Here is a 54,185-nt window from a genome sequence, read left to right as displayed (position 1 = left end):
TTGAAAATATCTTTTTAAGAATAATTTATGTTTTTTTAGTAAACATAATATTTTTTTAATTACTTTAATATTTTTACCAGGGTTTAATAATTTTTTTAGGACTGATAGAATATTATAATTTTTTAAAATTAATTTTTTTAATAAAATAGGGTAAATTTTGTATTGGTATATGTTTTTATAAATAAAATAAAATTTGAAAATATTTTTTTAAAAATAATTTATGTTTTTTTAGTAAACATAATTATTTTCTAATTAGTTTAATATTTTTATCACGTTTTAATAATTTTTTCAGGACTAATAGAATATTATAATTTTTTAAAATTAATTTTTTTTAATAAAATAGGGCAAATTTTGTATTAGTTAAAATTCAAAAAGTAAAAATATTAATTTTTTATGGAAAAAAATGTTAATTTTTAACGGTAAAAAAACAGAACCTAACAGAAAAGACATAATTACATAACTGCTATATATTAAGGAGAATTTTTAACAAGTCCTATATTTTAAGAAGCAAGTGTTAGGTTATAATTAACCTATATTTCGGGTCTTTAAAGTTAGCATTATCTCGTTTATTGGTGTTTTTTGGAGCAGTTTTACGCTTGATTTTCATTATTTCAGGTTCCCGGGTTGTTAAAGTTCGAATTCAGTCAAATGGCGAAAAACTGGGACAAACTTGGAAAAAATTGGAAAATTCGGTTCCTGAAGCATCAGTAGTCGCGACCTCCAGAGAGCCAGGTCGCGACCCTTTTTCCTAGTCGCGACCCTGGTCGCGACTTCGTAAGTTAGGCAGAAACTCGGTTTTTCGAGTTTTGCCTGTAGTCGCGACCAGCTTAAATGCTAGTCGCGACTATGTACGGAAATCGCAGATTTGACCTAATTTTGATTTTTCACTCAATTGGAGGCTCACCACTTATCCCTATATAAGGAATACGACATTGAAGGTCAAAGGCAAGCAAAAACAGACCTAATAGTGGAGGCAAAGTGGAGAGGAAGCTATCTTGAAGACCCGGAGCGATACCACCTTCTAGTTTCTTTCTTTTACCCTTTTTATTCTTCTTTATGTTTGTTTTTTATTTCTGAATTAATCATGGATGTTTTTAGAGTTATTATGAACTAAATTTCCCAATAAGGGAGGATGATGAATGTTGTTTAAGTTTATGCCTAGTTAATAAATAATTGTCATTCCTTCATCTTATGTGTGAATACTATCTTTATTTGTGTTTAATTTCATGTGCAAGCTTGATCACCTTTTACATGCTCTATGATCCTAATTCGAAATCTGAAAAGTGAGAATTAGGAATGCTAAAATTTGGATAGTCTAGGTTTTGATGTAAAACGAAAGTATTTACATAGCCTAGTGACTAATAGATTATTGCTTAATGCTGATTTTGTGTTGATCTAATTAAGAAGTTAATTAGAGAACATATTATTTAGAACCTAAAAGATCTGAAAAGAGTTAGGTTAATTTATAATCTGTCTTTCACATTGAGATAAGGATAGCAATTAGGCATTAACATAGGTAACTTATCAACAGGATTCACCTCCCTAATCTCTCATCTTGATTAATCTTCGTTTATTTTCTCTTTAATTTCTGAGTTATTTACTTTTAAAATTGCAACTTATTATTTTACCAAATAGAATCATAATTATAATTTAGTAGTACTTAATCCAATTCCCTGTGGTTCGACCTCACTTGCGTGAGATACTACTTGATACGTACACTTGCGTAATAAACAGAATTTTCGTAACAAGTTTTTGGCGCCGTTGCCGGGGAGTTGTTTAAAGATTGATATTACACAAAATTATACTAACTTCTACTTTGGTATATTTTCTCTTGCTGATTTTTCTAACCTTTTTCTTGCAATATTTTCTTGATCTATTTCAGGAATCATAAGTGTATCTTATTTGTCGAAGGACAAGCGGTGATATTACCAGTTGATCCCGAAATCGAGAAAACTTGTAGGAGAAACCGAAAGAACAAGAGGCAAGAGGGAGTTTCAGCAACTGCTGAAACTTCAGACATCATGGCTGCCAATGCTGCAAACAATGGAGGCAACAACGGTAACAATGGTGGCGCAGTAGAAGATCAAGCTAATGGCCGCAGCTTGAGAGATTACATTCTCCCTACTCTGACGGGAGTGCAGTCATGTATCAGGCCACCGGCAGTGGATGCAAACAACTTTGAGATCAAACCTGCCATACTTCAGATGGTGCAGTCTTCGATTCGGTTTGGTGGCCTCCCTTCGAAGATCCTAATCTGCATCTTTCTAACTTCATGGAACTCTGTGAAACCTTTAAAGTTAATGGAGTTAGTGATGATGCTATTCGACTGAGACTGTTCCCATTCTCTCTTAGAGAGCGAGCCAAGAGTTGGCTAAACTCCTTGCCACCCAACTCTATTGCCACCTGGAATGATCTGGCAACGAAATTCTTGTCAAAGTTCTTTCCTCCAGCCAAGTCTGCAAAGCTGAGAGGAGAAATTAATAACTTCTGCCAACAAGATAATGAATCTCTCCATGAGGCTTGGGAGAGGTTAAAGATCTGATCAGAAAGTGCCTTCACCATGGTATAGAGAAGTGGATGCTGGTCCACAACTTCTACAATGGATTGGTAGGAAATACAAGAACTTTAATAGATGCTGCAGCTGGAGGAGCCTTTATGAGGAAGAGTGCTAATGAGGCTTATGATCTATTAGAGGAGATGGCTCTAAACAATCAACAGTGGCCAACTGAGAGGAGTCAATCAAAGAAGGTAGCTGGTGTGTTAGAGGTCGATGCAATCACCAAGTTGATAGCACAGGTTGAGGCATTGACAAAGATAATTGCAGGGCAAGCTAAACAAGCCCAAGTTGTGTGTGAGTTATGTGGGGGAAGCCATCATTTTTCAGAATGCCAAGCTGATGTGGATGATTTGCCAATGGATGAAGCTAAAGCCATTGGAAACTATTCACAGAACAACAACAACAATTATGGGTTCAACCAGGGTAACAACCGAAGAAACAGTGGGTTCTATCAGCAACGAAATCAGAACCGAATCGAATCAACGGTTTAATCGGCAACAAACCTGCGGTGGAAATTCTAGTTTGCGGAGACGGATTCTTGCTTCAATTCATGACCGAAACTAGATCTTCAATCAAAGACACAGAGACACGGATGGGCCGACTAGCAACTCAAGTAGCAACTCCGTCCTCGAGGGAATTTGCCTAGCACAGGCGAAGTAAACCCCAAGGAAAACTGCAAGGCAATTACCCTGAGAAGCGGTAAAAATTATGATGGTCCTGAATTGCCACAACTAGTGAATGGAGAAAAGGAGAATAAAGAGCAACCGATGTCGACCCCAACACCCACTCCAACGAAGGCTACTGATAGTCAACCACAGCCACAGCAGTCTCCACCAATTAATATAGATCACCATGTGAAAATACCCTATCCTCAGAGGCTCAGAAAGTCAAGTCTAGACAAGCAGTTCACCAAATTCTTGGAAGTGTTCAAAAGACTTCACATTAACATTCCCTTTGCTGAAGCTTTAGAGCAGATGCCAAGTTATGTGAAGTTTATGAAGGAAATCCTGTCAAAGAAGAGAAAGATGGAGGACTATGAGACAGTGGCTCTAACTGAAGAGTGCAGTGCCATCCTACAGAAGAAACTCCCTCCTAAACTCAGAGATCCAGGGAGTTTCACTATTCCTTGTACTATAGGAAAAATTGAGGGAATAAATGCACTTTGTGACTTGGGAGCTAGCATTAACTTGATGCCTCTATCGGTGTTTAAAAGACTGCAGTTGGGTGAAGCAAAGCCAACAACAGTAACTCTCCAATTGGCGGACCGATCACTAGCCCATCCTAGAGGAGTCATTGAGGATGTGTTAGTTAAGGTTGATAAGTTCATCTTTCCAGCTGATTTCATCGTCTTGGATATGGAAGAAGATAGCAATGTCCCAATTATTCTTGGGAGACCATTCTTGGCAACTGGCCAAGCCTTAATCGATGTTCAGAAAGGTGAATTAAAGCTGAGAGTCCAAGGAGAAGAAGTGGTCTTTAATGTGCTAAAGGCTATGACGTACCCAAAGGCAAGTGATAACTGCTTCTTTATTGATTTGATTGATGAAATGGTGAGTGAGAAAAAGCTGCTAGATGATCCTCTTGAACTAAGTCTAGCGAAGATGAATTGACGGAGCAAGAAGGACAAGAGGTCATGGGGTATGTGAAGTGGCTCGACTCCTATGGGCCTTTGAACAGAAGATACTTTGAGGAATTGGGAGCGGTTCCAAAAGAGCTGAAGCCATCTACTGAAAAGCCCCCAGAACTTGAATTGAAGGTGCTTGCTAGTCACTTGAGGTATGAGTTTTTGGGTCAAGATAAAAAGCTGCCAGTTATTGTTTCAGCTTCTCTCTCTGATGTGGAAACTGATAGACTTTTGAGGGTACTTCGGGCTCACAACAAGGCAATCGCTTGGACACTAGGAGATGTTAAAGGAATCAGTCCTTCAACAGTGATGCATCGAATTCTCATGGAAGACAACGCCAAACCAACTATTGATGCTCAAAGAAGACTCAATCCACCCATGAAAGAAGTAGTCAGAAAAGAAGTAGTTAAGTGGTTGGATGCTGGAGTTGCTTATCCTATTTCAGATAGTAAGTGGGTTAGCCCGGTGCAAGTGGTACCGAAGAAAGGTGGAATGACGGTGATCAAGAATGAAAAGAATGAGTTGATTCCTACAAGAACGATCACCGGTTGGAGGATCTGCATCGATTACAGGAAACTCAACAAAGCAACAAGAAAAGATCACTTCCCTTTGCCCTTCATCGATCAAATGCTAGACAGATTAGCGGGGCAAGAGTATTACTATTTTCTTGATGGATATTCTGGGTACCACCAGATAGCTATAGCACCTGAAGATCAGGAGAAGACTACTTTCACATGTCCTTATGGTACCTTTGCTTTCAGAAGAATGCCCTTCGGCTTGTGCAACGCCCCTGCCACTTTTCAAAGGTGTATGATGGCTATCTTTTCAGATTTGATTGAATCTTGTATTGAAATTTTTATGGATGATTTCTCAGTGTTTGGTTCTTCCTTTGATCATTGTTTGGAAAATCTGGAAAAAGTACTAACAAGGTGCGAGAAGTCTAACTTGGTGTTAAACTGGGAGAAGTGTCACTTTATGGTAACAGAAGGAATTGTTCTTGGGCACAAAATTTCAAAAGCAGGAATTGAGGTGGATAAGGCAAAGGTCTCAACAATAGAAAATTTGCCACCTCCAGTTTCTGTAAAAGGAGTGAGGAGTTTCCTGGGACATGCTGGCTTCTACCGCAGATTTATCAAGGACTTCTCTAAAATCTCAAAACCTTTATCGAGCTTACTTGTAAATGGAGTTCCATTTGAGTTCGGAGAAGATTGTTTAAAAGCTTTCAAGATTTTAAAGGAGAAATTGATTACAGCACCGATAGTAACTTCACCAAATTGGGAACTGCCGTTTGAGTTGATGTGTGATGCTAGTGACTATGCCATTGGAGCGGTTCTGGGTCAAAGAGTTGACAGAGTATTCCACACAATCTACTATGCTAGTAGAACTCTGAATGACGCTCAATTAAACTACGCCACTACAGAGAAAGAAATGCTGGCAATAGTGTTTGCTTGTGACAAATTTCGACCCTACCTAATTGGAAATAAGGTAATTGTTTACACAGATCATTCAGCAATCAAATACCTTATGACCAAGAAGGATGCAAAACCAAGACTGATTCGGTGGGTACTTTTACTTCAAGAGTTCGACTTAGAGATAAAAGATAAAAAGGGCACCGAGAACCTGGTAGCAGACCATTTGTCAAGATTAGAGCTGCAAGAGAGTCAGAATACAAATGAGGTACAAATAAATGAGCAATTTCCTGATGAACAACTCTTTAGTGTGAGGGAAAACCTAATGGTACCTTGGTACGCTGACTATGTTAATTTCTTGGCTGCAAAAATAACTCCACCCGAGCTTTCGCGTCAACAATTGAAGAAATTCTTTTCTGAGGTGAAATATTACTATTGGGAAGAACCAATCCTCTACAAGCACTGCTCCGATCAGATCATAAGGAGATGTGTTCCTGAAGAGGAGATGTATTCTATCCTAAATCACTGTCATGCTTTACCATGTGGGGGACATTTTAGTGGAAATAGAACGGTACAACGCAAAGGTGTTGCAAAGTGGATTCTTTTGGCCAACGCTATTCAAGGATGCTACTACTTTTGTAAAGGCATGTGATCGTTGTCAACGAACAGGTAATATCTCAAGAAGAAACGAGATGCCTTTAACAGGAATTTTAGAAGTTGAATTGTTTGATGTATGGGGAATAGACTTTATGGGTCCTTTTCCTTCATCCTTTAGCAATCAGTACATTCTTTTGGCTGTTGATTATGTGTCTAAATGGGTCGAAGCTTCAGCTACACCGCAGAATGATGGAAAGACAGTTCTCCGCTTCTTACAAAAGAACATTTTTACTCGGTTTGGTACTCCTCGAGCAATAGTAAGCGATGAAGGGAGCCATTTCTGTAACAAGCAGTTTGAAGCACTCCTCTCAAGATATGGTGTTCGACATCGAACTGCTTTACCATACCATCCCCAAAGTAATGGCCAAGCTGAAATCTCTAACCGAGAGATTAAGATGATTCTGGAGAAAACAGTGCAAAGATCAAGGAAAGATTGGTCAAGGAAGTTGGATGACGCACTGTGGGCATACAGAACAGCTTTCAAAACACCGATTGGCATGTCCCCATATCGGTTGGTGTTTGGAAAGGCTTGTCATTTACCGGTGGAGTTAGAGCATAGAGCTTTTTGGGCCATGAAGACTCTTAACATGGAACTAAAAGCTGCAGGGGAGAAAAGATCACATAAATTTGAATGAGTTAGTTGAGTTTCGGAACGAAGCCTATGAAAACGCCAAGATATACAAAGAGAGAACTAAAAAGTGGCACGATCAAGGTCTAATACGGAAAGAGTTTCATCCAGGACAGCAAGTGCTACTCTTCAATTCAAGGCTGAAACTGTTTCCTGGAAAGCTGAAATCAAGATGGTCAGGGCCATTTACGGTGGTCAAGGTGTTTCCTTATGGAGCGGTGGAGTTAAAAGGTGAAAGTCCAACAACTTTCAAAGTCAATGGACAAAGGTTAAAGCTCTACTTGGGAGGTCAGTTTGACCAAGCCAAGTCCGCCATGATCCTGGCGCCACTTTGAAGTCCAAGGCTCAGCGTCTAGCTGCATGACGATAAACACAGCGCTTCTGGGAGGCAGCCCAAGTATTATTTTGTTTTGATTGTTTTGTTAGTATTTTCAATTTTTAGTTTAGTACCAGACATTATTTCTTTTTAATTGAATCGTGAAAAGCGTGAAAAAAAAAATTATTTTTTTCGACCTGAAGCCCAGAAGTCGCGACTAGCATTAAGCCTAGTCGCGACCTATTTCTCAAGTCGCGACCTCAGTCGCGACTTGCTGATTTTCCAGAAACACCTAAATTTTCCTCGTTAGCAAGTCGCGACTAGCCTTTGGCCAGGTCGCGACTTGCTGACCAAAAATTCTATAAATTCACACTTTCCCCCTCATTCAACCCTACACAAACCAAATTCAAATTTCAAATCCTCTCAGCTGACCCTACCCTATTTTCCTCTCAAAAATTAAATTTTTCATCTTCAAACTTCAATCTTTTCATCTTTTCTCAAATTTCTTAAACCCAATCCAATCAAAAACCCAATTTCACTCAATAATCTACACATAACATCAAAACCCACACCAAAGAATACCCAAAACCAAAAATCACCATTGTTGTCACCCTCAAACTCAAGCTTTCAAGAACATTCAACAATGGAGGTGGAGTAAAGCGTTTTCAGGTTGTAAGTATCACTTTCTTCATTCTTTCAAGAATTTGATTAATTATTTTAAATTTTGAGTGATATAATTGTGTGTGGTGTAAAAATTGATGATATTGGATTTATTATTATTGTATTGTGGTATTAAGTGGTTAGGAACATTGATTGAGTGAATTTTGTATTTTTGGGATAGAGGAAATTTAAGGGGAGGTGCTGCCCAATTTTTCTTAGAAAAAAAAAAGTTTCAGAAAAAAAAAAAATGGCACCAAAGAGGACAAGGAATGTTGAAGAAGGTTCGTCTTCGAACCCACCACCAACGGGTTTTGATAGAACCCGCTTTGGTAGTATCGAGGCTCACAATCGCTTCGTAAGGTTGAAGAATAGAGCCTATATTGAAGATAGGGGTATTGAATTCCCTGAAAATCCATTGAGGCGCCAACCTCGGTTTGAGACAATCAGAGCGCAAATTGAAAAAATGAAGTGGGGAAGTTTTGTGGATACTCGGGGTCGGGCTAATGTTACTATGGCCTGTGAATTCCTTGCAAATTGGCCCGACCGTCGAAATGGGGAAGTAAAGGTTCGTGGAAAGAAGGTTCCCGCCACTGCTGACGCATTCAATGTGATGTTCTCTGTCCCAGATTACACTAGGGAGGAGCAACGCCTCCGAATTATTGAGGAGGAAGAGCAATTTGATATGGTGGATGTCGCGGAGACAGTGGGATTTCCTGGGTTGAGGTTCCATGACAATGATGGTACCGAGGGGTCGCCCAATATTCTGTACCGGTGTGAGATTAACCCGGTGGCAAAAACATGGCTGTACTTTGTGAGTGCTCGGTTAGTGCCTAACAAGCATTTTTCCGATGTCCAAATGGATCGCCTTAAATATGTGTATGCCATAATGAAAGGGTACAACATTAACATTGGACAAGTCATACGGCAGAGCATTGACCAAATCGTGCAAGGAGCCACGGGAGGTGGTTTCGGTTTGGCAGGGGTTATCACAGAACTCTGCGGGGCATATGAAGTTCCCCAGTTAGAGTTTGACAACACGGTGTTGCCACTTCGTAAGATGGACATCGCCTTTGTCAACAGGCTGAAAGAGCCACACCCCTATGGGCAGCCACCACCTGATGCACCGCAAGGGCGTAGGCGGCAACGTGAGCCTAGTGTTGAAGTAGAAGAAGAGGAGCAAACACTTCAATTGCCTGGGCCCATCGATCCCACAACACAATACACTCATGCACAGCTGAGTTACATAATTCAGCAGAACAACCACATGCAACAATACATGGTGCAGAGGAGTATCTATGATGAGGGACAAGTTCAGCAACTCAACTCTCTCATCAACAGAATGAACATTGGGATTGATGACCCGAACTACTTGGCACAACCTCCTCGGTTCTATCCCTATGACCAGCCGCCACCACCCAACCCTTTCTGAAAGGGTCTCAGGTAAGTTTCTTCTCTCTGCATTTTACTGTATACATTGGGGACAATGTAATATTTAGTTTGGGGGGAGAGGCTGCACTTTAATTTCTGCATGTTAATTTTCTGTTTTAGTTTTTGTTTTAGTTAAGGAATGGCAATAAGCTTGATGATAGTTGTATACTGCTGATGAGTGTGATGTGATCTGAAACTGCAAAATAACTGTGTGCTTGATTTTGTTAACTCTTTGGATTAGTTTGGATGCTTAGAAACCTGTGTCTTTCTGCAAATACTCAAGTTGTGAAAATTGTTATAACTGTTTTACTATGGTTTGTGGTAAGATTGACAGGATAGCTTAGAACTTGCATGTTTATTCTTTTGAGGCGAAATCCTTGATAGTGTTCAATTGGAATATGACTTAGGCCTTTGTTGGATAGTTTGAGCCTTTCAAGCCTACCATAATGTGTATCCCTAGTTACCCTTTTGAGCCTTAACCTGTTGAGTTTTCACCCACTGATTTTAAATTTTGCAACCGCACTATTACTCTTTGTTTTCACCATGATTATCCATGATATCATAAGCTATATGATTAGTTTGGGGGAAAAGAAACATTTAGTGTGACGAAATAGTGAGAGGGAGAAAATTTTTTGTAAGATTGAGAAGAAAGAAAAAAAATTGTGTAATTCAATGTCACTGAAAAAAAATATACTTGAAAAAAAAGAAAGAAAAAAAAAGAGAAAAATAAACAAATAAAGTATATGATTTCAGTGATGTTGGAAAATAGTAAATATATCCTCTCTCAATCTTGGTAGATGTGGGAACGCTATGGGGTATTGAAAAAAAAAGTAAGAAGCTTGTGGGTTCTGTTTGTGTGCTTATGATATCTTGAGCCAAAATTATCTTTTGCCTATCCCTGAATATCTGAGCCATATCACCTAAACGTTGAAAAGACCTAATGATTCCAAAGAATACTGTCAACATTAGTGGAGAAAGGTAAACATGCAAGCTTATGAGCTATCGGGTTGTGGAACTAATGGAAAGAGTAAAACTTTTATAACAAAGTTTCATATTTGAGTAGATTGTTGCAGTTGTACATAGTGTTATTAATTGAGCATCCGAGTTAATTGTTAGAGTTAGTAAGATCAAAATTCTAGTTTATGCAAGGAAGGAAACAGAGCATGAGTCAGCAGTGTAGTGATTATCTGATAGAGTAGTTAGTTTTTTTTTTTATCTTACTCGGGGGCGAGTAAGAATCTAGTTTGGGGGAATTTGTTAGGTTATAATTAACCTATATTTCGGGTCTTTAAAGTTAGCATTATCTCGTCTATTGGTGTTTTTTGGAGCAGTTTTACGCTTGATTTTCATTATTTCAGGTTCCCGGGGTGTTAAAGTTCGAATTCAGTCAAATGGCGAAAAACTGGGACAAACTTGGAAAAAATTGGAAAATTCGGTTCCTGAAGCATCAGTAGTCGCGACCTCCAGAGAGCCAGGTCGCGACCCTTTTTCGGTCGCGACCCTGGTCGCGACTTCGTAAGTTAGGCAGAAACTCGGTTTTTCGAGTTTTGCCTGTAGTCGCGACCAGCTTAAATGCTAGTCGCGACTATGTACGGAAATCGCAGATTTGACCTAATTTTGATTTTTCACTCAATTGGAGGCTCACCACTTATCCCTATATAAGGAATACGACATTGAAGGTCAAAGGCAAGCAAAAACAGACCTAATAGTGGAGGCAAAGTGGAGAGGAAGCTATCTTGAAGACCCGGAGCGATACCACCTTCTAGTTTCTTTCTTTTACCCTTTTTATTCTTCTTTATGTTTGTTTTTTATTTCTGAATTAATCATGGATGTTTTTAGAGTTATTATGAACTAAATTTCCCAATAAGGGAGGATGATGAATGTTGTTTAAGTTTATGCCTAGTTAATAAATAATTGTCATTCCTTCATCTTATGTGTGAATACTATCTTTATTTGTGTTTAATTTCATGTGCAAGCTTGATCACCTTTTACATGCTCTATGATCCTAATTCGAAATCTGAAAAGTGAGAATTAGGAATGCTAAAATTTGGATAGTCTAGGTTTTGATGTAAAACGAAAGTATTTACATAGCCTAGTGACTAATAGATTATTGCTTAATGCTGATTTTGTGTTGATCTAATTAAGAAGTTAATTAGAGAACATATTATTTAGAACCTAAAAGATCTGAAAAGAGTTAGGTTAATTTATAATCTGTCTTTCACATTGAGATAAGGATAGCAATTAGGCATTAACATAGGTAACTTATCAACAGGATTCACCTCCCTAATCTCTCATCTTGATTAATCTTCGTTTATTTTCTCTTTAATTTCTGAGTTATTTACTTTTAAAATTGCAACTTATTATTTTACCAAATAGAATCATAATTATAATTTAGTAGTACTTAATCCAATTCCCTGTGGTTCGACCTCACTTGCGTGAGATACTACTTGATACGTACACTTGCGTAATAAACAGAATTTTCGTAACAGCAAGATCAAGTAGTATCGAAAGTTCAAGAGACAAAAATACTAATTATTCTATTTTTATATATATATATTCTACATTAAAACATAAAAGGTTACAAACTCAAATTACACACACTTATTGTGCATGATGTATATAAAATATTACAAAAATGATATGTACATACATAATTTATATACAAATATGATACACTGCGACCCATTTTAAATAAAAATGATTGAGGAAAGGTACTTGCCACATAAGTGCAGGGTCGACGCTGAAATTTAGTAGGTCATAGGAAAAAAAAAAATTGGACCCTTATTTAAAGAAAAATATGGTTTTTTTAGAATTAGTTAAAAAAAAAGGGAAATTTACATGGTATATTAAATTTTGCTATTTTTTTACAAAAATACTGTCAGGCGATAGTTTTTACTTTTTTACTGTGTATTTTTATAAGTTTCATACTGCAGTATACTGTGTTAAGTTTTCACTAGTGTTCTACTGGTGTTTTACTGTTGTTTTGAGTTGTTCTGCTTTGTGTTTTACTGGTGTTTTAATAAAACACAGTATTTTTGTAAAAATTTCCGTGTGACAGTAGTTTTGTAAAAGTTAACCCAAATTCCAGTATTTTTATAAGCTTCCCCGAAAAAAATATACTTTTAGAAGTTGAAAAATAATTTTGGGCCCCTGGACTAGGTGGACCTTAAGTACAAGCCTCACTCGTCTATACCCAGAATCGAACATGCATATATGAAGTTTGTGTGTGAATTATATTAACTAGGAAAAATAATTAAAAAAAATGATTATACAAGAGTGTGTGTAATAAGTGTATACAATTTAAGTTTAAGTGTGTATCTAACATTAATCATTAACTATTTATATCATTAAATAGAGACGATTTAAGTGTACACTTCCGCATTCTTAACAAAAACCGGAGTCTTTTTTTCCCCTTAAGAACCCGACCACTTCAGAAGAAGTGATCTTCAACAAAAACTCAATGGAAACAGAAACAACAGGTCCAACCACCAACTCCACAGCCATGGTGCTCTTAGTTATCGATTTGCAGAAAGCTAATGAGCAATGAAAATATTGAGATTCAGAGAAACTACCAAAGTAAGAAAATAAGATTCTTATTGTTGAAATTTCAATGTAAAGGAGAAAATAACTGCGAGACATGTGCCTTGAATAGAATCTTACATATTGTTTTGTTTTCTGTGCATATGTATTGCTATGCTAAGTATGAAAAAGTACTCATAAAATAACATTATAGGGATATAATTTTGTTCCGTGATATACTTTCACGGAATATATTATCTAGTACATTAGATGGGTCTCAGGGTACATTAAATGAGTGTCAGGTACGTTTCTACTTTTTAACCCTAATTACTCCTAGATCAATCTCAGCCGTCAGATCAAATAACTCCCTCATCTGACGGCTGTCGTACATCACAGATTACAATCCGTAAAAGTACAATGACGGGACAAAATCATATCCCTAACATTATATATTGTATTTGTATGCATGGTCTTTTCTAAATTTGTGATACTACAATAAAGTCTTTCCTACCTTGTTTTTTTTTTTTTTTTTTTGTCTTGTTTTTTTTTTTTTTTATTTTGAAAAGAATAAATAACTATGTATTCCTAAATTTGCATAGATGAAAGAGATTTTAGGCCTTTAAATAAGGAGTTGAAAGACTCGAGGTTTTGGCAACTTTCAGTGCATTGGGAAAGGAAGGAAACAATCTAAGATTGAGTGGTGCAATATGGAAATTCTAAACATTGGCAGAAGCAAATACTCAGATTTTGGAGACAACTGCTTGAACTCCAACAAGCTTAGTGTAGTAGTTAAGTGCTGCTGTATTCATGGTTGGCATTATTTGAATTGATGAAGTAAGCATAAATCCATACAATCCAATAATCACATACTGATCTAATTATAATTTACCGTCAAATATTAAATATTCAATTATGATCAGATCGGATTAGATATTATTTTTAAATATCCAATTGAATCAGATCAGATATTGAATGAGTTGTCCAAAAATCTACTATATCCAACATCCAATCGAACATATTAATATTTTAATTTTATTTAGATGAATAATTAGATTTTATGTTGTTATAACTTATACATAATAAAATATATGTACATATATATAAAAATTAGCATTTAAATTTTATTTTATTTTATTTTATTTTTAGATTAAATAAATACTGGATTTAAAATATTAGATGGATTTGATTTGATCGGATCCAAAAAATACTGGGTTTAAAATAATAAATCTAAATTACACTAATAGATATACATGAAATACATTCAATGGTTAAAACCGATCCAATCCAACATCCAATGAATGTTGAATCAATTAGATGACTAGAATTAATTGGATCGAATCGGATAGTAAAATTTAACATCTTATATATAATTGAATCGGATCTGAATAGATCTAAAAATATTGAATGTGGTCCAATATACACCCCTTTATCCCCCATAATATGTGATGCTGAGCTCTTTCAATGTTGTTTTTGGCAATAACATGTCAAGTAAATCTCTTTCATGTTCTGCTACATTAGTTTTTTCACCTCATCTCAAAGTCCATCATAAGCTTTCACTACAATCTTTAAACTGAAAATCTGAAAGCTCACCCAACTCTCCTATTTTGGCTCTACAATTGTTTCCCACAATAAATGCACTCAAGTTCTTAAGGCTTTTCAGCACCTAATGACTGTAAAATGTAAGAGGGGTCCAAATTGCTAAGATGCCTCAATTCAGCAATTGATTTAAGTATCTGCTTGACAATTTCATAACCCTGTGATAGGTATTTTCCAAGTCATCTGGTTAGTTAAGGGGAGGAGGGGTATGAGTGTTAGTAAGGTGTATTTAATTATGTGATACGCCCAACAGTAAGGAATTAGAATAATGGCTAATTAAAATTTTTGTCCCATGAATTTGACATGTATCAAATTATGCAATCTAAACTTTTAAGGCCGTTAAAATCCTTCTTGAACTATTGAGATTGTTAGATTTAATGACTAAAATCTAATTTCAGTAAAGAAAGTCTAACATAGATGAAAATTTAGAGAGCATAATTTAATACGTGACAGAATTTGAGAGGTATGTTTTGGTAAATATCAAAGTTTGAGAAACATGATTTAGTACATAAATAATCATAGAATTAGTAAGATTGAATAAAATTTGACAAAAATCCTTAAATTTAATAATTTCAATAGTTGAAGAAAAAATTTTAAAGACTATGACAAATTGAGGGCAAAAATTCTAATATTAGCCTAGAATAAATATAGGGGAGAGGGTTCTTTTGTATTGAGCAGTAGCTCTCAGCAATTGTTCTTGTTCCTTTCTATCATCAATTAACAGAGGAAATTCCTATCACCCTACAAAATAAATATCTCAAATAACTTCAACAAATCAGTTACTAATATGTACAAACAGTTTCAATACAGATTTAGCCAAATAAATAAAATGGAAGTGATTCAATACAGATATTCTATTTCAACTCTTCCAACAATTCAGATTGTAAATCCTAAAAAAGAATTGAGTGAAATATCTAAGCAAAACTATAACAACAACAACAACAACAACAACAAATATGTCAATTTCTTCACACAAACCAACCAAAAAACAAAGAATTATTGGATTTTCTCCCCTTAATTAGGCCAAAGAACAAACTTTATCTTGTGTAATACTACTGCAGCAAAATCTATTGTCATCAATATAAGTTGCTTGTAAACCCATCATCCATGACCCAATTGATACATCATCATGAGCATAAATCTTCAAAGAAGCACTATTTATGTAAACGTACTTAGCTAAATTATTAGAAAGAATCAAAAGAGAGCTAGAAGCATGCCTGAAATAAGATTTCTCATCACCAAATTTCCACCATTCAGGTTCATACCAAGGCTTTCCATCTTCATCCACAACATCTCCAGATTTCATACACCCAATATAAGCAGAAGAAGAATTGTTTTTCTGATCAAAACGACGGCGTTCAAGAAGCCCAATTAGCCCTTCAAGATCAAGATCAATATTATCATCTACTTTGACATAGAAATCTGCATCCCAATTCTGAACCGCTGTGCTAAAAAAGACCTTAGCTTTCTTAGGCAACTCTTCTTCAGCTTCTTCATGATCTTCCATAATCAAAAAATCTGAACTTGAACGATTCTCCTCATCAATATTACGATCCAAACTATCACCATGGTTAGGGCTACGGCCAATTACAAATCGAATGATTACCCCTCTTTCTTCTAGCTTCTTCAAATCATCTCCTTTCGGCATCCAAGATCCTCTAAACACATTTCGATTCAATTTACTCCCAAATCCAGTATAAACACCAATAACAGCTAGAATTCGAGAATCAGAATCAGAAGAACCTGTTTGTTGCAAATTGTTCTTCACAAACCCCTGACTCTTAGCTAATGTGAGATCCATTTCAGCTTCGACAATCCTTTTTTCAAGATCATTGCAGCCTAGGACTGATAATTTATCGTTGAGTGATAAGATTTTAGGTCTGTTGAGTGAGCTTTTGTTGAGAAGATGAGCTAGGATTGTTCTGTTCTCTGCATCTTGCCATAACCTTCCGGCTACATAGAGCCAAGCAATGCAAGAGAACAAAGCCAAAAGGAGAGATGGTTTCGATGTCTGTAGAGGCTTCGATGATCTCCATCGTCTCTCCGATTTCGTCGTCGTCGTCGGCAAACTCTCCATCTTCTCGGAGAATGAGAATGAGTTCGACAAAGGAACTAGATAGATATTATATATGGTAATTAAGATTTAAGACAAAAAAAAAATAATAATAATTATTAATTTAAAATTTGATTTAGTGTTATTTATAGTAATTATATTTTTTAAGATTTTTTAGTAGGATTGTGTATTCTATTTTACAATGCAAAAATCTCAAATTTTCAATTCAAGATTCAGTTTTTTTATTTGAAAGAAGAAAAAAAGTTTAAACAAAAAACAAAAAAAAGGATTTTGTATTTCCATTTTACAATACAAAAATCTTAAATTTTCTTATTCGGTTAAAATATTCAGTGTTTTTACAGAAAAGATTTTGTTACCAAACTAGTTATCTTATGATGTTACATGAACTTTGTTTAATTTGGATTATTCTTTTTTTTTTTGGGTGGGACTAAATACAAATTTATTGATTTATTTTGTGGAGAAAAATTTAGCTTCATTAAATCCTTCAAAAGAGGAAAAGAGTGCCTAGAAGTGTCATTCATGATTGATATTAGTCATTAAATTGGCCATGACACCTTATAATCCATCTCAACTAATATTTTTTAACATTTCTAATCATGCTCTCTAAACACATTTTTTAACTAAACAACTTGAAAAATGAGCTTCAACCATATAAAAAATGACTCTCTATAATAACAAAAGATTAAGAAAACTCTGAGAATATAGCAAACTCACTACTTTTTTTTTTTTTTTTATTTTAGTAGTATTTTAATCAAAAGTGTTATTAATTTTTCATTATTTTATAAAAAAAATTTATATTTGACAAAGTTGAATTAGGGATTTTATTATTTTTACACTTCAAAATAATTTTTTTTTGCATTTTTACGAAATTCTACATAGAAACTCTTGTTGCAAGTACCGCTGCAACCTAAATCGCAACAAAAAATCGTATAGAAACCCCTATTGCAACTAACACTGCAACCACTTTAGAAATTTAAACCGTAAATTTACAAAAAAAAAATAAAAAACAGTATATGAGATAATTCCCCTTTAAATTATAAAATATTATTAAAATAGTTAAATACTAATTAAAATAAAAAGCATGATTGGAGCTATATTTATAAAAGTGACTCTATTTTAACTTTCTAACTATTTTAACTAAAAAGATAGAGAGTACGATTAGAGATGTTCTAAAGAGTGAGTAACACTATTAACCAATGAACAAATCGGACATATAAAAGATCATTACAAATCAAAATTATTTTACTAACATTAGTACCTAAATGGGAATCATCACAACATTTTGCTTGTAAAACGTTGACAATATGAAAACAATCCAATTCAATGATCAAAGTACCCCAAATGTTTAAAAAGTTCAATCCCTTTGAGAATGAAAAAGGGTCTCAGAAACATCTGGTGCAAGATTTGAGGAAGAAGGCCACACAACCAAAACAAGCACCATCGCCTCATGGTCACAGAGTTTCGCCCCTAACCCTAGCTTCTTCTCGTTCTCCAAAATAGCAGCATCTGTATTCAGCTTCATCTTTCCCACACTCTGCCTCTTCCACACTAAGGTGAAACATTGGTCTATCGACAAAGTAGGAGGGGGCACTGTTGGCTTACTATTAGCACATTTGGCAGCATGAGAAGTCGATATATTACTCGGCGAAGAGTGGTTACTAGTTTGCAACTCGCCTCCTTGATGTTGGTCAGGTGAGTACTTCTATTGTTTTTACATGTAAAAACTTGCCCGAATAGAACAAGCAAATGGCCATTAAGATAATTTGAAAGCTTCAAACCCTTGATCTCAATCTCTAAACGAAGGCCTAAAGCACAGCTTGTACATTAAAAGCTATCCTTGCTTGAAAAAGAAATTAGCAGTATTGAACCAAAGTGTTGCCTTTTTGTACTTGATTTATTATTATAACAGTATACATAAGATATTCACAAAATGCTAATTTCTTTTGATTTATTATTATAAGCTGATGTTGAGGAAACCAAGTGTGTTTCTTCTTGTACTACCAAACATTACATTGATTCAAAATTGAAAGCCAAACACATGATGGGGTATACTCTGTTCCATGCTAATATTCCAAACTTATTGTCATTGAATCAAGTGATCACATTTAAAAATACAAACTTTTAGACAATTGAAACTTTCAAGAGTAATGACAAACATTAGTGCTATACAAAATATTCAACTTCTATATTCTCCAATTATGGCCAAATACTTCCTCCTTCAGGCTTCTTCACCAGAAGTTGATTGTATTCTGGTCTTGAAGTCTGTTGACAATTGAATGATGAAATGTTTATAAATGGTTGGAAATTAAACAAATAGTTTGCACCAAATGATCAAATGTATACATAGATGTATTTACAGCAGGAAAATATACATATTTTTGTTTATGGTTTCACTTCTGAGAAAGTTTCTTCAATAAGTTTCACTTCTGTTTCTGACTCAGTTTTGCACTCTCCCATGATGCATTGGATGGTGAGAGTGCTTGAAAAGTAGATTTTATTGATTATTTATAAAACATTCAAAGTAAAAAATATTTGAAACAATGTCATTTGTTTTTCATTCTCTTCCCATTTTCCTATTTTTAAAGAGTAGAGAAGACTTCAAGTTTTCAATTCCAGTGATTATACTCACTCTTACTAATAAATACATAGAGAAGGTTTAACTGATTTACATATCTAAGAAAGAGAGTAAATGCCAACAGCTATAATACAGTTTAATTTAAACTTTCTTCCAATACCATCAAACGTAGTTGCCTTGAGAAAGTCTTAAATTAGGACAAATTATACAGTTATATAATGATTTTTTGGACTTTTGACTAATGATTTCCCATTGGAAAATCCTCAACACTAGTAATATGTACCTATCTTAGGTTCAGAACACAAACTAAGGTTAAGTGATCATATTTCATATCTTATGCACTTAACTCTCTTTCATATCCTAGGCTGCTTGACCCTGGTCAAATGAATATAATTGAGGTTTTTTTTTTAATTAAAATAAGAATCTCTATTTTTTTTTCATAACTCAGGAATGACTATTCACAGAAGTTCAGCCAATTTAGAATAGAATGAAAAATCAAAATTCAAAAAGTGTGTATATCTTATTGAGTGTCTGTCCAAATAAAAAACAAGAACAAAAAAATGGTTCTTACGATTTTTCTAATCAATTCGTAATTAGCTGAATGCGTTATCCTAAAATTTTAGTTTACCCTTGTATCCTATATTTCAAGTTTCAACAATATCTGGAAAAAATGACTCATGCATATAAGAACATATTAAAAAATTCTTGTTTCAAAAAGAATAAACACAGAAGAAAATATGGAAGGCAAATAAAACTTAATTATAGATTTAATCTCAATTTTCTAGTTGCGTTATGGAGATTATAAATCGTAAATGAGAAAGGAAAAATGTGAGGAGAGTAACTAACCAGATCTTTAAAGATAAGAAAAGCGATGACGAAAAAAAGGACAAAGAGGATCTCAAACTCAGCCATTTTTACAAATCCAAAGACAGAATTCACCACACGAGTAATTGCTGATTCCTTCTGGTTTCTGCTCCCAAGTCTTCCTGGCCCTGCCATCTTATCTTCTACTGATTTCTCTGTTTCAATGATTTTCCTTGTTTGGTTAATCACTCATACATTCTTTTCTATCTTCTATCCATTAAAAAGATAACTATGCAATTCTACATAAGCCCTCATTAGGATACCTAACAATCTATCCTATTTCTTATGAAGCAAGTTTCTTTCTTGTGTTAAATTTTTGTACTAACAATAACAATAGCACCAGCAAGCAACAATCAAAAAAAGAAAATCAAGATCAAGTGTTATACACAGTATTGCAATCTTAATATTTATAGACATATTACATAAATAATTGCTGTCGTGATCATAAGATGGGTTTTGTAAAAATATTTCTTGGCTGTTCTTGATAATTGATTGACAGTAATTGTAAAAGGATTGATCTTGTAGATAAATATGTCTAGCAAAAGAGTTTAAGTTAGCTTAATTGAATTTCTGGGATGTTGTTACAACTAAAACCAAAACCCTAAATACCAATCAAATATCACTAAGATCCAGAGCGATCTATCTTTCCAGAGCTAATCAAAATCACGAAGAGTACCTGTTATGTTCTAAGATGGAGAGTTAACTGATTTGAGGCCGAAATGAAGAGTGTTGCCGCTCGCCGCTGTGCTCGCCGGCCGTGTTGCCGTCGCCGAGAAAGAAAGGTCGAGGAATGAGAGAGAGAGAGAGAGAGAGAGAGAGAGAGAGAGAGAGAGCGTGTTTTGGTGGCTTTTACAAAATATGATTTTGGTAACTAATGATAAAAGGTTAGCTAATTAGGATTTTTGCCCCTCAACTTTGACATATACTATATCATGCTCCCTGAACTTTTAAGATCGTTAAAAATGCCCCTTGAACTATTGAGATTGTTGGATTTAAGAATTTTTTTTTCCAATTTTAGTAAAAAAATTTAACATGGATGAAAGTTTAGAGGGAAAAATTTAGTACATGTCAAAGTTCGAGGGTATGATTTGGTAGATATCAAAGTTTGGGAGCATATTTTAATACATAAACAATCTTTGAAATAGTAAAATTGAATGAAATTTGACAAAAGTCCTTAAATCCAATAATTTCAATAGTTCAGGGGGTATTTTTAACGATCTTAAAAGTTAGGGGCATAATTTGATATATGTCAAAGTTCAGGGGACAAAAATCCTAATTAGCCATGATAAAATAAAAATAATTTAGATTTTTGCCCTCCAAATTTAACTTTTATTAAATTATGCCCCAAAATTTTGATATATATTAAAGGTTAATTTAGATTTTCCTCCCCTTAATTTTAACATGTACTAAATTATAAATTATGTCCTTTAAATTTTTTAAGTTGTTAAAAAATTTTCTATTGAGATTGTTAAATTTAAAAATTTTTGTTCACCATTAAAGAAAGTTTGAAATTGATTATCTAAATCTTTTTTAGTGTTATTTATATTGAGTATATCATTATTATTATTTTTGTTTCAAAGAAAGTTAAAAGAAAAAAAGAAAAAATAATAAATGCACGTGAATTAAATCATATATGATAATTTATATATTAAAAAAATCATATATGATAATTGAAATAAAAAAAAAATCATATAATAATTAACATTTTAATAATATTTTATATTATATAAATAAGCAAATTTTTTTCGTACGCTATATTTTTGCTTCCGAGTTAAATAATTAAAGTTGTTAACTTAGCATAAACATATATAATATTATTATTTCATTATCAAATTATTTAAAATTTAAATACTTCTTGATTTTATTTCAATAAAAATCAACTCATTTTAAATTTTTTAATCTTTTTTTTTTTTTTTTGAGAAATTAAATTTTTGAATCCTTATATATATATATATAATACAATATCAATCGATTTGAAAATTCTATAAATATATACATATAGGCCAACAACATTATTTTACATAATAGGGTTTTGAGAATCAATTTAAATATTTTATATAGTCCTCTCACACGGCCAACAACATTATTTCACAGTGAGGGTTTTGAGAATGGATCAAGAAGAAGGTAAGTTGTTCAAGTGTCCTATATGTGATAAAACTTTCAATTGTGGTAAAGGACTCGGAGGTCATATGAGAATACATAACCAACCGACGACGATGACATCAACATTGTCGTCGGTACCTTCATCATCTTCATCTTCATCATCATCTTATAAGTGTTATGTTTGTAACCGATGCTTTTCTCAAGAGAAGGGACTTCACGGACACATGAGAGTTCACAACGATAGAGACTGGAAAGGCGTTATGCCACCAGCGAAAAAGCATGCTATTAGAAAAGATAATAACCACGATGAAGTAGCTAATATTACTCAAAATATAGCTACTTCATCGTCAGGTAATAATAAAATAATTCTACATCTCGATAATAATAATAATAATTATCGAGATGTAAATGTTAATATTGAAACTGATATGGTATCGTTGAATTGGTCTATGACTGGTAAAAGAACAGGTCGAGTTTCAATTAATGTTAATAATAATAATCTTCAAGAAGAAGAAGAAGATGAAGAAGAAAGAAGAGCAATGCTTCTTATGATTGACCTTAATGCTCCACCCCCCGGTGATGATGATGATCATGATGATGATCATGATGATCATGATGATGATGATGATGATGCTGATGATGATGATGATGATGATGATGATGATGATGACGACGATGATGACGATGATGAGGCTAGACTTTCAAATTAATGTTATTCATAGTTTCTGTTTCTTAAATTATTGTAATTATAGTATGTTTTTTTCCATGATAGTACTGTTTGAGTTAGAAGCTACTATCATTTATTGTTTTATGGTCTTATTAATTTTTTAATATTAGTTTACCTAATTTTTCTGTTAATTATCAAAATATAGTGTGGTTTTTCTGTTTAATTATTCTGTTTAGTTATTATTTGATTTGAAGTACTTAATCGATTGAGTAAAATCTTTAGTATGAATACGTTAATAAAGAATCAATCAAAGAGAAATTAAATCATGATGATATGACTTAATATAATTGCTAGAAATATGTATAGATTCATGTCCTCAGATCATACCCTAATTAAACATCTAAACAAATAGTATTTAATGTTAATCTAAGACTTGAGTAACTTAACAAAAAAAAAAAACTGAGTAATAAATTACAATCTGTTGTAAACATACAACACAAACTCAGACCAATCTAAGGTTAGATAATCAACAAGAATTAAAGTGACAAAACCAGAATTATAAACAATATAATTAGAACATGAAAAACAGAGAGAAAACACAAGAATTATCCTGGTTCGGATCTCAAAAGTTGAGTCCTACTCCAGCTCTCCCCCAAGGAGATTTCTCCACTATGAATTAGCAATTACAAAACACCAATTTCAGTACATAACCATCAAGAACAATCACAGTCAGGCTTGGCTCTTCAACACTCAAAACTAGAGCAATTTAGCCAATGCTGAACTTGATTTTCTTCTGCAAGATCTCTCTCTAATTCTCTCTCTCTGTTTCTGTCTCTGTCTCTCTCTTTTCTTGCCTTTCTCTGATTACAAACAAGAGTTTAATATATAGTTGTTAGTAGCTGACATGTCCAGCCCTCAACAACTTGAGACAAGTTAGTTATTTAACTAACTAACCAACTTTCCAAATAGGAATGAGTACAACTGAAATTAACTGATTTTCCAATTGATTTGGATATAAGAATAGGTTTAGTTTAGAGTGGATTATTTACGACACAATCTTTAAGATAATAATAATAAAGAAATCAAAGATTATTTAGTAGTAATTTTTCTCTCATTTAGAGCTAATTAGATAATTAATCACATTGTACTTAAATAATATTTATACCAAAATTGTTAAATATAATTTCCTATTTACAACTTTCATGCCTGAAATCACATGACGAATTTTTTTTCTCAAATTTTTTTATAGCGGTATTTAGTATATAAGCATAACGAAACGAATACCATTGTGAAAAAAAATAAAATATTCCGACATGTAATTTTCGGGCACAAAAATTAAATAAGAAATTGTAATGAAGAAGTTCACAGCAACAGTCCTCTATATTTACAATACATAAATTTATTGATCATCTATATTACTAACATGTTTATTTCGGTTCAAGCTAAGCTATGAGTATGTATACATACAGTTCATTATATTTATACCATCTGATTATATACCATCAAATCGATAGTATCTGGGTTCATAAGGTTATGTTGTATAAGATTTTACCTTTCATTTATAAAATTAAGCTTAAAATAATATGTAAACATACATCTCCACATTGGAAAATACAAAAGATTGATTGTTCATCAGACCTCTCCTTGGAATATTAACTCACCAACTAACCCTTTTCCCAGTTTTCAAATATAGTTACAAGCTGACTAGCTATCCAAGAAAGTAAACACTCTCATCTAATCAGATTCTACTCGGAAAAGTTTAGCCCGAAATTCACTTATGAGTTTTGTTTAATTTCTTGAAGCATTTCGACTACCTGCTTCATTTTCGGTCGCTTGGCTGATGTGCTATCAGTGCATAGCAATGCAACTTTGAGAGCTGCAAGCATTTCTTTCCTCCACCCAAATGAGACCGTGCTGAGTTTGGCGTCGAGTATCTGCTCTGGAGTTTCGCCTCTTGCAGGAGCGGTCTGAACCCACTTCACTAAGTCTACTCCTTCACCAAATGCATCGTCAACTGGTAATCGAGTGGTGAGAATCTCGAGCAAGACAACACCATAGCTGTAAACATTTCCTGGGGCTGTAACTTGCATAGTGTATGCATATTCTGAAATCACAAGGCAATGAAAATGAGAGAAAATTCATTCAATCTCATGTAAAAGCAATAACTAATAAGAGCTAGCGAAGCTACTAAGGGTCTGTTTGGTACACCGTATTGTATAATACAATATAATTTACCTGGAGGAATATAGCCAAAGGAGCCTGCAACTGCACTAATACTTGCAGTGCCTCGGGATGGATCTAAGAGCTTAGATATCTCGATCTCCCCAACCAAAGGCCTGAAGTTGGCATCTAGAAAAACATTCACAGACGAAATGTCGAGATGGATAATAGCCACGTGATGGAGAAAAGCCAATCCTTCTGCCACTCCAATCGCGATAGAGAGTCTTGTAGGCCAATCGGGTTCATAATCAGGTTGCTTAGCGGTTTCATGAAGAAGCTGTGCCAATGTGCCATTCGGTAAGTACTGATGCAGTAGAAGAGCAACATCTTCATAAATAACAAATCCAATGGGCCTTTCCAAGTTGTCATGACAGAGTTTGCTCAGTCTTTCGAGCTCTTTGATCATCTTATGTTGGTGATGAATGATTGTCCTGTCCATGGATTTGAGTCTTTTAACAGCTAGAATCAGCCCTGATGGCATAACTGCCTTGTAGACAGTGCTGAAAGTTCCACTGATGAGCTTGTTTGAATCCTTCATAGTTGCCTTAACAACAGCCTCGAGATCGATTGCTTGTCTTAGATTATCAACAAAAACGTTTCCAGCTATTATCGTCGGTCGGTTATTTACCACTTCTTCTTCAATACCTGCAGCAGCTTTGGCTTGTCTCTCTTGTTTTTCTCTCATCATAAATAGGAGAACAACTATGGTAACAGATAGAAAAACAGTCAAACCCGAGCCAATAACAGCTAAGATGATCCTGTAGGAGACCTTGTGATGGCTCTGTTGATCAAGGCTATCAGCATTCCCACATAAAGAATCCAATGGCTCTCCACAGAGTCCTTTATTCCCAACAAAACTTGAATTTGGACTCTTTTGAAATGGAACAAAAACTGGCACTGGTCCATTGAACAGATTATTTGAGAAATTAACTTCAATCAAGCTCAACATACCTTTCAATGCAGATGGGATGTTACCAGAGAGCTGATTATTAGAGACATCAAGAGAAACCAGCTTGTCAAGTTTTCCTAACTCAGCTGGAAGTGCCCCATGCAGATGATTAAAGCTCAAATTTAAAGCTATCTGCAAATTCTTAATGTGACCAATCTCAGATGGGATAGTGCCAGTAAGATAGTTTCTGCCCATTTGCAACTCAAGCAGTTTACCACAGCTTCCGATTTGATGAGGAATCTCTCCTCTAATCGAATTCTGACCCAATAGCAAGTACTGTAATCTAGACATGTTACAGATATCCACTGGTATGGTACCATTGATTCTGTTATTGCTTAGATCCAGCTTATTCAGATTTTTGCACCCGAGAATCGACTCGGGTATGTCTCCAAACAGACTATTTCCAGAGAGAATCAATTCCTGAAGATTCATAAGCTTTCCAAGCTCGGGTGGAATCGTTCCAGTAAAACCGTTCGAGGCTAAATTTAAGAGGGTCAAATTAGAGCAATGAGCAAACTCAGAAACAATCTCACCAGAGAGATTATTATCATTTGCTTCAAAGTAAGTAAGGCTACTAATGTTTCCAACTCCTCTAGGAATGGTACCTGTGAAGCCATTGTTTCCAATTCTTATACTAGAAAGACCTGTGCAGTTCCCAATATCTTCAGGAATTTCACCACTCAAATTATTCTGAGTTAGAATCAAAACTTGAAGCTTCCCTAAACCGAAAATGCTCTTCGGTATAGGACCTTCAAGCTTATTAGAATGCAGATTCAGCAATTGCAGCTCAGAAATTGAGCCAAGATTATCTGGAATTTTACCACCTAAGTTATTCTCATAAGCTGTAAAAACTCTCAGGTTGGTCAAATTTCCCACCCAAAATGGAATATAACCACTCAATCTATTGCTAGAGATATGAAAATCTTTCAATCTCTTTAGCCCCTTAAGTTCATCTGGTATTTCTCCTACAAGCAAGTTATTGGAGAGGTTTAATGTTCTAAGGTTTCTGAGGTTACCCAACTCTGGGGGAATAGACCCCTCAAATTTATTAAGATACAAATCAAGAAACTCAAGCTCAGACAAGTTCCCAAAAGTTGAAGGAATTGAACCATGGAAATTATTGTAAGAAAGGTCAAGCCACTTCAAACCTTTGAGCTCAGAAATTAGACTGACATTACCTCTGAGTTCATGATGAGAAAGATCAAGCTTTATGACCATTGAATGGTTGTAACCGCATGTAATACCAGGCCAAGAGCAGTAATCTGAGCTTTTGTTACCCCATCCAGGCACTGAAAGCTCTTTGTTAATGGCTGACAATGTAGTTTGATCTTGAAGTTGAGCACCAACAAAATGTGATTTTGACAAAAACCCAACTAGCAGAAGACATAGCCATAACAATTTTTCCATTTTTTGTTGGCTTGGCTTTGCCTTCTACTGCTGGAAAAGCTTCTGTTTTAGGAAACAAAATCAATTTCAGAACCAAACCCAAAACTCCAATGATCAAAGAGCCAAAAGAAGAAGAAGAAGAAGAAGAAGAAGAAGAAAAACCCTTCAATGCCACCCTCCAAAACTCTCAACTCTCAAGAAGACAAATTTTCTCTCTTCACTGCTTCCCACCTCAGCTTCAAGTTTCCAGAACAGTAAAAGAAAAACCTTAAGCTAAAAAGAAAAAAAAAACGCCACCTTTACCATTCTGTCATTAAAAAAATTATTTAAGTGGCTAAAATAGAAATGCCCACAAAATCTAAAACACCAAAGAAAGTTTTGAACTTTTCTTGAATAAGAAAAAAGGGCAAAAATTAAAAATAAAAAATGGAACTTTAAACCCCCCAAACCCCAGAGGTTTTTAGCAAATCAATGGTTTATAAGGAAACCCAGATACACATATCAGAGAAAGTGAGAGTGAGAAAGGTCCAAAACAAGAAGAAGCAAACAAAAGGGTAGCAAAAAGGAGTTGCATTATAGATTATAGAACATGGGTTGTGTTTGGAAAATGCCCATATCTTTCTTATCAACTAAACATGATTAATTACAGAACCAAACAAGAGAAAAAGAAAAAAAAAATTACTTTGAGGGTCAAGAAAGCAAAAGACTTTCTTCTATGAATGAAATAGAAAAAGAAGAAGAAGAAGAATAAATATAAAACAGGTGTATACTGTTTTTGGGGTACAGATATCACGGACCAGGTGTTTTTTTTTCCCTTCTGTCTCAAAGAGAGAGAGAGAGAGAGAGAGAGAGAGAGAGAGAGAGAGAGAGATTTGTGGGTCTGATAGTTAAGAGGGTGAGAAAGAAAATTCCTTTCTTTGTGAGGTAATAAGCTTCACGAGAAATGGGCAGTCATGAGTGAATGCAGCACTATACACAGAGGCCATTAGAGACTGTAGTGTAGTGTAGTGTTAAGTAGTAAAGCATTATGGGATCTGATACTTCATACTTTCAATTCATTGTTGTATTTGTATCTATAAATGTATGGTTCTAAATATGTTGTTTATGTTTATAATTTAATTCATATATTTTTTTGAATAATTATTTATTTATTTATGGCTAATTTTGATTTTTCTTTTACTTAAATTTTTTTTTTTTTTTGAATAAAAGCGTTTATATATAGAAAAAAGAGTTAGATTTCGTGGTCGTTACAAAGGATAGCATTCGGGATAGTAGATACATCTACTATACCGTTAATGTTGTTGGCAAATGTCCATTTAGCCATATTATGGGCCACAAAATTACAGTTTTTAGTGATAAAATAAAAATTACAGCAATACATAAAAGCAGAGAGAATTTTACATTGTCTAGTATAGTTCTCAATCTCCCACAAGGTGTCATCACCTTTTAGGTCGTTGATTAGATTCTTGGAATCGCTCTCCACTATAACAAAAGGATGATGTCTTGAGACTGCCGTCTCCAAAGAATTTTACTTAAACTTTGACATATATTAAATTATCTCTTGAATTTTGTAAGTCGTTACAAATTAATCTCGAACTATTGAGATTATTAAATTTAAGAATTTTTGTCCAATTTTACTAAATAAAGTCTAACGTGATAAAAATTTTAGGAGCACAATTTATTACATGTTAAAATTCAGGAAGCATAATTTGGTAAATACTAAAATTTAAGACACAATTTAATATATAATCGTCGTATTAATAAAATTGAATGAAATTAGATAAAAAAAATTTAAATCTAACAATTTTTATTTATTTATTTATTTATTCTTAAATCATCATATTTTCTTGGAGCTTTTATAATAATTATTATAATACCAAAGTTTCAAAGTTTGAAGGAACATTAAATTAAATTACATGAGTAGGACAAAAATATCAGCCACAAATTCAGATCATTCTCATAGGAAATTTGTGGGTTTTTTTTAATTAAAAAAGAAAAGAATAGTGGATTTTAATGGTTAATAAAGCTGCATTTTCCATTAAAAAAAAAAGAAAAAAATAGTGGACAAAGAGAAAAGAGTTTTCTATTTTTTATAACTAGTAAACATTATAGTGTGGCCATTTAATGATCAAGAAGTATTAATGTGTATTTAGTATTATGTTACTAAAATAAAAACATTTAAACCCAAAAAAGGAATAAACAACATGTAGGTCCCATCTGCCTAATTTCTTCAAGGTGCAATGTATAAGGGATGATAAGTTGTGTTTATGGATAGTTTTTGTGTTGTGTCAAGACTTAAATAATATAAGTAATGATGAAGCTAAATTATTTTATTTTTAAAAAATTACATGTAAATTATAATTAAAAATAAAAATAAATAATTTTTTATTTTATGCATTCGCTCTCATACAGTTTTAAGCTAGCTTCTTTGTTGATTATAAATATATTTCAAACGACTTATTTATTATTCATATCTAAAAATTAAACTGATTTTTTTTATAAATAAAATTGGTCGATTTGACCAGACCCGTTTAATTCATTTATATAAAGAATTATGTATAATTTTAGTTAATTTATCAACCCAGTTATCAATCCAAACTTGTTTACAATCGACACTATTTTTTTAATGAAAATGTTACTTCTATTAAAGATGAAGCAAATCAACAAACAAAATAGGTTGAATACCAGCATAGACAAGCCCCCATCGGTAGCTAATTTAAACAATTTAACATGTTTATATCCTAAATAATTTATATGTAATAAATATAAAAATGTATACTTTCAATTAAATTGTTGTCGTATTAGTTTTGAGTTAGGCGTGTTAATTCAAATTAACCTGTTCAATAAATTGGTCATGTGTCAACCCGAAAATACTCAAACTCACTTAAAGAATACCTAAAGTTATTTATTTGGTTCGAATTTTAAGTAAAGTTATCGTCTCTAACATATTTTGTCGCCCTATTGAGTTCATAGATATACAAATAATTGCTTCCATATCTTTTGCCTTCTGTTTATAATATTGTTGGTTTTAAATAAAATAAAATGAAATGAAATGAAACTTCATATAATTATAAGATGAGTTCGTATGCTTGAGGGACATAGATTGTATACCTGATTTTTTATATTTTCAAAGAAAAAAAAAAGCATTCAAGAGTAAAAGAAACTGTTTATCATACTCTTGATGTACTAGAAAAAAGTAAAAACCTATTATTGATGTTAAAGTAAAGATTTGATGTGGAAGAAAATTTGTCATTTTTCATATGAGAGCTTGATAGTTCATATAACAAACAAAAAGTCCATCAAAAAACCTTGTGAACAAAACCCTATTATTGACACTAATGGATGGAGAGTTGAGGAAGGATAGAGAATATGAAGGAAGAAGAGGAGAATAATAATTCTTTTATATTATTTGATAGGAATAGGATGGAGATAGAGTGATTAAATGATAGGTAATTATTAATTTATAAATTTATTATATTAGGATTTTTGTCCATCGAACTTTGACATGTACCAAATTATGCCCTCTGAACTTTTAAGGTCATTAAAAATGCCCCCTGAACTGTTGAATTTAAGGACTTTTGTCCAATTTTAGTAAAAAAAAAGTCTAAATAGATAAAAGTTCAAGGGACATGATTTAGTACATGTCAACGTTCGAGGAGCATGATTTGGTAGATATTAAAGTCTAGGGAGCATGGTTTAGTACATAAACAATCACTAAAATAGTAAAATTGAATGAAATTAGACAAAAATCTTTAAATCTAACAATCTTAATAGTTCAGCCAAAAAAGTTCAGAGAGCATGATTTGGTACATGTTAAAGTTTAGGGGTAAAAATCTTAAATAGCCTTTTTATTAATATTTGTTGAGAGCATTTATGTAATTTACAATAATTAAAGAGAGAGAGTTTCAATCCTTTTATTATTGGGGGGATTCCAAATTAGAGATTTGAATAGATTTGTTATTTTATTTTGAAAAAAAGAATAGAATTGTTATTCTTTCATCTCTCTTTTCTCTCCTTCAATCTCTCTTGTCAAACAAAAGTATTTGCTATCTCCTCTCATATCTCTCTCTTCTCTCCTCTCCATCCGTCCACTTCTCCCTCTTGTCAAACATAACATAAGTAGAATAAAACTTAAAAAGGAAAGAAAAGAAAATCCATATGAATATGCGACAACAAAATAAGAAATGGAAGTTGTCTGAAATTGAAGATGAAAATAATTACATCCATTACATTAGAGCATCTTCATAAATTAAATTATGGAATCTCATACTTTTTAATTTAATAAATAACAGAAAAAATCATTAACCAAGTATACTGAGTACCTTTAAATGCTAAATAGCAATTCAATAGTCTATCTTTGTTTTTTCCTTTTATGAAAGTTAGTTTTACCATATCTTTTTTCTTCAAAACTTAAAATGCTCACTAACTCTAAATAAGGCTATTTAAGAAAAATATACATATGCATAAATAATTAAGGGAAAAAATCTATAGAGTTAAGACTTAGCAAGTAGACACTAGGTGAGAGACTAAAATAGAAACATCATAATTTCAACATAAATAATCATTTCCCAATTCCAAAAAGATTGTTCTGATAAGATTTTTATTCCTCTGAGAAAGTTACCAAGTTTTCCCACTCAGAGCCAGAAAAGCCCCATGGATTCTCATAAATATATATTTGTATGATTATTATTATTGTTATTATTTAAATACATAAAAAAAAACCTAGGATTCTCTTCATGTAGATTTTTACATGCCTAAAGAATACACTATTTTTGGTTGATATTTCATTTATTGGAAGTTGACAACACACTCATAAATAGTAGGCAATATTTTCTTATTATTATCTCTAGTTTAGAATATTAGTATATACTCTAGTCCAAAATCAATTAAAATTATTATTTTTTTTAAAAAAAAAATTATTTATTTATGTTGGTTTGTCTTATTTATGGGGCCCTCTACTCTACACCCATGAATGGTAATAATAATTAATCAACAAATAATAATACATTAAACTAAGCACATCTTTCTCCCTCATGATTATCTCTGTCTATAGGTGCTTATTATCATTATTTCATTTAAATTTATTTAATTAGTATTATTTCATCTTCAAAACCCTACTTATGAAGAGAACATCATTAAAGTATATATATATATATATAAATATTGTTATATAGTTTTTGTTTGATGACTAAATTATTCTCTTATTCTTTAATATATATCACTTATCTCTATCTTTGTTCACCTAATTTAATTAGGTATTTTTTTATATATATAAATAAACCTTAAAAATCTCAACTTATTTGTAAAAGTTATGACAAGTACAAAATAAAAATATGCATGTGAATGTGGGTGTGGGTTGGTCATGGGAATCACATGTACAGGTCTAAAGAAGCAAAAGAATTCTATATATAATATATATGAAAATATATGACAGTAGCTATTAATAGTAATTTAATTAATAAAAATATTTTAAATGCAAATTAATAAAATGGAATCATTAACTCAATATTTATAACTTTTTTTTTTTTTATTAAAAAATAAATGATGTTATTGAATATGAAAAATGTTGGACAAACTTACTTGTCTGAAACTGATGAGCAATAAATTTTTCTAAGTTGTTCTCACAAATTTGCCTATTTCATAAATGTCAAATATAAGAAAAGCAATCAATCTATATAATAAAAAAAAATTATCTTATATATTCAAATTTAAATAAAAAAATAAAATATTAGTTAGTCATAAAACAAAATAAATAAATAAAATAAAATAAAAAGTAAGTTTGGAGTTAGGTTTAGAATTTTTGTTACTTGAACATAATAAATAGGTTTAAAATTAATTATAAATAAAAATATATTAATTAAGTTGTAATTTTCAAAATTTAATTTAAAATAGTTATAAATAGTTTAATTAAGTTGTAATTTTTGTTATTAAGTTTGATTTGATCAATAGTTATAAATTATTATACCTATCTATTTGTAAAATACCCAATATTCCTACCATACTAGTCCTCTCTCTATATATATGTATATATATGGTGTATTTTACAATCACCTATATTTTTTATTTGATCGAATTTAGAATCCTTAATTTATGACCAAATCAAACCACATAAAATGACATAAATAATAACTCAAGATAAAAATTCAATTGATATATATGTAGCATTTTTATACATGAAATATTTGTTTATATTTATTTAATAAAAGTTTATCTTAAAAAGGTGTATATTTTCTATTTTATTAAATGAGAATTTAAAAATTTGTGTTTTTGAAAATAGTACATAAATATAATATTATTTTGAGCCTAATTTTAATCAATATTTTTTAATATAACTAATATATAACCACCCCAAAATTAATTTTTATGTGTAAAAAAATAAAGAATTTGATTATAAAATACCTGTAATTTTTACAAAATACAATTGTAAATTAGGATTTACCGTTGTTAAAGGAACATTGCTATTGGACACCAGTGATGCTTAACACTTTCTAAACATGTCGTTTTGCGATTGGTTCATGATACTCTTTAAAAATTATTTTTTTGCTTGAAAAACCTCAAAAGCTTCATTAACTAGAAATGATAGTGGTGATCACATGAAGATTCACCTCCTGAAAATTAAGAAAACTTGAATACCTATTTGTTGAGCCCAATTTCGAGTGCATGAGTACCGCTATTAGGAACTCTCGAAACCCAAAAATATTATAATCTATATTATCTAATGAAATTCGATATTTAATTAGACTAATAAATATTAACACGTACAAAAATATTAAGGGCCAGTTTGGCAAAGTTGTGTTGTGAGAAAAAGCAATTGCAGCTGTGTTGTAAGAAAAAGCAGCTGCAACAGAACTGTGAAAAAAAGCTGAGATGAGTGTTTAGTAAATTATAAATTTTAAAATACTGTGAGCTGTTAAGATATATTATAATGATAATAATAATGTTATAATCTAGTTTATTATAATCACAAGTATGTAAAAATTTATTTGATATAATATTTTTTTTATATATTTTTTATTTTTTTAAAATATAAATTTATATGCATTTGATAAAAATAATTTATAGTATTTTTATATTATGATTTATCAAATGTAAAAAAAAAAATTAGAAACTCAATTATATAAGAAAAATTTTAAGTTGATGTTGTTTGTTAATATTAAAATATAATATAAATTATTTTTTTAAGAAAATAGAGATTTAATAATTATTTATTTTATTATAATTAATTTATTTTAAATATTTTTATTTTTTTAATATATAATCAATAAGTAAATATAGTTTTAGTACAAAAAAAAAATTATTATAGTCTTTTAATAAAAATAACTTTTTTTAAAATTTGGATTAGAGCAGCTTTAGCTTCTCTAAAAATTCTTCAAAAAACTGTTTTTTGACTGCTTACAAAACACATTTTTATCACAGCTTTTTCAAAAAGCAGCTTTTAGCTTTTTTAAAAGTTGCACTAACATGCCCTAAGTTACGCTGATAACCTTTAGTATATTATGAAGAAGAATATGATTATAGGGAAATGTGTAAACTATGTTTGGTTGTGTAGGGTAATATATAATCATATTCCTATTAATTAAATTACATTGTATGGTTGAGTACAAAAATCTTATATATTATTTTAAAAAATAAAAATAAAAATATTTTTTTTATTATATCTATTTAATGTTAATTATATATAAAAATAAAATAATTATTTATTAAAGAAATATATTTATTATTTAGTAAATATTAAATGTTATTGTATTTTTTATTAATTAAAATGAATATTTCTATATATTTTATCACTATATTATTTATTTTTGTTTGTTATGTCATTTATGTACACCATCCGCATAAAATTTATGTATAATAAATATATATATTATTACTAATAATATAAAAATAACTCAATTAAAAATAATAATCTCACAGACTAAATATATATATCGAAATATTTTTTTATAATAAATGATAATATTATTGGTATTTAAAATTATTTATTAATTTAAAAATACTATTCAAATTAATATAATGAAAGGTAATAATTCAATCCTACACTTTTTTAAGGTATGAATAATAACTTCCTCAAGGATAGTTATATTACTAGGGGAATAACATTACAAGGTTAAATCCTCAAAACAAATAAGATAATGTTTCATATTACCGATCTCTTACTAGCATTAACTCATTCCGAAGAACCGCTTATTAAAATGACTGAGTGACAATATACTTTATGCAGTTCCTCTAGCAACGAGCATTATATTAACACTTATTGAATTCTAAATTATAATCTAATAAGCAAGCAAGGAAGCACATATTGGAAAAGACAATCTCTTGAAATTAGAGATTTGGAGGGAAATGAAACCATTTTTTGTGAAAGAAAATGTCAATCAAAGGTGTCTCAAAAGAAGATGTGACCATTTGTAGGGATCTACTCTCTTACATTTTTGTTGTGGTTGCCTAGTCAATGTCTTTCACTTTTCAGTCCTCTAACTCTACAAACCCTTTTTATTTTTTTTAATCTTAATTTTCAAACTTTCACTTTGGAAAGCAAACTTTGGCTTGTAGTTGTTCCTTTTGTGCTTTTTTTTTTTTTCTTTAATAACAAAAGTTTGTTTTAGGAATACACAATATTAATGAGGAAAATGTTAAAAAAACAAAATACACAATATTAATTAGAGAGGCCCTATTAATAATGTGTCATATTTGTTATCTATAACCTCTATAAAAATGAGAATAATTTTGGGCTTTCCACTAAATAAATTACACAATTAGCCTTTACTAGATATTAAATTACAAGAAAAAAAATTCATTATTTTGATAACCACAAAATAAATAAATAAATAATTTTCCTAATAACAACCAAATATACACAATTATTTAAGTGAATCTTAATCTTTCCCTCCTATTAACATTTTTTATTAATCCTTTTATTTTTTTTATAATCTTCTATAATAATTTTTCTTTGTAACTTAAATTATATTTTTAAAATACTTTTTTTTTTTAATTAAAAATTTACTTCAATCCTAGAAATAATTTATTTATTATTTTATTTAATAAAAAAGACAATAAAAAAAACGGGTAAATACTATTTTGGACCTCGTATTTTACAAAAATTAACTATTGGACCCTTTATTTTGTTAAATGACAAAATAGACCCTATATTTTCCAAAATGATAAAAATAGGACCCTAAGCTCAATTTTTAACAATTTTATTTTTTTATATAACTAACTTTAAGACAATTTCTAACATGAATGGATACAAAAAATGTAACCAGTTTTTTCATAACATCTATAGATCAGATTAATATTAAGATTTATTTTGATAAAAAATCAGTTCATGATCTTATTTGTACAATTTTAGAAAATACAGGGTCTATTTTATCATTTAACAAAACAGATCAGAGTAATTAATAACTTTTACAAAACATAGGGTTTAAAATGGTATTTACTCTAAAAAAACACACATTTGCTTATACAAGTGTCTTTTATTTATTATAAAAAAAAAAACCAGACTTATAAATCTTTAAAATTATTAAAATTTATATATAAATTTACATTTAATTTGATACACGTGCTCCGCAAGTGTGTCTCCCACTAGTAGTGATTTAATAATGAGAAGTTTATTATAATATATATTTTTTATTTAATTTATAATAATAATAATGTTATTATTATTACAGACGTGCTATATCCGTTAAATTTGATATTTTTGACTTTTTGACTTTTTGACGTTTTTTATTTTTTATTATGATTATCATGTCGTGTCATGCAATAATTTTATAGAGTAGGCCCGACACAACTTGCAAGCTTGATAATTTCGTATTGTGCTCGAATTCGCGTCATATTTTATTTGGATCGATCTATTTTTCTTAAATAGGCCAAGCAATTTTCTTATATATTCTTAAGTTTGTGCTTTATATTTTTTATTTGTATTAAAATTGATGAGATAATTATTAAAATATACGTGATTTTTATAATTTTAATTATTCTTATATCTTTGTTTAACCATAGTTACACAAAAATTATAATTATTAAAATTTACATATTACTATAATTTCAATTGATAAATATATAAATTAAATATTTATTATTGTTATTATTATTATTATTAAATTATCGGACTTTTGAATGTATTATTCTTTCGAGCTAATCTATTTGTGTTTACGTGCTGTATTTTTGGATTTGTCGTCTCGTATCGTGCCTAAACCTATATTTTTCGTGCGTGTTGTGCCAATTCGTAACACTGTATCGTATCGTGTCTAAGTCCACATTTTTCATGTTGTGTCGTGCCTATATTTATAATTTTTCGTGTCAGGTCGTGCTCGTGCCGTGTTAAAAAGCTCGACCTATATTTACAATACTAGTTTAAACCCTACTTTTTACATTGTAAGTTATTTCAAATTTCTCAAAACTTTACCAAAATATTTTAAACAACTACAATATAAACTATCTCGTACACCATAAAACCATCCATTGTTATGCATTAATCTAAAAAAGTTTTAAGTGGTGATTCTAAATCTAATCCATGACTTATGGGGGACCATAGGCCGCAAAGGAAATGATGATCATGAAATAGAATCATTGAATGTTCAAATGTTATAAAATTATTGTGTTAATAACAAATAAGTAAATTAACAAATTATGGAAGAAAAAAATAAAATAAAATACTTATGGGTGAAAAATTGCTATAAAATTCATATAAGCATAAGAATAATTGAATGACCCATTTATCATGTGTTGACCGAGGTTTTCGGCAACTATTAAAATATGTTTATAATAATGAGCTGTAAGAAAGCGAGATGAAGACTTTTTACGTGGTTGGGGCGTTAATGAGCCTTAGTCCACGAGCCACTGCTATTAATGGATGTGTTTAATACAGATTCTACACTTGAGAGAATGTTTTTCTCTTTAATACAGAGAATGTTCTTGGTGAGTTTTTTCTCTTCTTACTCTTTTGCAACCAAGATTCTCCGACCCCCTTAAATGAGCTTTGAGGGGGTATTTATAGTGTTTTGGTGGGGGAACCCCTAGAATTGTTCTTACACATGTATCTGTAAGTATCCATAAAGTTGGGCATTTCCGATGAATATACCATGGGTGATGCATGGTCAAATCCCTAGGTGCTGTAGGGCTTTTATGGAGAATGTCCTTTTTGTCTTACGATTGACGTGACTCTTCGCAGAGTAGCCGTCGCTAGACTTAAATGATCATCACTGTAGCGCTGCTGTTTGGGGGTTGTGCCGTCAGACTTTATTGCGTGTTACAGTCCCAACACGCTTCCTCCCATGCAGCATTAAATGCGACTTGATTTCTCGGGAGAGACCTGACACATCCCGGAGAGCCTTCACGCTATATTGGCTTCCAGGAGTAACTTGTACTCCGGGTGTCTCCTCCGGAACCCATGTTAATAGCGCTTCCTGGTGGCATAAAAAGACTTAGCAAATCTTTCCAAGTTATCCGATCCATGTGCCCCCTCTTGACTGGTCCACGTATTTTGGGCGAATTTTGGAGCAACATTTACCCCCCAAGCCTTGTTTACTTAGTAAAAATAAACCAAGGCTTGTTCGAGTGTCTCCGGTTGACCCCTCGTTTCCCTAGCTCAAGCCTCGAGCGCGTGGGGGCACATTAAATGATGTTATTTAATGCAACAATATGCTTGTTCGCAGGAATGTTTCCAGCCGCCTCCTCGGTCTTATGATACGACTTGGGGGCGCGTGAAGGTGTGTCTAATAATGGCATTAAATGCGGCGATTCACTTTTGCAGAGGTCGATTCGTTTCACGCCCCATGATTGATGCGGCGCATTGATGGTGTCAGACGGATACTCAAACGTTTCCACCGCCTTAATGGTAGATTGATCTAGTCCGTTGATCTTTTGGGAATTCGAATCGTGCGTTTCCCCCACCGTACGATTGGTAGGTGAAGACGCCTGTTCCTCATGCACTTTTGCCTATAAAAGCCACCACCTTTCCTTCATTTCGGTTACTTTCCATTCCTTGCCATTTCTGCTCGAATTTCTCAGAGAGAAAATTCCTCAAAGTAGCACAAATTGCTTTAACACTTAAACACTTCTCTTAATTTTCCAGTGTTCGGTTTTGCCAGTGCCTCTCAACTCTCACTCAACCATACCCAGTACCCCCAGTTCAACAATCAACTGTAAGTTTCTTGTATCTTTAGATAATAACATGCTTACATTTACTTTGTTTGTTTTCTGGGTTCGCACTTAGAGATTTCTGGGTGTGTGAGTGTTTGAGTTCTTCGAGTTCTGCTTTATGTTTACTGTGTTAGTTGTAGAGTCGCCATTGTCATGCCTCTGTTGTAGGCATGCAGCTTTGTTTGAAGAAGGCCACGTGTTCTTCGTTTAGCGATTGCTTAGGGCATAGGAAGGCTTTTCTCTTTTCTTTTCCTTTTTGCAAAACCACTTTTCTGCGATTTTACTGCACCCGACACTTGTTCAGGGATTCTCTCTTGAGTTTCCCAGGCGACACGTGTCCGGAGGGGGCCTCTTTCCAGCGGTTAGGGGACCCCCACTCCCTTTTTTCTGATTTCGGGTTTGGTATGGGGCCTAACTGCTGGGTTTTTTCTTTTTGTCTTTCTCAGAACATAAAATGTCTGCTTCTGGCTCGAAGTCTTCGAAGAAGAAAGGGAAAAACATAGCCACCCTGGAGGAGGTTTCTCTGGGACCTGTTGCCCAGGAAGGGTACAAGTCCCGTGCCACTGGTTGGGAAGCGGCCGAGCTTCGGTCGACCCTGACTTGCCCTCACCAGCTGGAGAACATCATTAACGTGGCTGGGATCAAACCTTCTACCTCAGGGACCTTCCACCGGCCTCCTCGTGACTCGGAGACGCCTAATCACAACTATGACGGCTTCGGGGCTTGGAGTCAGACCCACTTGATGGCCGGTGCCATGCTCCCGCTTCAAGATTACTTTGTGAATTTTCTTGTTTTTGTCGGCCTTGCGCCACACCAACTTATTCCTCAAGCTTACCGCCTGCTCTCAGGCTTATTTATTTTTTACACCGCCCGCGGGCGGGGGCTCCCGGCCGGCGGAAATTTTATATTTTTATGAACTTGTATCCGTCCCCAAGAAAGGGGACAAACTTAAGGATGGTTTTTATGGGTTCCGGATCCACCCTGCTAACGAGGGGATGGTTCCATATAATAGGCAGACTCATGTTAAGGAGTACCGCCACCGATTTTTCTTCTCCTCCGGGTTCAGGGCCGTGGACCACCCGGAGCTTCTCACGGAGTGGGTGCGGATCCCACCTTACCAGCGGACGCTCCCCACTCAGGCTTTCCTTCGAAGGGCCCAAGCCTTCGCCTCCTACGACCATGCCGATCTTGATGTCGGGGGCCTGGTCACCACGGAGAATTGTAGGAAGGCTAAACTTATCCTTTCTCACCAATCCGTGGATGACTCCAACCTCTCCAAGGTCATCTGCCCTAACGTGAGGGCGCCGGTTGCGGAGAAGGCCTTCCGGGATGAGCTCATTGCTACGGCAGAGAAGAAGTACCAAGATTATCTCTACCGGAAGGCCCAGGAGAAGGCGTATTCTAAGGCCCAGTCGCCTGCGGGAGAGGGCTTCGCGTGGGGAGTCCGGGGGAGCGACGGAGCCAAGCCATCGGCGGGAAGTCCGAGGCAAAATTTTTTGACAAGATTCTTCAAGAAGAGATTGGGGGTCCTTCCGCCGGGGGGCCCCTTCGTCTTGAAGGTTCTTCTGAGAACCAGACTTCCCGGCCTCAGCCTTCAGCCCCCGAACCAAACTCGGGTGCTCCCGGTGCTAGCACTTCCGGTGATGGTGGTAAGTCTCCCTTGATAATTCGCTATGTTCCTTCCGTTGATGAATATACCAGTCATAGGCCCCTAGGGTTTGACGAGCGTCTCCGTAGGTTTAAGATGCCGTCGACCCGGTGGGGGGATCATTTGAAGGAATTTTATTTTACGAACTTAGGAGATTACCTAGGTCGGTCCCGGATGGGCTCCGGCCCTCCGGAACCTATTCCCTTAGGTCCGTCGGCTTACATAGCGTCCAGCTGGTTTCGGCCCTCGGACAGTTATCTCGGAGATGATGCTGCCAGCATTAAAGTTCGGGACTTTGCTAGGGCCGAATTAGGAAGTTCGGGTAGGAGTAGTTTATTTGATGCACCTTTTATAAGCAGCTTCTCACGAACTTCTAACACTTGCTTATTTCATTGGATCAGGTACCTCCATGGACGCCATCCTGGAACAGCTTGCCGGGGTTCACACTCCCGTGGTTCCTCCGGCTTTCACCCCCTCTCCCCCGGCTCCTTCCTTGGAGGTTTCTTCCGGCGCTCCTCCCGAAACCATTGACTTAGTGGATGACGAGGAGGTGCTTCCGGGAGAAGGCCAGGGGAAAGGGTGGGACTTCTCGGAGGAAGCCGCCGAGGGTGCTGGAGAGCCTCAAGCCCTTCCAGTGGTAGCAGAGGAGGACGAGGAGGAGCCTGAAGTGGCTCTGATTCGCAAGCGTAAGGGCAAGATGATTGCCCAGGACGAGCCGAAGAGGCCTCGGAGGGCCGACACTCCTGCTCATGGCCTAGACGGCGGGGTCTCTCCGATGGAGGAAAATCCTGCTCCTCCCCACATTGATCTTACCCCGATTCCGGGGGATGAGGTGAGGTAGGAGCTTCGCATAGCCAAACACAACTACGCTATGGACGAGTACTCTCGGGGATATGCCGAGGTGGAGGCCCTTAGGAGGATTCTGCGAGCTGAGGTTGAGGCGAGCATTCACCATCCGGATTATCATGATCCGTGGAACCTCAACCTGGACCCTTTAACGGACTGGTTCCGTCCCCTCCTAGGGCCCACTTTGGCTCCCTTTGCCGTGGAAATGACCGGTGAGTTTGCTTCCCAGCTTACACGCTGTGCGCCCAAGCGGTTTGCCACTTGCGCTTCCCTGAACTCCATCTTCCAGGTCCAGGACCTCAGCCATTCCCTCACAGTGGTAAGTACTTTGCAACTTTTTGCGTTTCCTTTTTGTTGTCTGTATTTTGTTTTTTTCCTTTGAGTAATTTTTCCTTGCGCCTCGTTATGGTTCAGCTTGCTGCTGAGGCTGGTCGTCTCTCCAGGAACATCATAAACCATGGCTTCGCTCTGTCTGACTTTGGGGACATGAACGACGTCAGGAAGGTCCTCCAAGACCTCACAGCGGAGAGGCAGATCTACCAGGAGGCTGCCGAGCGCTAGGAAGCAGCGGCCAAGGCCAAGGAAGAGAGGGCCAAGGCCAAGGAAGAGGAGGCCACCCGGAGGGAGGCTCAGGCGGAGGCCATGATCCAGGCCGAGGCCCAGCGGAGAGGCAGGATGGAGGCCCATCACCAGGAGGAACTAAGGGCTCAAACCGAGGCTGCCGAGAAGGCCAGGCGAGATCTTCGGGAGGCCAGGGAGGCTTTGGATGAAATGGCCGCCAAGGTGAGGTCTCTAGAGGAGACTCACCAGTCGGATATCGAATCCAAGGCCGCTCTAGCTGCGGAGTTGAAGGAGCTTCGGGACTACAAAGATCAGTCTACCAGGAAGGCCAAGAGGGCCGAGCTCCTTTCCCCTGTCTCCTGCGCCCGGTGCCCGAAGCGCTTTGACGATGGTGTCTACATGGCTTGGGCCACCAACGATCAGAGTATCAAGCTCACTTTTTATCCCAAACCCGAGGACATGATTGCCAAATTTCGGGAAAAGAAGAAGAGGCTTGATGCTGAGCTTGAGGCACGGATTGGACCTCGTCTTCCACCGCGGCCGACCGAGCCGCCATATTATTGACCCGCATTTTACCCGTTCTTCTTATAACTCTTTTTTTTTGTTTGTACATGTTCCGTCGCCTTAGAACAATTTACATACAGGCGGCAGCTTTTATTTGAAGGGGAGACAATTTAAGGCCTGTCCCCGGGCCATTTACATGTGTATGACCTACCCTTTGGGCTAGGATATTTTTTTTTTATTTATATATATATGCGATCTTTTTTTTTTCACACTTATATATTTCAACCTGTCCTTTGGCTCAGGGTTTTTATACTTATGCTTTTTATTTTTGCGCATACTTTTTGACCCGCCCTTTGGGTCGGGATATTTTACTTAGCTTGACTGCCCTTTGGGTCGGGATATATTACTTAGCTTGACCGCCCTTTGGGTCGGGATATTTTACTTAGCTTGACTCGCCCTTTGGGCCGGGATATTTTACTTAGCTTGACACCGCCCTTTGGGTCGGGATATTTTACTTAGATTGTTTTTGTTTGTCCGTGCGGTATACCCTAGTACCCCCCTGAGTGGCATAGAAACTTTGTTTTTAAGGCACGCAGTTTTATTTAATATAGAGGAGACATACATTTGGACGGTACAAACCCTTTGAACAAAATCTAAGTTTAATTCGCTACCGGTAATATTTTACGAGGTGATCGGCATTCAGCTCTTGGGACGATAGTTACGTCCATTCTTTTCGGTTGTAAGTGCCGTAACCGATTTCGTCCTCGATTTCATATGGTCCTTCCCAATTTGGTCCAAGTACCCCCACTCGGGTTCTTGGGTGGCCGGGAAGACCCTTCTTAGGACCATATCCCCAATAGCGAATTTTCTCGTTTTTAACCTTGGAGTTAAAATACTTGGTCACCTTCTTTTGATAAGCGGCCATCCGTATTTGGGACTCATCCGGAGTTCTTCGACTTGATCCGAGCTTCTTGGAGCGGGGCCTCGATTGGTGGCGGATCGTAAGTCGTCCTCCCGTGGGATAGGAATAATGTTTCCACCGGGACCATTGCTTCACACCCGTACGCCATTGAGAACGGCGAGTGACGGTTGTGGTTACGGGGGTCGTCCGTAGGCCCACAATACCCTTGGCAATTCTTCGGCCGGTTATTTTTACAAAGCCAGCGGCTTCTTTTTCGGGGTGACCTTTAGGATTTTATTGATCGCTTCCGCCCGGCCGTTTGTCCGAGGCCGGGCTACCGCGGAGAAGCTTTTCACTACTCCGTGTTGGTTGCAGAAGTCAGTAAATTCCTCGCAATCAAATTGCTTTCCATTGTCTGAGACTATCTTGTGAGGCAAGCCGTATCGACACACTATGTTTTTAATAACAAAGTCCAATGCCTTCTTAGCAGTTATTGTCTTCATAGGCTCAGTCTCTGTCCACTTGGTGAAGTAGTCCACTGCTACTATTGCATACTTTACTCCTCCTTTTCCCGTAGGTAGAGACCCGATGAGATCTATGCCCCAGACCGCGAAGGGCCAGGGGCTGGTCATCAACGTGATCTCATTTGGAGGAGCTCTCAGTATGTTCGCGTACCTTTGGCACGAGTCACACTTTTGGACATAGTCTATACAATCTTTTTTCATTGTTGGCCAGAAGTATCCCTGCCTCAATATTTTCTTTGAGAGGCTGGGTCCTCCCGTATGATCTCCACAGAACCCTTCATGGACCTCCAGCATGATTTGTCTAGCTTCGTGGTCCGATACACACCTTAAATAAGGCATGCCGAGTCCTCTCGGTAGAGAATTTGATCCATCATTACATAACGATGAGCCTGATACTGAATCTTTCGAGACAGTGCCCTCTCTTGGGGCAACTCACCTGTGGTTATGTATTTCATGATGGGGACCATCCAGCTGGGTTCTTGCCCAACCGTTTGTGTGGTCTCTTTTATTTTGATGCTTGGCTCTGCCAAGCGTTCCACTGGTACTACCCCCAGCTCTTCGATTTCGCTATCCGAGGCTAACTTAGCCAGACAGTCCGCGTGAGCGTTCTTTTCTCGGGGGATTCTTTCTATTTTATAGTCCGTGAACTCGTGGAGCAGTTCTCGGACTATTGTTACGTACGCGGCCATCCTTTCGCCGCGAGTTTGGTATTCTCCGAAAACTTGGTTTACGACCAGCTGAGAATCGCTGTAGACTTCCACCCTCTTGGCTCCTACAGCTTTAGCCAATTTTAGCCCTGCTATCAGGGCCTCATATTCGGCTTCATTATTCGAAGCTGTGAAGTTGAATCGGAGTGCTGTCTGGAGCCGCAACCCAGTAGGTGATATCATAGCCACTCCGGCTCCTGAACCGTTTTCATTAGAAGCTCCATCCACAAATACTCTCCAAGTGGGGATGGGTGGCTCCGGTGTATTGGCTGTTGCCTCAGCTTCGTTACATTCGGTGATGAAGTCCGCCAAGGCTTGGACTTTTATGGAAATCCGGGGCACGTAATGTAAGTCGGGCGACTCGGCTCCATTGCCCACTTGAGGAGTCTTCGGATGCTTCGGGCTTACGGAGAACTTGCCGGAGTGGGTGATTGGTCAAAATTCTGATCGGATGGGCTTGGAAGTATGGTCTCAACTTCCGTGATTCCATCAGGAGGCAGAATACTAACTTTTCAATAACCGGGTACCTTGTCTCGGCCCCTATCATGCGTTTACTAACATAGTACACGGGGTGCTGAATTTTTTCTTCCTCCCGGACTAGTGCAGCACTGACCGCATGCTCGGAGACGGCCAGGTAGAGGAACAAGTCTTCTCCAAGGACGGGTTTTGACAGGATAGGAGGCTTAGCCATGTGGTCTTTTAACCTTTTGAATGCCTCCTCGCATTCATCCGTCCATTCGAACTTTTGGCATTTCTTCAGTATGTTGAAGAAGGGTATGCACTTGTCCGTGGACCGCGAGATAAAACGGCTCAGTGCGGCTACCTTTCCGGTCAAACTTTGCACGTCCTTATGTTTCTTGGGGGATGGCATGTCCAGGAGAGCTTGGATTTTCTTCGGGTTTGCCTCGATCCCCCTTTGGCTGACTATGAAGCCCAGGAATTTTCCCGACTTGACCCCGAAGGTGCATTTTTTCGGGTTGAGTTTCATGCCGTATCTCCGGACGACATCGAAACATTCCTCTAAGTCGCTTGCATGGCTGTTGCATGCTTTGGATTTGACGAGCATGTCGTCTACATATACTTCCATGTTTCGTCCCAGGAGGCTTTTAAACATCCGGTTAACCATTCTTTGATAGGTTGCTCCGGCGTTTTTCAGTCCGAAAGGCATGACTAGGTAACAAGATACCCCTTATCGGTCCCCGAAGCTAGTGCACTCCTGGTCGGCCGTATGCATTTTTATTTGGTTGTACCCAGCATAGGCATCCATGAAAGATAGCGACTTAAACCCGGACGTGGCGTCCACCATCCGGTCGATCCCGGCGGCGGAAAGCGGTCCTTTGGGCGAGCTTTGTTTAGATCCGTGAAATCTATACAAACCCGCCAAGTCCCGTTTGGCTTGGGCACCGGGACCAGGATTGGCTAGCCATTCGGATAGTATACGTCGCGGATCATGCTATTGGACAAAAGTTTATCCACCTCTTTCTCTAAGGCCTCGGCTTTCACCGAGTCGAGCGGGCGTCTCTTTTCTTTGTACAGGGGGCATGTCCGGGTTGACATTGAGTACATGGGTGATGACATGAGGGCTGATACCGGTCATGTCTTCTTGGCGCCATGCAAAAATGTCGATGGCGCCCTTCAGTGTTTTTATTATTTTATCTTTTTCCTCCGGATCTAGGCTTCTCCCTATCCGGAGTACTTTGGTGGAGTCGTTGTCGCACACTGGTATTTCTTCGACGTCCTCCATTGGTTTTACGACCCTTTCGGATCCTATGCGAGGATCCAGCTCGTCTTCTTCAGCCTTCTCTACTTCAGGGGGCCCGGACCATGAGTGCGGCAAGTGGGTGGCAACGTTGTAACATTGCCCGGCCTCTCCCCGATTTCCCCTCACCGTTCCGACTCGGCTTCTGGGTAGGGAATTTTAGGCATAGGTGTCGGATTGAAGTTATGGCACCAAAGTCGACGAGGGCGGTCGGCCTAAGATTGCGTTGTAGTTTGTTGGACGGTCTACCACCACGAAGGTGCAATACTTGAACGTGCTGCGGGGTATCCGGGCACGGGTAACCGGGAGCCCGACTTTTCCCATCGGGATTAGCGTTGTCCCGTTAAACCCCGTGAGCCGCGATCCGCTAGGAGAGAGGTCCGGTCGGTCAACCCTATCGCGGTGAAGGCTTCTTTGAAGAGCAAGTTCACGGAACTTCCATTGTCAATCGGGACCCTAGCCACCACTTTATTTGCGATGGGGGTCTCTATGACCAGCGGGTCGTGATGAGGAAAGCGCACCGTCTTGGCGTCTTCTTCCGTGAACGTTATGGGTTGGTCCATTAGCCGAGGCCTTTGAGCTGGGAGTTGAGTGACCTCCCACACCTCACTGTGTCTTGCGGCCTCGGCATATCTCTTTCGCTCCTTTCGAGTGTTTCCTCCGATATGGGGACCTCCGGAGATCATGGCTACCCGTCCATTAGGCCGGGGCGGTAGTCCGGCATATCCGGGTGTCACTGCGGGAGCACGGAGGCAATACTCCCGCCGTACCCCCCGGTGTTCCCGAAGGCATACCCCCTGCCACCGGCCCCGGGTTAAGGTGGGGCAACCTATTTTTGATCCACTCATAGAGGTGGCCCAATCGGATCAGATTCTCAATCTCATCTTTGAGATTTTTACACTCGTTGGTGCTGTGGCCAATGTCGTTGTGGTACTCGCACCTTTTACTCGGATCTCTCCGGGAGCTGTCTCTGTACAATGGCTGGGGTCTCCGTAGTGCGTATTACGCCTTGTGGCAAAATATACACGTTCCCGAGAGTCCGTGAGCTCGTGTACCGGGTGTATTGGGGTGTGTACCCCTTCTTTTGGCGCTTCTCTCCCGTTCGGGTCTTTGCCCTTGGAAGACCTTTGCTTCTCGACCCTTGGGTAGGGCACTGTTAAGCTAGCGGTTGGGGCAGCTGTGAAGGAGTCCGTCCATTCACCCGGACGGGTTGCCATAATGGGAAGATGCGGGGGCAAAGCTTGGCCCTCGTCGTATCCGGAGTAGCAGAACCGTATGCCACTTATCGGAGGGGTCGCGGTCGGGACGCACCCGAGGGCGATACTCCCGGCATGTATCCCGCTATCCGGTGGGATAATAGCCTCCGTAAGCCACGATGCGGGCTTCTTCGAGGTTAATATATTTTTGGACTCGCTTCGGAAGTCCCGAAGGCTAGCGGCGCCTTCTTGTAATTCGTTCCAGAAGGGAGTCCCGGTGCGGATTCCAGCTTGGAGAAGCGCAAGCTGTTGTCCGTCGTCGACCTTCTTGGTCTTCGAGGCTTCCTCTCGGAACCTCTTGATGTAATTCTTCAAGGTCTCGGTGGGCAATTGCTTGATGTTGGTCAAGGCACTAACCTCCAAATTGACCTTCCTGGCGGCGACAAATTGTCTCCGGAAGTTGGTTTGGAGTTTGTTCCAACATCCCACCGATCCTGGTTCCAATTTCTTGAACCATTCCTCTGCCGATCCGCTCAGAGTGAGGGGGAAGCATAGGCATTTGGCGTCATTGCTGACCCGCATGACTGTCATGACTCGGTTGAATCGTGACAAGTGATCACTGGGGTCGGAGTTCCCAGTATATGCCGCCATCTCGGGCATCTTGAAGTTTTTAGGGAGCTCCGCCTCCAGGATATGTTTAGCACAAGGCTCCCGATCCTCACTGTCCGAGTCGGAGTCATCTCCCTTCTGCCTCCGGGAGACTCGGGCAATATCTTTTCGAAGTATGGCAAGCTCTGCCATAATCCCTTCGTTTACAGTACCCGAGGAGACTACGGGTCTGTATCTTTTTTGGTCAAGGTGATCCCGGAGGTCACCTTGATTCCCATTGATTTGATTTCTCAGATCAATGGGTGGACATCTCTGTCCTCCTCTTCCTCTACCCCCTGGTTCCTGGTGCACGGAAACGCTTTTCCGGTCCCCTCGATCCTGAGGGCCAAGACTCCCTCTTTGGGGCTTGCCCCTCTGCGGACCTTTCCCTTTAGGGAAATCCGAGCGGACCTTTCGCGAATCCTGCGCCTTTTTCTTTCGACCAGGGGCAGAAGTAGGGTTTTTTGCTTGGTTTTCCTCAGCAGGATGCCTTATAGGGCTAGGTTCCCTAGGCCTTTGCTGCTGGGGATTAGGCGAAGACGTCGCTGGCTCCCCGTCGAGTCCAGCGGCCATCGCCTTGGGATGCACGTGAATACCAGCTGCCTCCATGGCTTTCTGCATGGCTAGCATCACCTCATGCATCTTTTGATTTTGCACTTTCTGAGCTTCGATCTCAGCTTCGTGATCGATAGCTTTTTGTCTGAGGAGCACCAGCTCTTGGTAGCTTCCATCATCGTAAGCGTACTCGTCGAGGTGTTCCTCGTTGTTTTCATCTGGAACTTCTTCCTCGGACTCCTCTGCTGCCCTTGAGGCTACATCTTCCTCATTGGGATCTTGAGCGTCTTCTAGAGGGCGAGGATGACGTGTAGCTCTTGTCTCCACCATTATCGTGAAGTTAAATGCTTGTTGTGAAGCTGCTTTCCTCAGCTCTCAATGAAAGCACCAAAATGTTGACCGAGGTTTTCGGCAACTATTAAAATATGTTTATAATAATGAGCTGTAAGAAAGCGAGATGAAGACTTTTTACGTGGTTGGGGCGTTAATGAGCCTTAGTCCACGAGCCACTGCTATTAATGGATGTGTTTAATACAGATTCTACACTTGAGAGAATGTTTTTCTCTTTAATACAGAGAATGTTCTTGGTGAGTTTTTTCTCTTCTTACTCTTTTGCAACCAAGATTCTCCGACCCCCTTAAATGAGCTTTGAGGGGGTATTTATAGTGTTTTGGTGGGGGAACCCCTAGAATTGTTCTTACACATGTATCTGTAAGTATCCATAAAGTTGGGCATTTCCGATGAATATACCATGGGTGATGCATGGTCAAATCCCTAGGTGATGTAGGGCTTTTATGGAGAATGTCCTTTTTGTCTTACGATTGACGTGACTCTTCGCAGAGTAGCCGTCGCTAGACTTAAATGATCATCACTGTAGCGCTGCTGTTTGGGGGTTGTGCCGTCAGACTTTATTGCGTGTTACAGTCCCAACACGCTTCCTCCCATGCAGCATTAAATGCGACTTGATTTCTCGGGAGAGACCTGACACATCCCGGAGAGCCTTCACGCTATATTGGCTTCCAGGAGTAACTTGTACTCCGGGTGTCTCCTCCGGAACCTATGTTAATAGCGCTTCTTGGTGGCATAAAAAGACTTAGCAAATCTTTCCAAGTTATCCGATCCACGTGCCCCCTCTTGACTGGTCCACGTATTTTGGGCGAATTTTGGAGCAACATCATGTATTTAACATGTCCCTATATTTTAATTTATTGGAATATGATTGTTAAGAAACAATAAAAAGTAGACCATATGTAATTAACAATTTCTTTTTTTTACAATCATACTAGCTAGTGGTCATAGCATTGCTAAAACAACAAACAACAAATAAAATAAGAAATATTCCTTAAATAGCAAATATTTAATCATATTTAAATAACATTAATATCCTAACTCTTTATGTCTACACTTGAATTTTTCATATATTGCAAGAAAACACAAAATTAAAACAAAGCAAACTAAAGTGCTCTAAAGTCTAAACCTAGTACTACATTTACTAATATTGCCTTTATATATTTTTCAAGAAGCCAAGGAAATGAATAAAAATGTCTCTTTTTCTTTTTTTAGGGAATAAAGAGTTAAAGAAATTGTTTTCATCAAAAAAAAAAAAAAGAGTTAAAGAAATTGCCTATATTATAAACACATTTTTTTAGGTAGGGGTTCTAAAAAGTCTCATGTAGGGTTCTTTTTCTATTTATCATACTTAACAAAAATTATAAATTAAGTTTTTCATATGTAATTATAACATGCATTTTACCTGCTTTTAAAAAATTATGAATAAATTTACAATTTTTAACGTATATAATTAATTTTGTTGAATTTTCTTTTTCAATAAAATAAAAATAATTTGATTTTTTTTAAAAAAAAATCACAAGTAATAACTACAAATCATTTAGAATAAACATAGATTATAATCAATTTAAGCACCTAAAATATAAGATAATGGCCTACCAATACAAAAAAGGAAGGCTTCTCTATGGTAGACTCACTCATATATATAAATCTATATACAATACACTATAGTATTATTACAAAAAAAATATATATATTTTCAGTCGTAATAAAACTTAAGACTACAAGTAAAAAAGTTGTGACTAATTATAAATTATCATTCTTATATTGTAACTATAGTACCTGTGACTAAAAATATTAGTTATAAAAATCAGTTGTGACTAAATATATTTTTAGTCACAATATTTATTATGACTAAATCTAAATTAGTGACAATTTGTATCTAAATACTATATTGTAGACAGACGTAATTTTTTATTGTCTAAAAATCACATTTAATTAAAAAAAATTATATTGTGATTAAAAAATTAGCAACACGATTTTGTTCCGTGATGTACTTTCACGGAATGTATTTCGTGGTACATTAGATGGGTCTTAGGGTACATTATATAAGTGTCAGGGTACGTTACTATTTTTTTAATCCTAATTACCCCTAGATCAGTCTCAACCCTCAGATCAAATAACTCCATCATCTAATGGCTGCCGTACATCAATACATTCCGTGAAAATACAATCACATGACTCATGTCACTAAAAAATTATCACTAAATATAACTGTTTTTTTTTTAGTGCATGACACTATATATATTATAATGAATAGTGATTTCAAAGGGAGCTAGGGAGCTAGGAAATTTGAAAGCTTGGTTTGATGAATTATTAAAGTAAGCCATACATGTCTATTCCACATTGAAAAAGGTTAATACTTCTTCTCCTACAAAAACAAAAAGATGAAGAATCAAAGTTGAAAAAGAAGAACCCAACTGAATTATTTCATATGGTGTGTGTGTGTGAGTGGGACCCCACAGATGGGTATGGCTGGCATATAATATATCTATAGATATATATACAAATAGGGTATAGGGACATGTTAATTTGTATCACATTAAGCTAACCACAAAGGTCCACACTATATATTGTTATTATATACTTAATTATATAATTATGTATATATGAAGATTGGATTTAATATCTCTTATGTGGGACTTAGCTAGTCTTATAAATTTCATTTGAATTATTTGTAAATAATCAAAAGTATAAACTACACTTTTTTTTTTTGAAGGGATATAATTACACATATACTTATTATAAGTATATAATTTTGTATTAAATATATATAATTTTGTATACATAAATAAAATTAGAGTTAATACTATTTTAAAATTTATATTTGGCAAAAGTTATTAAATTGATATTTTATTTTTTTTTAAATAATAAATTAAATTCTATATTTTCTAAATAGTACAAAATAGTATTCTAAGGTTGAGCTTATTATTTTTTTTTTTAATATAATCAACGTAAAGATAATTTTTAGCACGACCAGATACAACAATGTACTAAGTTTTATCATAACACTTTTATATCAGATTATTATTAGTTTTATTTTGATAAAAGAAAATTACTTAATTAAGATAATATTTTGTACTATTTTAAAAAATACAGGGCCCAATTATTTTTGTAAAATATAAAATTTAAAATAGTATTTACCCATAAAACTATATCCAAATTTATTTTATACATTATATAAATGTTATGTTAAACAAGGCTTATAATACAATATGAATTGAAATGTTTCAATATTATTATAATAATATCCATGCCTTCTAAATAAATTTAAATTAAAATACATAACACCTTACTAAATTAGATCAACATAAACATTAAATGGTATTATAAAAGTTTTGGAACCCATAAAAATATTCTAAAATATTTGTAAGAGATTAGTATAGTAGTAGTAGACAACATTATAGAGCACCCTAACCCCATCACCTTTTTCACAAACTAGACAAATCAAATATATATTTATGTAGCAAAAAGCTTTATAAATTATAATATAAACAACTCCCTCACCTCTTGTGTTTTTATTTTTAATAAAAATAAAGCACTTTATGATAAATATAACACACATATTTCTTTGAATTTCTTTTTACTATTTTTTAATAGTATAGTCAACACTATCAACACTCAACACTATTATTATCCCTAACTTACTTTATACCATACTTACTTTCAAGTATAAGTATAGTCAAAACTTTAAACTAAAAAAAAAACATATCTCAAATCAAGCCGGAAAATGTGGATAATTGGAGGATTAATAATTTATTTATAGATATATAATGTAATGTAATATAGAACCATGACCATGACCATGACCATGTTTGGGTATATCTAGCTATACTAGCCTTAGCCTATACAACAAGCTAGCCTTAATTTAATGGTATATATTTTTACTATATAAGTATATATAGTGGAATCAATTGACTACAATTTAAATGTGTAATGATTTTGTTTCTTTCTTTTGTAAAAATAATGTTATATGTCATCATAAATAATTTTATGATATATTTGCATTAATTTTTAGTATTGTATTTTAATGTAAAATTATAAAATTTAATTTAAAATTTAATGTTTAATTGACATTTTCATCAAAAATATAAAAATTAATAGCTTTATCTTTAATTTCATTGTTATTTGTTATGTAAAATTATAGAAAATAAATGTAAAAAAGTTTATACTTTAATGCATTAGTTAAATTTAATAATAAAATATTAAAAATGATATAAAAATAAATATAAAAACAATGTATAAATTTTACATCATGTCATATTATAATTTAAATTTGAATCAATTTTCGCGATGTGATAAATTTAATTTACAAAATGAACTATACTTTAATAATAAATCATTAATTTATATTTCTATTGAAGATGTTGTTAAAATTTTCTTCTTCAACTAAATAAGTTGATATTTTATAATGGCTATTAATTTGTGCAGTGCAAATAAGTAAGACTATTTCTAATAGAAGATTTAAAATTTATGTTAAATTTAACATACAAAATAAATTTGTGCTATATTTGACTTACTATTTACAATTGTGCTCCAATTCAAAATATGTAAAATAAAAAAAAAATAATTGATTATATTAAATCATTGATGGTCATTTAATATTTTATTAAGAATA

At 35.5% G+C, this 54,185-nt stretch overlaps 3 protein-coding genes and 1 non-coding gene across 4 annotated transcripts; all 4 read right to left on the bottom strand.

Moving 5' to 3' along the window:
* Positions 1-2,461: 2,461 nt before the first annotated feature.
* On the bottom strand, positions 2,462-2,567 carry LOC115711810 (small nucleolar RNA R71). Its single transcript, XR_004010680.2, has one exon. It is a non-coding gene; the product is annotated as a small nucleolar RNA R71 (small nucleolar RNA).
* Positions 2,568-15,136: 12,569 nt separating this feature from the next.
* On the bottom strand, positions 15,137-16,656 carry LOC115711396 (hydroxyproline O-galactosyltransferase HPGT3). The gene has a single exon (XM_030639727.2). It carries the CDS (start codon positions 16,469-16,471, stop codon positions 15,413-15,415), a length of 1,059 nt encoding a protein of 352 aa, XP_030495587.2. The 5' UTR covers positions 16,472-16,656; the 3' UTR covers positions 15,137-15,412.
* A 1,734-nt stretch (positions 16,657-18,390) lies between these two features.
* LOC115708740 (uncharacterized) lies at positions 18,391-20,766 on the bottom strand. The gene is made up of 3 exons (XM_030636744.2): positions 20,584-20,766; positions 19,890-20,062; positions 18,391-18,730 (listed from the first exon to the last, which is right to left on the bottom strand). The coding sequence occupies exons 2-3, from the start codon at positions 20,040-20,042 to the stop codon at positions 18,665-18,667; spliced, it is 219 nt and encodes a 72-aa protein (XP_030492604.1). The 5' UTR covers positions 20,043-20,062; positions 20,584-20,766; the 3' UTR covers positions 18,391-18,664.
* A 3,445-nt stretch (positions 20,767-24,211) lies between these two features.
* On the bottom strand, positions 24,212-28,279 carry LOC115709717 (leucine-rich repeat receptor-like tyrosine-protein kinase PXC3). The gene is made up of 2 exons (XM_030637889.2): positions 24,913-28,279; positions 24,212-24,781 (listed from the first exon to the last, which is right to left on the bottom strand). Exons 1-2 carry the CDS (start codon positions 27,251-27,253, stop codon positions 24,453-24,455), a joined length of 2,670 nt encoding a protein of 889 aa, XP_030493749.2. The 5' UTR covers positions 27,254-28,279; the 3' UTR covers positions 24,212-24,452.
* Between the last annotated feature and the right edge of the window lie 25,906 nt (positions 28,280-54,185).

This window comes from Cannabis sativa, chromosome 3 (assembly GCF_029168945.1).
Source record: "Cannabis sativa cultivar Pink pepper isolate KNU-18-1 chromosome 3, ASM2916894v1, whole genome shotgun sequence".
NCBI lineage: Eukaryota > Viridiplantae > Streptophyta > Magnoliopsida > Rosales > Cannabaceae > Cannabis > Cannabis sativa.
This window is presented reverse-complemented; position numbering and strand designations above follow the sequence as displayed.

Bases quoted from the DNA above. Each gene is read 5' to 3' on its own strand.
- LOC115709717 (XM_030637889.2), bottom strand. From the start codon at position 27,253: ATGGAAAAATTGTTATGGCTATGTCTTCTGCTAGTTGGGTTTTTGTCA. The intron at 24,782-24,912 runs GTAAATTATATT...TTGTGATTTCAG, and splicing joins CTTTGGCTATATTCCTCCAG to AATATGCATACACTATGCAA.
- LOC115711396 (XM_030639727.2), bottom strand. From the start codon at position 16,471: ATGGAGAGTTTGCCGACGACGACGACGAAATCGGAGAGACGATGGAGA.
- LOC115708740 (XM_030636744.2), bottom strand. From the start codon at position 20,042: ATGGCAGGGCCAGGAAGACTTGGGAGCAGAAACCAGAAGGAATCAGCA. The intron at 18,731-19,889 runs GTTAGTTACTCT...AATTGTCAACAG, and splicing joins TTCTTATCTTTAAAGATCTG to ACTTCAAGACCAGAATACAA.